A 72,089-nucleotide genomic window follows, 5' to 3' on the forward strand; every position below is an offset into this window, starting at 1 on the left:
AGTGACGCTGCTAAAATTTGTTGCAACACCCGATCGCCGCCAAGTCTGTGTTTTAGCTGGACTCATTTTTTCGCTTATATGGGCCGATGATGGTGGTCGATGTGGAAAAAATAACTGAGTTGTTTGGTGGTGGAGCTAGCGGAGCTACAACAGAGGGCAGCTATCCACCGTGTGTGACAGAAAGGACATGCCGCGAACCACACATAGGAGGTGGGGCAGGCCACCGCCCGATCGACCGGTGGTTGCTAACCTGGAGGTCAATCGTGGATCAGGGAAAGCGAAGGTGGTTGCTAACCTGGAGGTCAATCGTGGATCAGGGAAAGCGAAGGCAGGAGCTGAGGGTGAACTGAATTTCAGGTAAGAAGTTATGAACTGCACTCTATTTGGGTCAGATATAAACAGAGTTTAGGTGTAGTTTATTTTCGTTGTGCTGACCTTTTACAATCGTACTGCATGCTAGCTAGCACGACAGCTGTGTGCGCGATAAGTTACTGATGTTGAACTTTATTATATTCATAAGGGTTGGTTCGTCAGAGTTGCCGCACAAACGGAATCGTCCCACATTCAGAGAAAACATTACGATTTATTCTGTCGTTACTGAAGCCTCCCCTGTCATTCTCTCGCCAGTTGCAACTTCACTCATGAAACTGATCAACGATCGGCTTTTTCGCTCTTGTATATCGCGCTAAAGAACAGCTGCACGTTTAAGCTTGATCAGCTGTTGTTAGAATTCATTTGATTTTAATTTCTAGCAGCTCCTTCAGTGGGAGACTCACGGCACCCACGGTGTGGGATGGAGAGATTTCGCAGGTCTTTCCTCCCCACTGCTGTCAGACTCCACAACAAAGACTTTAACTGATCAAACACACACATGTGCAATAACACTAAGTGCAATAATCTTCCTGGCATCGTTGTATTTTTTACTCAGTTGTATATAGCATTTGTATTCTATTTTTATCTTATTGTATATTTTATTCTATTTTATTCTACTGTATATAGTATTTTATTTTATTCTATTCTGTACAGTTGTGTACTGTATTTATTCTTATTTTATTTTATTCTAATTTTTGCTTCATAACTTTTGCACTGTCCACTTCCTGCTGTGACAAAACAAATTTCCCACATGTGGGACTAATAAAGGTTATCTTATCTTATCTTAGTATCAGCTGATGTTTGCTGGGGCACAGCTGTAGAAGCGGCTGGTCCAAACCAGGAGATGTCCTTACTGAATCATCAGAGCTGAACTGGTGATGGAGAAACAGGTTTACCCTTTAGGTGACATGAATGAGTTGAAGGAAGTTATGAACTGTTTCTGACAGACAAATATACACCAAGCTCCTGTTTTTGTGTAGCTGACAGCTGGTAACTGTGCAGGGGCGGATCTAGCAAAGCTTTTGCCAGGGGCCAGGTAGGGCATTAACAGGGAAAGGGGACACAAAGATATACTTTTCTTTCTTACTCTCATATAAAATATTTAGCTTTTATTAAATAGTTATCTGCATCTTACAACCACAGTTTGTATAATAATACACAAGATTGGCTGTAGACCATTGTTAATCATTCAGAACACTGTGTAAAAATAACAAAAACAAAAGTGAATGCACAGCCGGCTGTGTGGGTAAACCAACCATGTGTGAAAAGTGGTCCATAATGTAATGCTTCAAAGCGTGTTCATGCAAAAATTGTCGGGTCTGCCGTGGTACAATGGGACTTCTGCTCATGAACCTGTGTGCACAGCGCCTGCAAATCGGCGCTGTAATGGTAACTTCATCTTTACACAAAACTGTAAGCTGTCATCTGTGAAGCGTGAGCGGTGTTTGTTTTACCATAGTTCATGGTGGAGAATGGCTGCTCTTCTGAGTTTTGCTCTCTGTAGCTGTATGAATGGCAAACTACAGTGATTAGCAGCGGCATAGGCACACATAAAATTTCTTCTGAAATTTTCGCTTTCTAGTTATTATGTGTGCCTATGACAAGAGGCACACATATTACTATTCGTCGGATTTATTATTATTATTCTTCAGTTTCCGCCTGAAATTTTGCAGCGAAACTCGCCCGCAGTTTTGAGACAAGCTTCATATATATTACCTCATTTTGTGCGGCTGGATCAGGAATGGTGTGCTATGACTTTTGGTGTTTATAACTATTATAGTTTTTAAATATTAATATTTTAGTGAAAATTTTCCGCGCTTCTCTCTGCCAAACAGTTTTGAAAATAGGGTTACATATGTTAGATCATTTTGTGCGGCTGGAGCTGGACTAGTATGGTATACACTTTTGGTGTTTATAACTTTTATAGTTTTGAAATATTTAGATTTTAGTGCAAATTTAGGCCAATTTCCATAGAAACAGACTTTATTTGTGGTGGGTTGGCTCTCTCTAGTGGTATACCGGGAGTAGTACGGCTGAAAATCTGTATGCTTGTTACAAAACTCCATATCCCATAATTCATAGCACCCCTCTTCTGAGTTAAACAATGGCGGACACCACTTAGTTTTATATGTCTTTTATTCGTGTTTCTAGGTCACAAAATACACTTTTAAGATATTTTCAGGCGAGAATGTAGGTGTGTAAACTTCAAATATCTGCTCGTTTTATCAAGACATCCCATATTAGCGACAATTCTCTTAAGTGTTGCTGATAGCCGGTTAACTAGCTAGCGCCGCTTCAGCTTAGCTAGCTAGCGCCTTTCGTGAAAAACCACCCAGGCTTGGCTGATAGTGAGGTGGCTAAAATTTGTTTAATCGCCTGATCGCTCGGCAAGGGTCTGTGTCTTAGCTGGACTTACTTTTCGTTTATATGGGCCGATGATGCTGGTCGATGTGGAAAAAATAACTGAGTTGTTTGGTGGTGGAGCTACAACAGAGGGCAGCTATCCACCGGTGTGTGACAGAAAGGACATGCCGCGAACGAGACATACAAGGCGGTGAGGCTACCGCCGATCGTCCGGTGTTTGCTAACGCGGAGGTCAATCGTGGATCAGGAAAGCGAAGGCAGGAGCGTGAGGTGAACTGAATTTCAGGTAAGAAGTTATGACCTGCACTCTATTTGGGTCAGATATAAACCGAGTTTAGGTGTAGTTTATTTAGCAGCAGTTCTCTTATGTGTTGCTGATAGCGGCTAGCTAGCTAGTGCCGCTAGCATAGTTAGCTAGCACCGCTAGCGACCCTTCGTGAAAAAGCACCCAGGCTTGGCTTATATTGAGGCGGGTGAAACTCGTGTCAGCACCCGGTCGCTCGCCGACAGTATGTGTTTTAGCTGGACTTATTTTTCGTTTATATGGACCGATGATTTATTTATTTATTCATTTTAGTAACGGTATAAACAGTGAAAGGTGGTGGATTGGCCAGATGTAAACTTCAAATATCTGCTCGTGTTACCAAGACATCCCATATTAGCTCTGATGTTTTCGGTGCCTGCAAAGAGCTAGACAGGTAGCTAGCTAACCCGAGCTGGCTGTCTTTTGACTCAGGGTCATAGCTGGACTTATTTTTCGTTTTATGAGCCGATGAGGGTTTTTTTTTAGTAACGGTACAAACAGTGAAAGGCGGTGGATTGTCCAGATGCTGGTCGATGTGGAAAAAATAACTGAGTTGTTTGGTAGTCGCTGACGCGAGCTACAACCGAGGGCAGCTATCCACCGGTGTGTGTCAGAAAGAACATGCGGGGAACGAGGCGGCGAGGCGACCGCCCGATCGACCGGTGGTAGATCGTGGATCAGGAAACCGAAGGCAGGAGAAGCAGGCGGCTGCGGTCGGAGCGTGAGGTGAACTGAATTTCAGGTAAGTTATGACCTGCACTCTATTTGGGTCAGATATAAACCGAGTTTAGGTGTAGTTTATTTAGCAGCAGTTCTCTTATGTGTTGCTGATAGTCGGCTAGCTAGCTAGCGCCGCTAGCATAGTTAGCTAGCGCCGCTAGCAACCCTTGGTGAAAAGCACCCAGGCTTGGCTTATATTGAGGCGGGTGAAACTCGTGTCAGCACCGGTCGCTCTCTATTTGGGTCAGATATAAACCGAGTTTAGGTGTAGTTTATTTAGCAGCAGTTCTCTTATGTGTTGCTGATAGTCGGCTAGCTAGCTAGCGCCGCTAGCATAGTTAGCTCACGCCGCTAGCAACCCTTCGTGAAAAAAGCACCCAGGCTTGGCTTATATTGAGGCGGGTGAAACTCGTGTCAGCACCGGTCGCTCTCTATTTGGGTCAGATATAAACCGAGTTTAGGTGTAATTTATTTTCGTTGACCTTTACAATCGTAATGCCACGGGAGTTTATATACAGCTGTGTGCGCACTAAGTTACTGACGTTGGACTTTATTTTATTCATTAGGGTTAGTTCATAGAGTTGCCGTGCTGTACAAACGGAATCGTCCCACATTCAGAGAAAACATTATGATTTATTCTGTCGTTACGAAGCCTCCCCTGTCATTCTCTCGCGTGTTGAAACGTCAATCATGAAACTGATCAATGATCGGCTGTTCGCTCTTATTTATCGCGCTAAACAACAGCAGCACGTTTAAGCTTGATCAGCTGTTGTTAGAATTCTTTTGATTTTAATTTCTAGTATCAGCTGATGTTTGCTGGAGCATGAAGATGAAATCAGGAGATGTCCTTACTGAATCATCAGAGCTGAACTGGTGATGGAGAAACAGGTTTACACTTTAGGTGACATGAATGAGTTGAAGGGAAGTTATGAGTTGTTTCTGAGAGACAAAGACCAAGCTCCTTTTTGTGTAGCTGACAGCTGGTAACTGTGCAGGGGCGGATCTAGCAAAGCTTTTAGGGGGGAAGCTAGGGCATTAACAGAGAAAGGTGGACACAAAGATATACTTTTCTTTCTTACTCTCATATAAAATATTTAGCTTTTATTAAATAGTTATCTGAATCTCACAACCAAAGTTTGTATAATAATACACAGGATTGGCTGTAGACCATTGTTCATAATTCAGAACACTGTGTAAAAATAACAAAAAACAAAAAGTGAATGCATGTGTGAAAAGTGGTCTATAATGTAATGCTTCAAAGTGTGTTCATGCAAACATTGTCGGGTCTGCCGTGGTACAATGGGACTTCTGCTCATGAACCTGTGTGCACAGCGCCTGCAAATCGGCGCTGTACAAAAGTAACTTCATCTTTACACAAAACTGTAAGCTGTCATCTGTGAAGCGTGAGCGGTGTTTGTTTTACCATAGTTCATGGTGGAGAATGGCTGCTCTTCTGAGTTTTGCTCTCTGTAGCCGTATGAATGGCAAACTACAGTGATTAGCAGCGGCATAGGCACACATAAAATTTCTTCTGAAATTTTCGCTTTCTAGTTATTATTATTATTATTCTCCATCTTCCGCCTAAATTTCGGCACGTATCACGCCCCGCAGTTTTGAGAAAAGCTTCATATATGTTACCTCATTTTGTGCGGCTGGATCTGGAATGGTGTGCTATGACTTTTGGTGTTTATGACTATTATAGTTTTTAAATATTAATATTTTAGTGAAAATTTTCCGCCGCTCCTCTGCCAAACAGTTTTGACAATAGGGTACATATGTTACATCATTTTGTGCGGCTGGAGCTGGGCTAGTATGGTGTGACTTTTGGTGTTTATAACTTTTATAGTTTTTGAAATATTTAGATTTTAGTGCAAATTTAGGCCAATTTCTAGGCTCCTGAGAAAGATTCTGCTTTTGGCACCATAGAAACAGACTTCATTTGTGGTGTGTTGGCTCTCTCTAGTGGTATACCGGGAGTAGTACGGCCTAAAGGGTGCCATGCTTGGTGAAAACTACATATCCCACAATTCATAGCATGCCTCTACCGAGTCAAACAATGGCGGACACCACTTCGCTTTATATGTCTTTTATTCGTGTTTCTAGGTCACAAAATACACTTTTAAGATATTTTCAGGCGAGAATGTAGGTGTGTAAACTTCAAATATCTGCTCGTTTATCAAGACATCCCATATTAGCGACAATTCTCTTAAGTGTTGCTGATAGCTGGCTAGCTAGCTAGCGCCGCTAGCTTAGCTAGCTAAGCGCCTTCGTGAAAAACCACCCAGGCTTGGCTGATAGTGAGGTGGCTAAAATTTGTTTAATCGCCCGATCGCTCGGCAAGGGTCTGTGTCTTAGCTGGACTTATTTTTCGTTTATATGGGCCGATGATGCTGGTCGATGTGGAAAAAATAACTGAGTTGTTTGGTGGTGGAGCTACAACAGAGGGCAGCTATCCACCGGTGTGTGACAGAAAGGACATGCCGCGAACGAGACATACAAGGCGGTGAGGCTACCGCCCGATCGTCCGTGTTTGCTAACGCGGAGGTCAATCGTGGATCAGGGAAAGCGAAGGCAGGAGCGTGAGGTGAACTGAATTTCAGGTAAGAAGTTATGACCTGCACTCTATTTGGGTCAGATATAAACCGAGTTTAGGTGTAGTTTATTTAGCAACAGTTCTCTTACGTGTTGCTGATAGCCGGCTGGCTAGCTAGCTAGCGCCGCTAAGCTTAGCTAGCTAGCGCGCTAGCGACCCTAAATGAAAAACCACCCAGGCTTGGCTGATAGTGAGGTGGCTAAAATTTGTTTAATCGCCGATCGCCGGCAAGGGTCTGTGTCTTAGCTGGACTTATTTTTCGCTTTATATGGGCCGATGATGCTGGTCGATGTGGAAAAATAACTGAGTTGTTTGGTGGTGGAGCTACAACAGAGGGCAGCTATCCACCGGTGTGTGACAGAAAGGACATGCCGCGAACGAGACATACAAGGCGGTGAGGCTACCGCCGATCGACCGGTGTTTGCTAACGCGGAGGTCAATCGTGGATCAGGGAAAGCGAAGGCAGGAGCGTGAGGTGAACTGAATTTCAGGTAAGAAGTTATGACCTGCACTCTATTTGGGTCAGATATAAACCGAGTTTAGGTGTAGTTTATTTTCGTTGTGCTGACTTTTTCAATCACTTACAATAACTCGTACTGCGTGCTAGCTAGCACTACGGAGTTTGTATACAGCTGTGTGCGCGCTAAGTTACCGATGTTGAACTTTATGACAGCCTCCCCTGTCATTCTCTCGCCTGTTGAAACTTCAGTCATGAAACTGATCAATGATCGGCTTTTCTCTCTTGTTTGTTTATCGCGCTAAACAACAGCAGCACGTTTAAGCTTGATCAGCTGTTGTTAGAATTCTTTTGATTTTAATTTCTAGTATCAGCTGATGTTTGCTGGAGCATGAAGATGAAATCAGGAGATGTCCTTACTGAATCATCAGAGCTGAACTGGTGATGGAGAAACAGGTTTACCCTTAGGTGACATGAATGAGTTGAAGGAAGTTATGAACTGTTTCTGACAGACAAATATACACCAAGCTCCTTTTTTTGTGTAGCTGACAGCTGGTAACTGTGCAGGGGCGGATCTAGCAAAGCTTTTGCCAGGGGGCCAGGTAGGGCATTAACAGAGAAAGGTGGACACAAAGATATACTTTTCTTTCTTACTCTCATATAAAATATTTAGCTTTTATTAAATAGTTATCTGAATCTTACAACCAAAGTTTGTATAATAATACACAAGATTGGCTGTAGACCATTGTTCATCATTCAGAACACTGTGTAAAAATAACAAAAAACAAAAAGTGAATGCAAAAGTGCATAAATATTTATTTTACGTGTTTGATGTGTGTGGCGGGGCGTGGTCTGCAGTGCCGCTGCAGGGGAGGTGGACCCACCTGAGCGGCACCTGCAATCACGCCTCTCGGGCGTAGTCTGTGCTCTCTCGGCTGTTTTGAGTGTGTGTCGGGCTGTGAGTTGAAAAGCTACAGCCGGCTGTTTGGGTACACCAACCATGTGTGAAAAGTGGTCCATAACGTAATGCTTCAAAGCGTGTTCATGCAAACATTGTCGGATCTGCCGTGGTACAATGGGACTTCTGCTCATGAACCTGTGTGCACAGCGTCTGCAAATCGGCGCTGTACGGCAACTTCATCTTTACACAAAACTGTAAGCTGTTATCTGTGAAGCGTGAGCGGTGTTTGTTTTACCATAGTTCATGGTGGAGAATGGCTGCTCTTCTGAGTTTTGCTCTCTGTAGCCGTATGAATGGCAACTACAGTGATTAGCAGCGGCATAGGCACACATAAAATTTCTTCTGAAATTTTCGCTTTCTAGTTACTAATTTTTGTCTCTCTTCTTAATTTCTGTTTTCTGTCCACTAGGTGTGAATGTGTGAGTGAATGTGAGTGCAAATGGTTGTCTGTCCCTGTGTGTTAGCCCTGTGACAGACTGGCGACCTATCCAGGGTGTACCCCGCCTCTCGCCCTATGACAGCTGGGATAGGCTCCAGCGCCCCCCGCGACCCTGAAAAGGATAAGCGGAAGTGAATGGATGGATGTCCCGTCTCTCCACTCACCCCCAACTAGTGGTGGCAGACGGCTGCCCCTCCCTGAGCCTCTGCAGGAGGCTTTTCCTTCCCACTGTCACCAAGTGCTTGCTCATAGCGGTTGTTTAATTGTTGAGGTTTTCTCTGTATTATTCTAGGCTGTTTATATAAGTAACATTGAATTGTTTTGAAATGAATCGTCTGAAAATGATAGATTTCTTCATTTTTCTTAATTTGCAAAAAATCTAAAAACATGTTTCTCTTCATTGTTGGCTTGTAAATGTAGATAAATGAGATTTTGAATATATGAATTTAAAATTTCATTTATATCATTAAACATATTTATAATTCACCATTTGGATCAATAACAAACTGTCAGAAAATTATTTTAGTGAAAATATGTTCAAATGGCTTAAAATAATGTAAAGTTTATTTATAGCCCTGCTTATAACACAAATCACAAAGTGCTTTAAAATACAGAATAAGACAGCAAATAAAATGGTGTAAATAGTTAAAACGAAATAAAGGCAAGCCTGAACAGCTGTGTCTTACAAGTGAACTGTATATGATCATAGTTTATTATTTTACATTTACAAGCTTTAGATTAAAACACAGTAGCTTTGTTAGTCACTCTGTAGCCAATTCTTTGTAACATTACAGTAATTCATGTCTAAGACATGGATGTTAACATAACCCCTGGTTTTTCTCATGTACTCTCTTTTGTCCACTTACTGTTGAGGTGGATGATGTGTTGTCAGCACTAGCAGCAGGACCTGTGGGAATAAAGAGACAGCGCTACAGAGAGGTAACTGGAGATGTTATTGATAGAGTAGATATAAAAGTCCTAAAGACAAAGCTGTATGTAGTGGATTCGTAAATTTGAAATTATGTCCAACGTACTGATCTTCTCACAGTCTTCAGTCATCATGCCATTGTCCACACTCAGCTACACTTTGACTAAGACCATATACCTCAAACTCCCTACTATCTCTTCATTATGGTCACTGTTTTTTTCCTTTTTCCTCTTATTTCTTTGTCCTAATGGCTGCCCTCCTGCTGTGCCTCCGCTCTGACACAACTGACACCTGAGCAGGTAAATGTTCCCACACAGCATGAAGATCAGGTGACGCCGTATCTCCTGCTCTGTGGGTTGGGTTACAGAGTGTATTCGAAGCATAGAGACAAGTTTGGGAGGAAGAAGGCTGTTGATCACCTGGACACTGATTCCTGCAAACAGACCTCTCTGAATAAGTGGGAAGCAGCTGGAGAGTAAATAAAGCACATACACCTCTTTGTCAACTGTGGAATTCAATGAAACTTTATTTACATAGTGCCAAATCACAACAACAGCTGCCTTAAAGTGTGTTATATTGTAAACACTCAAAGGGTTTACACGACATGCACTCCCCAAACATACTCTATACTCCCAGGTCCAGGTATCACCGCCCCCAGGGGGGCAATCAGCCCCCAGACCCAGGAAATGTTACCCTTTTCCCAGGGGTGGAGGGAAGCAGGCCGCCCCCGGCCTGGCAGCCGCAGGGAGGCCCAGCGTCCCAGACCCTAATCGGACAGCCAACTCCTCCCAGCCCCCCACCCCGATGGTGTACAGGGGTGTAAAGTCCGCATACCTCACTCCGCCCACTCATATGTTGTGTTGCTGTGTGCTGTTCTAAAGTGCATTTAAAACACAGGAGGGGCATGGTGCTTCCTGCCAGAGAGCAGCAGCAGGCGGCTCCTGAGAATCCTCGATGTCTACATGCATCTCAATTTGAGAGGTGGGCACCGGCGCCAGAGGTGAGGTTGGATGGATAGAAAGCCTCATCTCTGCTCTTCAATACCATAGAAATGTAAGCTTTTTAAAATTATGCTAAACGCTCAGCTGTGTCTGTAATCAAACCTCTGTAACTTTGCTCTGCTTCACTTCAGCAGCATCAGGAAATGTTCAGATGTTGATTCATGGTTTTTTTCAGTTTTTGTTCTACTGCAGAATATTTTTAAGGTTATCTGCTATAAAAAGCCAGGCCAGCAAAATCTCCTTCATGTTTTTCTGTGTTTTCTCCTCAGTTACTTTGACACAAAGGCATCTGCTGTGTTGCTTCTCTGATGAAGTCTCACAGTGTCAGTAATGATAACTGATCAGAATTATAATATTTCTGTCTGAGGCAAAACTGAATCGAATCGGGACCTTGTGAACTGGAATCGAATCAGTTATAGAAACCGATACCCAGCACTAGTTAGATCCTATCTGAGATGAGACAGACCACAGTCATTTCAGCTGTTTGTATAAGCACTTCTTTATTCATTAAACACTGCATCCATGGTGACTGGATGGTACATGGAAGACAATCTTCAGAGGCATGTAAATACACCAGGAAACTCTCCAAAACAAGAACATCATTATTACAAGGTCTGGGATTCTCTTCACTGTTGCAGCCTGACTTCATGATCAACATAAAGACATACGTATACTTCACAGTCAGTGCAGTGTGGGGGGTTAGTAAGACTTGCCCATTATTATTAAACACAGTGTCATGATTTGCAAGACTGTTGTGGAGCTCTGGTTAAGTTTGTTATTGTTAAGGTCACCATGAAATGTAAAACTTTAGGTAGAACTGGCTGATCGTGGTCTTAATTAGTGATCACTATGATGTTCCAGAACGTGATTAAAACAATGATTTGCATTTATGTTGTCCAGTCTGCTGCATGTGGCACATGTGAAGAACACGTTTCATGTCCAGGATTTTATATGAAAGTCATCCAAGTAATTAGATCTGTAACTGGTTTGCATCATATTTATTACTTTGAATGAAACACACTAACAGTATGGTCAGAGCTAAGAGGCTCCTTTAGCTCTCAGTTTAGACAGTAGCATCTCGTTCTTCCGACACTCCTAGTGAAAAAAAAAAGGAAAAAAGTTATTATTGTTACATCATCATTACATTTACAGGGTCATTGGTGAAAATTTTTATAGATTTCCTGAAATACAGATTGTGGCCTTTATAGACCTCAACAGCAGAAAGTAAAAAGCCTTTATTTAAGGCAGACCTGTAGTAGAAACTAGGAAGTAATGATCATTTTTCAGTAGAAAGCCTAATTTCAATCCACTCAATCCTGACCTGTGACTTACTGCAAACTCTTTTCAATTCTGAGCCGACTCTTTATGGTAATCAAAACAACAGCTCAAATCAAATCTGCAAATCTTTTGGATTTAAACATTTTTCATTAGAGTCAGGCCAATCAGTGGGTTGATATTATTGGCTGGTGTTAGCTATGTAATGTTAGCTGTGATCTATAGGTATCGACTGTTATTAAGGGAAATACACAGGAAAAAACAAAGATATATACATATATATATTAAAAAACAACAACAACACACACCTAAACATGGGAGAAACACCTTTTAACAATGTTATTTGTTGGCACTGCACAGTTTGTCCACTAGATGGCACTCTTCAACTCTGTGTTTGGAAAGCTCCAAACGCAGCCACCCAATGCAAACACTGGGAGGCATAAACAAGTCGTGATGGTTGTGTCCACAACCACACAGCTGATATAATCTGGTGACATTATCTATGTTTTACAGTCATATTAAAACTTCAGCCTACTGCTTTTTGAGCACACACATTGTGTCGACATAGAGATTTACATGAAAACTTGATGTTTTTTAAGTTTTGTTCTTTTCTTCTTTTCTCTTGGTATTTCAGTTACAGGGAGTGCAGAATTATTAGGCAAGTTGTATTTTTGAGGAATAATTTTATTATTGAACAACAACCATGTTCTCAATGAACCCAAAAAACTCATTAATATCAAAGCTGAATGTTTTTGGAAGTAGTTCTTAGTTTGTTTTTAGTTTGAGCTATTTTAGGGGATATCTGTGTGTGCAGGTGACTATTACTGTGCATAATTATTAGGCAACTTAACAAAAACAAATATATACCCATTTCAATTATTTATTTTTACCAGTGAAACCAATATAACATCTCCACATTCACAAATATACATTTCTGACATTCAGAAACAAAACAAAAACAAATCAGCGACCAATATAGCCACCTTTCTTTGCAAGGACACTCAAAAGCCTGCCATCCATGGATTCTGTCAGTGTTTTGATCTGTTCACCATCAACATTGCGTGCAGCAGCAACCACAGCCTCCCAGACACTGTTCAGAGAGGTGTACTGTTTTCCCTCCTTGTAAATCTCACATTTGATGATGGACCACAGGTTCTCAATGGGGTTCAGATCAGGTGAACAAGGAGGCCATGTCATTAGTTTTTCTTCTTTTATACCCTTTCTTGCCAGCCACGCTGTGGAGTACTTGGACGCGTGTGATGGAGCATTGTCCTGCATGAAAATCATGTTTTTCTTGAAGGATGCAGACTTCTTCCTGTACCACTGCTTGAAGAAGGTGTCTTCCAGAAACTGGCAGTAGGACTGGGAGTTGAGCTTGACTCCATCCTCAACCCGAAAAGGCCCCACAAGCTCATCTTTGATGATACCAGCCCAAACCAGTACTCCACCTCCACCTTGCTGGCGTCTGAGTGGGACTGGAGCTCTCTGCCCTTTACCAATCCAGCCACGGGCCCATCCATCTGGCCCATCAAGACTCACTCTCATTTCATCAGTCCATAAAACCTTAGAAAAATCAGTCTTGAGATATTTCTTGGCCCAGTCTTGACGTTTCAGCTTGTGTGTCTTGTTCAGTGGTGGTCGTCTTTCAGCCTTTCTTACCTTGGCCATGTCTCTGAGTATTGCACACCTTGTGCTTTTGGGCACTCAGTGATGTTGCAGCTCTGAAATATGGCCAGACTGGTGGCAAGTGGCATCTTGGCAGCTGCACGCTTGACTTTTCTCAGTTCATGGGCAGTTATTTTGTGCCTTGGTTTTTCCACACGCTTCTTGCGACCCTGTTGACTATTTTGAATGAAACGCTTGATTGTTCGATGATCACGCTTCAGAAGCTTTGCAATTTTAAGACTGCTGCATCCTCTGCAAGATATCTCACTATTTTTGACTTTTCTGAGCCTGTCAAGTCCTTCTTTTGACCCATTTTGCCAAAGGAAAGGAAGTTGCCTAATAATTATGCACACCTGATATAGGGTGTTGATGTCATTAGACCACACCCCTTCTCATTACAGAGATGCACATCACCTAATATGCTTAACTGGTAGTAGGCTTTCGAGCCTATACAGCTTGGAGTAAGACAACATGCATGAAGAGGATGATGTGGACAAAATACTCATTTGCCTAATAATTCTGCACTCCCTGTATATTTGCATGTTTGAAATAAAATTCTACAGGTAAGATTTACACTCCCATTCTTTTCATATCTACCTGTGTTTGCTGAAACAAAAGTGTTGCTTTATTGACTGCAAACTATAAAACAAACAATTCGTGTGATTTATTTGGTTAATTTGTTTTAATATATTATGGCACACTGTTTTCTAAATGGTGGTATGCACATTTGTTTCACATTGTCTTGTTATTGATTTATATAATTTGCAGTGAATATTTTTTCTGTTTTCTTGAATTATCTGACTGCTTTTTCAGTCTTTCCTGGTTTAAACTAAAGAGAAGGCTGAGGATGGCGCTGGTTTAAGTGCAGAAACTCACCAACCAGAAAGACAGAAGGCAGGAGAATAAAGCAGCTCTACTCTACTAAACCATCTGAGGTATATCCTGACATGATTCATGCCTGCTGTCTGGCACCACAAATGAACCAGCTGCTAATGGATGAGACACACCAAGAACGAAGACCGAGTCCCATGGATCCCCAGAGGAGACCGGTCCCATCCAACTACCAAATATGTTTTCTCACTACCACATTGAAGCTCCCGTCAGGCATCACAGTGGCTAAGGTGAACAGGCCTATGGCTCGATACATGAGTGGGGCCACAGAAAGGAATTAGCAGGAACACCACCAGAGGGGCGAAACATCAACTACTGGTGGACAGAGCAGTCACTGAACAGTGCAAGACCAGACCTACCCGTGGGCTAAGCCTATGACTCAATGCCCCACACATGGATCCTTGAGTCCCTAGAACTACAAACGATCAACAGCACCCTAAGAGCCTCCATGGGGATGTGGCGAACATCACTACAGGCCAACTTCAACCCAATAGGATGAGTCACTATCAAGTGCAGGATTTACCAAGGAAATGCTCTGTGGAGGGGTGGAGTGCCCATTCTGGGTCAGGGACGGGAACAGGAAGTACAGGGAGTGCAGAATTATTAGGCAAATGAGTATTTTGTCCACATCATCCTCTTCATGCATGTTGTCTTACTCCAAGCTGTATAGGCTCGAAAGCCTACTACCAATTAAGCATATTAGGTGATGTGCATCTCTGTAATGAGAAGGGTGTGGTCTAATGACATCAACACCCTATATCAGGTGTGCATAATTATTAGGCAACTTCCTTTCCTTTGGTAAAATGGGTCAAAAGAAGGACTTGACAGGCTCAGAAAAGTCAAAAATAGTGAGATATCTTGCAGAGGGATGCAGCAGTCTTACAATTGCAAAGCTTCTGAAGCGTGATCATCGAACAATCAAGCGTTTCATTCAAAATAGTCAACAGGGTCGCAAGAAGCGTGTGGAAAAACCAAGGCGCAAAATAACTGCCCATGAACTGAGAAAAGTCAAGCGTGCAGCTGCCAAGATGCCACTTGCCACCAGTCTGGCCATATTTCAGAGCTGCAACATCACTGGAGTGCCCAAAAGCACAAGGTGTGCAATACTCAGAGACATGGCCAAGGTAAGAAAGGCTGAAAGACGACCACCACTGAACAAGACACACAAGCTGAAACGTCAAGACTGGGCCAAGAAATATCTCAAGACTGATTTTTCTAAGGTTTTATGGACTGATGAAATGAGAGTGAGTCTTGATGGGCCAGATGGATGGGCCCGTGGCTGGATTGGTAAGGGCAGAGAGCTCCAGTCCCACTCAGACGCCAGCAAGGTGGAGGTGGAGTACTGGTTTGGGCTGGTATCATCAAGGTGAGCTTGTGGGGCCTTTTCGGGTTGAGGATGGAGTCAAGCTCAACTCCCAGTCCTACTGCCAGTTTCTGGAAGACACCTTCTTCAAGCAGTGGTACAGGAAGAAGTCTGCATCCTTCAAGAAAAACATGATTTTCATGCAGGACAATGCTCCATCACACGCGTCCAAGTACTCCACAGCGTGGCTGGCAAGAAAGGGTATAAAAGAAGAAAACTAATGACATGGCCTCCTTGTTCACCTGATCTGAACCCCATTGAGAACCTGTGGTCCATCATCAAATGTGAGATTTACAAGGAGGAAAACAGTACCTCTCTGAACAGTGTCTGGGAGGCTGTGGTTGCTGCTGCACGCAATGTTGATGGTGAACAGATCAAAACACTGACAGAATCCATGGATGGCAGGCTTTTGAGTGTCCTTGCAAAGAAAGGTGGCTATATTGGTCGCTGATTTGTTTTTGTTTTGTTTTTGAATGTCAGAAATGTATATTTGTGAATGTGGAGATGTTATGTTGGTTTCACTGGTAAAAATAAATAATTGAAATGGGTATATATTTGTTTTTGTTAAGTTGCCTAATAATTATGCACAGTAATAGTCACCTGCACACACAGATATCCCCTAAAATAGCTAAAACTAAAAACAAACTAAAAACTACTTCCAAAACATTCAGCTTTGATATTAATGAGTTTTTGGGTTCATTGAGAACATGGTTGTTGTTCAATAATAAAATTATTCCTCAAAAATACAACTTGCCTAATAATTCTGCACTCCCTGTATCTAGGGGTCTTGTTCACAAGTGAGGGGAGAAGGGAGCGGGAGATCAACAGACAGGTCACTGCAGCCAATAAGCGGTAACCCGTCTGTCATGGTGAAGAGAGAACTGAGCCAAAAAGCCAAACTCTCCATTCATGTCCCCACCCTCACCCTGTGCTTTGGGTAGTGACTGAAAGAACAGGATCATGGATACAAGTGGTGTAAATGAGCTTTCTCTGAAAGTTGGCTGGCCTCTCCCTTAGAGACAGGGTAAGGATTATAGGATTATAATCATATGATTGTTGGGTTTTTCTCTGTACCTATGAAGCGCCTTGAGGCGACTTTTGTTGTGATTTGGCGCAATATAAATAAAATTGAATTGAATTGAATTTTAGACGTTGGAGAGGTTCTCTCTTTCAGCTGGGAAGGGAAAAGAGGATTTTCAGGGACTTATTTTAAATGCTTGTATGCCTTAAATCAGGACAAGCTCAGGAGTGTGATTAAAATAATGAGTGGGTTAATTTGAGAGAAGATGATTGAGTGAATAACTTTCTGATTGTGAGAAACTCAGACATAAGTTTCTCACATCACATCAATATGAGGTCATTTTTCAATAAAACACCAAACCATGAAACATTTGTCAACAAACACTAACTTCACTTTTGTAGGCACATCCATTTATAACTAACACCGTCTAACACAGCAGTCGTTGGTTGTGATACTTGTGATTTTTTCTGAAGGCTACAGTTTGTATCTTCCAACACGATTAGGTGTTACAATGTTTTGTGAAACCGATCTTTATCTGTAAGAATAGCTCAATACAGCTCACTGAATAACTGAATAGCATTCATCTTTCATTATGATGGTACGCTCCAACTTTAAAAGCCCTCTCAGAAATAGCAAGCAGCACTTAAGCATATGCTTTTCTCACCTCTTTAAAGTCCTTGACAGTTTTGAAATACAGCCTCTGCTTGTCAAGGAGCTCTAGGTACTCATCATTCAGCTGATCTCGCCTCATCTTGTTCTCCTGCTTCTTCTTCTCCATCTGAAAAAGCAGAGAAACACATGCCATACCAGTACTGTCTGTCTCGAAACAGGACAAACGTTGCATCAGTAGGCTGTGACATCCGGTGCAGGTCTATACCCTGAGCTCATGATCTCATCATCATCATCATCATCATCAAAAACAGGCTGACATTTTTTAAATTTTATAAATCTGAACAAATGTGTGTTACTGACACTGACGGCGGATGAAGATGGATGGATGGATACTGACCACTAAATCTGTAATTAGGTTCCATCCCTATAACGCATGTTTATAAAGAGAAGAGCAGCAGAATTCCCCTTTTACAGAAAGACTTGTACCTTGATGCGATTCTGTTTGATTCCCTCCACTATCTGCTCCATCTGTTTGAGGAACTGCTCTTTGGCAGCTGAAGACGACATGGCTCTGAACAAGAGTAGAGGACGTTAGCACTATTTCACTGCAATGAGCTAAGAAACGCACTGACAGAAAACTATTCACTGGAACATCATCAGTGTTAGACGTGACAAATGAGCAGGATTATACTTACTGTTGGAAGTTGTCATGAATAGAATTCAAGAGGTTCACCTACAGAAATTAAAATTTTCTTATGAATAGTGTTAAGTACAAGTCTATTGGTGACACTTACCAAGGTGCTTAATCAGTCACATAACTCAAGTGAAACAAATCATAATTCAAAGCCAAATGCTATCAGAAATTTTACTGGCAATCATTTCTCACCCTGCTGACAGGGGTCTGCTGTGGTTACTTACCTCCTTCTCAAGATAGACTTTCTTATCATCCAACGTATTATACAGAGTGAAGAACTGCTTAGTCTCTTTGTGAGTAGCAGAAACTGAAAGGCACAAAAAGAACAAGCATTTATTTATAACTCCTGATTTTTATGGGATTCATTTACGGCCTGCACACAGCAACAGCACTGGTCAAAGCAGATGGAGAGGAGGAAATTACCTTGACTGTAGAGTTCAATGAATCTCTTCTGATACTGTGTGAGCTCAGCTCGGCTTGGCACCTCATCAATCTTCCTCTGCAAGATGGCAATCTCTCGGTTCCTCCGAGCCTGTGAAGAGTGAAGCGATATATACGTATATGAATGAGTGAATACGTCCCTGATGGGGCTATCACTTGGGATAGCTACATCTATCACTAAACAAGACTTTTTGTCCACCACTAAATGCAGTTGGTTAGTGATCACCAGTTTGTCCATCTGTAACTTGAAGTCTCCCCTGCTTCTAAAAACATTTGTCAAAGAATGAGTTGTTCTCAGGAGTTTAATGAATTCCAGCGTAGGACCGTGATAGGATGCCACCTGTGCAAAATGTCCAGTCGTGATGTTTCCTTACTACTAAATATTCCACGCTCAACTATTGTTGGTATTATAACAAAGTGCAAGCCATTGGGAAGGACAGCAACACAGCCAGGAAGTGGTAGGCCATGTAAAAGTCAAGAGCTTCACAGAATGGGTTTTCATAGTCAAGCAGCTGCATCCAAGCCTAACATCACCAAGTGCAATGCAAAGCCTCGGATGTAGCTGCTCGGCCATGGAAACCCATTCCATGAAGTTCTTGTGTCTAGGTTTGGGGGTTGCCAAGTGTAAAGTTTGCTCGAATGGAGAATCGAGGTCCAGTGAAAGGAGTTCCTAATGACTGAGCATACCAAGACTTTTTGGATAATTTCATTCTCCCAACTTTGTGGGAAACATTTGGGAGAATCCCCCTTCCTGCTCTAATATGACTGCACACCAGCGCACAAAGCAAGGTTTATAAAGACGTGAATGAGCGAGTTTGGTGAGTAAGAACTTGACTGGCCTGCAGAGAGTCCTGACCACAACCTGTCAGAACACCTTCGGGATGAATTAGCCAGGCCTTCTCATCATCATCATCAACGTCAGTGTCTGAAATGACTCAGAAATGCACTTCTAAAGAATCATCAAAAATTCCCAGAATAGTCAACCCTTCCCAGAAGAACTGAAGCTTTCACAACTGCAAAGGCTGGGCCCACATCATATTATGGATTTGAATACAGACCAGGGTATGTATCATGTAAGGGTCCACACAGGCTAGGCCCCCCATGCTATCCAAGCCTACCTTTGAGTTTGTGTGAAAAATATATAAGTGAAGCTGTACAGACTCAGCTGTTGCCCAGATTAACAAGGTCTGTGTCAGTTATTGAGGAACCAGTATTGAGAAGTAGGCTAACGGAGCAAGAAGGCACAAGGGATGAGAATAGGGAGCTGTTGGAATATCACTATGCAAGTAATCCTTGTGGAAGGGGTTACATGAAGAGCATGTGGCACCTATGGATTTTCTGACACCCAAAATCAACACTAACAGCAAACTACTACTAGGTCAGGGTTCCAACATCTGGAATAAGCAACTGCCATCACAACTAGAGATGAGGTCCAACACAAATCCTGCTGCAAGTGGGAGCCAGTACGTCAGGTGAAGGGGGAGATATCATCATCCCCACCCTCTGAGATTAGGTACCAAGCACTAAGAACAAGTAGTGCATTGGAGACATTGAGTAGAAGAGAAGCTGACCTGAAAGAGAGGATCATGACGAAGCTGCAAACCTGGACCCTCCATAGCCAAATACCAAGACTACATGAAATACCCTCTGGAGGTCTACCAGAAGATGTGAATGAAGGATTAGGGACAATCCTTACTGCGACAATCACTGAAACAAACCAGACACCATGGCAGCAGTGATCATTGAGATGATTGGCTCCAAGATGAACAGCCACAAGGAGCAGTACCCTCCACGGCACAGACGGAAATTAGTCAACTATTGGAGCTGCACAAAGGTGTGGAAGAGAAGTACAGCAAGCTGTCCATTCCCGTGGTTTCAGCACAACATGGAAGCTCCTGTCAGGTGTTACAGTGGCTAAGATGAATGGGCAATAGATACGTGGGGCCCAGAAACACCAGAGGGGCAAAATAGAGGACCAGTTTTTACTCAACTGCAGAGTATCACAAAGACAGGTTTGACTCAGGTACTTGTATAGGTAGCTACCCAAGTGCTTGCTCAAAAAGGGTCATTTGATTGTTAGGATATACTCATTATTACTGTAGGGTTACAATATATAGTGTCATTTGGCACTATATAATTAAAACTATTGAATTTCACATTGTTTTAATAGCATCTTTCTTTAATATTTTCAAAAACGTACATTATAGAAATGTAAAACAGCCTGTGGGTGATGCTTTCACTTGGTGTTGGCTCTCTCTGAAATGCAGCATCATTTCCTGTTTCGGTTACAATGCACAGTGGTGTTTATGTAGCTTTTCTGTGTAGCCAATTTAATTAGAAACATGTCTTATTTCATCGTGTCATCTTCACATACTTTATCCAAAGCGCACACTCTGCCCAGTCACGGACTAATTATATTCACACCCCAGTACGCCACCAACCTGTCCATGCCTCTAATCATTCCATCAAATCCACTGAGGAACAAACTGTGGTTATTGGTGATTCTGTTTTGAGACGTGAAGCTGAGACACCAGCAGCCACGGGGAATCGTCTTCAAGGGCCCAGAGCAGGTGACATTGAGAGAAACCTAAAACTGTTGGCTAACAGTAAACGTAAATTCCTTAAAATTATCATTTATATCAGAAATAATGACACCCAGAGGTCACTAAAATTCATATTAAATCAGTGTGTAACTTATAAAAAGATGATTTGAGTTTTATAGATAATTGGGAAACTCTCTGGGGAAAACCTGGTCTTGTTAGGAGGATTCCATTCCACTTTGGATATATAAGATCTGGCCAATGTTATTAACCCTCTGGAGTGGACGGACATGCTGGCGCGTTCAAACCACATGAACGAAGATGATGTAGCACCAAGACGCAGCCACGCTGAGTCTCCGTTTCAGTCTGTGTTGAAAGTGTGGACTATTTTTTCATGAATACTGTCGTCATGTTTCGTGCAGGAGGAAACCGTAAAACTGGGATTTTCGACAGACAGCGCTCCCAACCGCTGTCTGCTTGTGGGCAAAAAGAAAAAAAACCAAAACAAAAGTACAACACCCCCTTTCCTATTGGGCGAAAAATGCACCACTGTCAACCAATCAAAATATGATATGGCAACACATGGTATTTGTTTTGGGAGTGACAGCGACGAAAGAGAGCGAGAGCAATAGCGAGTTTTGTAATGTGAGAGATTTTAATCAGCTTTTCTCCTCTGGTTATCCCCCCGAACCCCAAACTGTGTCGGCTCCCAAACCAACAAAACACAAACCAAAAATCAGCAAACATGAATCACAAAGAAAGAACGATATAGAAATGTGCCAAAGACAAAAAGTGAAGTCCCTGTTAGTACATGTTTTAATAACTGGTTAACAAACTGATTTACTCTTTAGCAGGAAGTTCATGTTAGTTTAAATCAGTGGTTCTCAAAGTGTGGGGCGTACCTGGCAGAAAAGTCTAATGGAACTAATGTTTAACATCGGAATCACTTTACGGGGGAACAAAGAAATTCGTGGCAGTCACTTTAATAATATGCACAACGGCTGCATCCGCTGCAAAGCTGCAGCCGTGTGTCTTAGTCGACAGCGGCAATAAAGAAGTGTGCTGAAAATTGCAAACACGTGGTCGGGTCTGTCACGCATCGTTTACAGTGGTGCCGAAACCCAGGACTGGGGCACGAGAGACCCGAGCACGTGTTTGCACTTTTCAGGACATCTTTACCATCGTTACTGTGGTTTAAGAAGTAGTTACCATGAGCAGGCGGATCTTCTGTAGTTTCTCTCTCCCTGTGTTGTACTGTCTGTCGATCAGTTGGTCCCTCTCCTAAGGAAAGAGAAAGTGCTGTAAATCAAGATTATCTGAATGGAAAGTTCACTTTTACCTACTCACAATCTATGAAAAGCAACAATGATTTTATACTGTAAGAGACAGCAGCCAGAGTATGGCATGTACCTTCTCTTCCTCTGTATCCTGTCCTGATGCAGACTTTAGCTCCTGAATGCTCCTCTGCAGACGAGCCATCTCTTCCTGCACACAGAGCACAGGCATTAAGAGGAAAAAATACTGCTAGTGACCATCAGCAGGACACACACAGACAGCGAGTGCATTGATGTGCTCACTCTGCAGTGTGTGCGGAACTCCTGCTCCTGCTGCTTCAGGTTCTCATTCATCGTCACCAGAGCCCTCAGCTTATCCAGCAGCCTGTTCAACAAAGAAACTGATCAGAATGTCACCGACTGATGAAAGGAGACACATTTTGTCACTGCCAGTGTGTTTTAGTACAATTATCATTAAAACTCTTCCACAGTAGATTCAAACTCTAGCATTAAATATAAGCTGGTTGAGGCAGAAACAATATGGACTTAATTCTGATTAGAGAATCAGAGTCTGGAGATGGAATATTTTATTCTTCATACAAACGGAGCAGCAGGGAGTACATAAAGACCTGGACATGGTGTGTGTGTGTGTGTGTGTGTGTGTGTGTGTGTGTGTGTGCGCGCGCGTGCGCGCTAACAGAGAAGACAGCAGCATGTGCTAGTCAAGCACCATCGAACTTCCCAGAAAACTTAGTCTTACTTAATGGAGGACATGGTAGGAACTGGTAAATGTAAATCAGTTAATAACACATTCAAACAGACTCATCAGGCAACACGAGAACAACCCTGAGACTGAGAAGCACATGGATGCTTCCCACCACATGGAATGCAAAAGTACAATTAGCTGCCACAAGAGCTCCCCTCCACACAAATGAGCAGGTCTATTAACAGGAAATAAACCTATTATTACTCACAGCTGCTTCATAAATGCACAGAAGGCAAAGCCCAGTGTCTGGTAAGGAATCACTGGCTACATTTGCTGCTGCACTGCTGCAGCTGAACAGGCAGCCAGTCATTTGATTTTAAAGAACCACAAGATGTGACTGCTGTCGTTTCCATGGGACTTTCAACACTGAGGAGACGTCTTCATATATCATAGCATATGTGCAGCTATACTGATACACGATATTAAACATCATTTTTGATAGAGGTGATTCATCTTTTACTTGTTTGTTCACATTTGGCTGAACTGATGGCTTATTCGTTGAAGGTTCTTTGATCGTTAGAACCTCGATGATAGTTTCAATGCAAATGAAGCGTGGCACTAAAATGAGAAAAGCAAAAATCCTTCATCTGAACTTAAAGTTTGGGCAGTTTGGCCTTAAAATGACTGCAGTGATTTATCGGAGAGCAAAGTGTGGAAGGAGAGTCCAAAAAATAAAATACAGGTGGTTCTCAGCAGGCAATTTACTGCATTTTGAAATGGTGCAATCCATACAATATTAGTAAAACTGCTGTTAAGCCATCTACATAATACATGTTTTACAAATAGTGTTATTAAAGTGTTTATTTATTCATTCAAACCAACTCTGCAGATTAAAGGGTCAAGCCCATTTTGGTACAGCAATCACACACTATGTTTGTAATACAAAATGTGGCAAATCCACTTAGCCAAGAAAATGCATCGGACATCAGTTACAGAAACGACTGTACAACAAAAACTGACCAACATCAGAGCAGCATATATACTGGCTTCCTGCAGAACTTTTCTTTCCCAGCCAAACATGAGGACCTGCCATCGCTAATGAAAGGGATTCTGGGAAATGCAGTCTTCTAAAGATAATATGTATTGAACGCTCTTTCTTGGTAGAAAAATTTAATCCATAATTAGCAGCTAACAATACATTTGTTGCTGGCAATAAATCACTTACAAACTAACCCAAAAATGTTGTTATCAAATCAAATAGACTGCAATAAAGTTACAACATAAAATGGTATACCATGGCAACAAGTATCATCAGTAGGTGGCCATCTATTTGTGACAGCACATTTTACCTTTAATTTTTATTCTAATGTGGACCAGACAGTGTCCACATTACAAAGGTGCTGTGTAACTACCAGTACATTCAGTTTGATTCTAACAAGAATATATACTAGGTGGAGAACTGGTTGATGTATTGTTTAAAAAAAGTGTATATTCAAGATTTAGATTAGAATCCATTTCACTGCACATCTGTGTGAATATTTTAACTTTGCAGTTCTTGAGAATAAAACGTTAGCAGATAACAGAAGGACCGTTTCTGTTGACTCACCTCCTGTCAGCCTGCTCCTCCACTTCTTCCAAAGACACCAACTCTTTCCCCAAAGTCTCTGAGACCTTTGTAGCCTGCAAATTAAAAGCTACTGATCAAAGCATCTGAATGGCTGATAGCTCACTAAACCCTATTACACTGGACATTTCACTGAACTTTTTAGCTGAGTTCTTTGCCAAACAGTTTCTATTTCAGTGTGAACAACTGCACATGTACATTCATGTGAAAAAGATGGAACATCCTGATGATGAGAGGATGAGAGGATTGATGGCATCCTAGGGAGTCTCCTCCCAGATCTGGTCCAGGGCATCACTAAGCTCCTGGTCAGTCTGAGGCACAACCAGACGGACCAAAGATGTCAGGCAAACGTGGGGCCCAGGCAGTGGGGCCCAGGCAGTGGGGCCCAGGCAGTGGGGCCCAGGCAGTGGGGCCCAGGCAGTGGGGCCCAGGCAGTGGGGCCCAGGCAGTGGTACCAGTAGCCAGGTGCTGCTAATCGAATGCAGACCAATGGTCTTAAAAAAGTGAAAATGCTGCCCCTCAGTCTGGGAAGTGTTAGAGAGTTATTATTTAAAAATAATAATATTAATAATAATAATAATAATAATAATAATAATAATAATAATGATCTTCCCAGAAGTGGACCCAGCCCCAGCAAAGTCACCCCGAGGACAGACAATCTCCCAAAATACTGGCAGCAGCAGCTGGTACCCAGTACACCCATACACCAGTGGTATCAATTTCAAAATCCTACGTTGCCTTGTTCTCAAGTTATCACATTTGCAAGATTTTCAGAAAACTTGACCTCTGACATTTCTGATTTCCTGTCCTGTGGTGACAACAAAATAGGTCACTTCTTAAATCCAAAGGTGATTGTGTGTCCCAGCTCATTTTCTGAAACACTGTGTGTGTGTGTGTGTGTGTGTGTGTGTGTGTGTGTGTGTGTGTTAAACAATCAGAGTGTACTATATCAGGTGTTGCTGTTCAGTTGAAGATGTGTTTAAATCATTTTACCATCTGGTAAGGCCCAGGTGTTTTTCTATCATTATGAGGCTGTTCTTTCATTTGAACCATGGTTGGATGTAAACCAATGGATCAGGTCCATACTGGCAGTGAAGTAAACCTTGAGCCGAGCTCACCTCCATTAGTTTCCTCTTGTCCTCATCACAGCCTGTCTTCACCTCTGCATGCTTGGCTTGCAGCTGTGGCCACAAAAACAGTCAAAGTAAGCTCTGACACTATTACGACTGCCACAACTAAATCACTTCATGCTTTTGCTACATAGGATCAAAAGTTTGTTTCAATGTTACCAAGACTGGCTTCAGATGTGAGGTCAGTATTAATAATGTAAAAAAATTAAAATAAAGTGTTGGAGACAGTTGAGGACAGCACATTCATTAAACCACAGTGACCTACACACCTCCTCCAGCTCTTTAGTCTTCTGCTGGATCTGTTTGTTGAGTGAGGCGACCACCCTGTGGTGCTGCTGCAGGGGGCCGTAATGCTCATGCTCCTCTGAGGACAGCTCTAACTGCTGCAGGGACACAAGGAACACACAGCAGTCAGCAAAGCAATGCTTTTAGAAAAATGAAGATGTCTACCATTAGCTGACATTTTGGTTTGGATTCATGGTAACTGGTGATTTTTCCACTGCATTTGATTAAGAAGAAAGTCTGAATGAACACTTTAAAAAGCTGCCAACACACAGCAGGATCCTATACACAGCTGGTGTTTAGGAGGGAATAAGATTACCTTCTCTTTGACTAACACAGTAACTGCAATCTAAACTTTGACCAGATGCAGAGCTGCTTACCTTCTCAGCGTACTCCGAAGCAAACTGTTTGATCTCTTCAGACTGCAGCCCGACGAGCTGACCCACTGCACTTGCTGTCAGCTTCCCCTGAAAAACACAAGCTCAGTCACTGCCACAGTGCAGCGGTGGGGAAAGGCAACAAAACCCAACTTTGACTAACTCCATGCAATCAACGAGATTATTCAGTGACAGCTGAATATCAGACCAGTCACTATTTGGCTCCTTTATATATATTTATATGTTGAGGTTGTCCGGATGCAGAAATGTTCTGCTTCTCTGTGCCGTAAGTGTTTTATTTACATACCTCCTCAGTTGCCATGGCAGCCATGTTGGTCATCAACGTTTTAATTCGCATCTAGGAAAAACATGAATGTCATTTATTTGTTGAACATGATATGGTCTTATTTTATTATTCCAGACTTTTTAACAGACTGGTGAAACAGATCACAATAACCTGAGCGCATCCACACGCTGGCTTTGATTCACACTAAAGAACTTTGAGTTTTTCCTTTTCATTAGTGAGCTATAGTGTTTTTGTTGTACTTCTAAAATGGCAAAGCCCACAGCGAAGGGCACGAGGACAGGAGTTGCCTAGCACTTGCTTGGGTCTTTTTCTTTCAGTATAAAGTGCCTTGAGGTGACTTACTGTTGTGATTTCGTGCCACATAAATAAAACTAAATTGAATTAAATGCTTAAACTGAAAGGCTTAGCGTATCATTTTGCCCTCTACTGTACACGTGTGCCTAATTTGTCTTTCTGTATAAAACACTCAGTAAATAAAGTTCTCACTTCCTCTACTGCCTGCAGGTCATCTTCCTCTGACACGTCACCCATGCCATGAGATGCTGGCTGAGAGCCACCGGCCAGTGAAGCCTTCCCCTCATCGACCTGAAAAGGGGCAAAAAGAAGAAAAGATTAAGAATGGAGCAAAATCCTTGCTGACCAGAGAGCAGCCAAACCTCACTGCAGCTCTACCCACAGTGTAACCAGCTACAGCCCAGGCCTTCAAGCGCCTACCTTGTCTTGTTTGCTCTGCTTGCTGAATCCATATCGCCTGGAAAAAACAAAACAAACAACGAGTATGAGATGCGACTTCAGACTGGAATAAAGTATACTTGTTACCCCAAACCCCCAAAATTCATTTACATCATGCGATAAAAAAGTTTCAGCACAAGAAAGCGCATGAATCCATCAGGTGGACAAACTAGATGGTTCCCCGATCTGCAGTGTCTGTTCAAACAACTGAAAAACATAAAATAAGGAGTGCACTGAAGCAGCACCACAGTCCATCATGCCAAAATAAGTGTGCACTGTTTGCATTCTCTGACAAACATGTTGAACCACAACACAGGGTGCTGTAAGCAGATGCGCCCCCCCCCCCAGCTTCACACAGTTATACAGTACTTACAGCAAGAGCTCTGACATTCTAGTACAGAGGCTAGTACAGGGATGGATGAACGAAAAAACAACAACAACAATATATCAGATGAGACACTGAACATTGTGTAAGTTTAAATCTCAGGTTTTCAATTCTTGACTCATTTCCTATAAACTAAGAGCTGATACACTGACAGGAATTAAACACAGAAGGTCAATTTGTGGTCCCCAGAGAAGGAACAGCCCAATGACTGATCCAGCACACAGAACTGTACTCCTATGCATTTACTGGCCACATTATTAGTTACACCTTGGTGAAGAGCTACCTTAAATCTACAGACTGAACGGTGTAAGAATGATATGTTTACGTTACGCAACTTCTGCAGATTTGTGATCCAACTTTCAACTTCATCACAATCAATCCTTCTAAAATAAGACATTTTAGTTCTCTCCCTTTCTTCTGTTGGTTTCTAACACAACATTTGAACAGCAGGTTGACGGGCTTCTGTGCTTACAGCTGTGAGCAGCTTAGCCAAAATGACCACACAGGTAGATCCATGTTCTTTGACATGACTGAGACAGAAAACTACAAATAAAAAGTGTGAAAGTGAACAGAGAAGTCTTTAGCCTACGCTGAGCTCATCTCAAACTTTCACCATGTTATGTCATTTTAAAAGTGGAACATTATGTGTCTGGGTTGCCAAGCAACATCATTAACTTATTCGGCCACCTGAAAACTCATCAATGACTGCAGCATAACAGACGTCTGTAGACGTGTTGGTGCATCAGTCAAGCTCAAAAAGATGCACCGACATCACCAATGCAAGAATCAAAAAGACACAGTGAGCCGCAAAAGCTTCAGGAAAACATACTGGACACAAGCTGTTTCCACAGTGGTAAAACCTGCACTGCATACAGGAAAACGTTTTATTCACATCTATGATGCAGATACAATGAATGCTGTGAAAGACTTTATTTCCTCAAGAAACACCTAATCTGTCAGCAAAAATGCTTTAATTAGCAGGAATGTAGCTCAGTGTGGAGGTGACAGCAGTGCCTGTTGATATAATTTAGATTTACATTCTCTTTCTCCTGAGAGATGCTCTGAATTTACACGAATAAGGAGGAACAACTGTAGTCATCATTTCAGGAATGTAGCCCCATACGGGCGTGAAAGCTGTGTTATGTTTATCCAGTCAGTACTGCCACTTTAAATGCATTAGATTCCTAATTGGGTGACGTTTACTTTAATAGAACAGTTTGACAGATATGTCCAATAAAGTGAGCAGCCAGTGTACATTTTAGTCCTATTATTACTATCCTGCTTGTTTTGGTGTATAAACATCAGAAAATATGAACAAAGCCCAGCAGAGAGAAAAGCAATGAAACGAGGGCACCAACAGCCTTGTTGTAAAAATAAGAATAAAGGTTGATCTACAAATGGCTCTAAAGAGAAATGACAGTGTGATTTTACATAACTCAGTGCTTTCTATTTACACGGAGATACAAATAAATGAGACAGACGTCTTACAGCCACTTTGGCAAAACATGGATTAACAGGGAAAGTGATGCACATCCCAGATGTGAAAGCTCACCTTCCATATTCCAACAGAGTGGAGTGGACCCTGGACTCCTCATCCAGCAGCTCCTCTGCATTCCTATGCCTCCTGTACTTCCTCTGTGGTTTGTACACTTCCTAGAAAAGAACGAGGTTCATTCAAAAAAGCCTGACAGTTATCTAAACAACCGACCTACGACTGGACTTTGCTGATTAAGCAGGTACATTTCATTTTAGAGCATCGTTTGTATCAGTGGAGTCACTCACCAACACGTCCAGCACTGCCCTCACTGCCTTGTCTTTCCTCTGGAGGAACTCGTTATCCTGTCACAGTACAGTGAACAGCACCTCTTACACACAGGACGTTTAATGACATGTGGCCGACTAACACTTTGACTAAACACATTTCTATGACTGTGAGGGTTGTGATACAGCGGTCATTAAAACTTGAATATTGTGTTAGACTTCTGACACCGAGTCCCATTCCTACAATGAGACAACAAGTCCCAAGTTACTTTCTTGCCCTCTTGTGATGTTTATTATACTAAAATGTCTTTGAATTAGAGTGGGTCTGATCATCACTAAAAGCTCACATATCCTCCCTCTTATCTTGATTACTCATCATTTTATTGCCTTATTTTTCTGTCTGGCTTTGTATTTCATATATGTCACGACTTCTTTCTGTTTTCATAAACTCAGTCCAGTTAAAATAATCACACTTGAACATGCGTCAAGATGTAATTAACTAGAGGAACTCCAGGTGGGCTTCTCTGTGTTACGCCTACCTACCAATTATTAGTTTTAGTTTGTTGAATATGAGAATAAGCCCAAGAAATGGGAAGCAGGTGGAAGAAAGAGTAGAAAGTTTGCCTTGGAGAGTAGAAACGAGACAGAATATGTGTGTGAAGGAGAAGGAGACAGGCAGATGTTTAAATACCGGTTAGAGTTTAAATACCTGGGCTCAACCACCCAAAGAAATGGAAGGTACACAGGAGAGATGAAGAGACTGCAAGCAGGGTGGAGAAGAGAGGGAGAAGGATAGCGGCAAGAGCGAATGGCAAGGTTGACGAGACGGTAGTAAGACCTGTTGCGGTGTGTGTGGTATGGAGATAACGGCACTGACAAAAAGGAGGCCGAGCCGAGGTCATAAACAACTACATTCTATGTTTAAGTGATTTTATGACCTTTGTATACAAAGATGTGTCCAGTAAAGCTACGCCCTGGTCTTCATGCTGAATGTCTGTTACCTCTGGAAGGCTGTGGGACTTCTGGAACTGAGAAATGGAGTAGGCTCTCACATAATCTCCCATCTCTTCCCGCGTCTCTATGGCTCGCTTCACCAGCCACTGGCATGAAACAACACACAGCTCATCAAACACAAGGATGAACCAGCAGATACAGACTGACCATGTCCATGCTCCAGCTGGACCTGCTAGCTGTACTGGATCTGATGCCAGCAGCAGTCAAACCTCATTAGCTAATACTAATGTTATTCACACGCATCCAGACGGCTATGAATACGTTCTTTAAAGACAAATCACAAACATCATATCAGCGTTCTGAATTCTGTAACGTATGAAACCCTGAAACTGGGAGCAAAACAGGCAAACAAGTGGGATGACAGGAAAAAGTCAGCACTGCACGTGGGTAACTATGTGAGGGTCAGGGTACTTTAAACATTTAACCTTTTCATTAGCTCTTTCCTCAGATGCATTAAGCACATTAATGCATGTGAGATTAGTTTGGCTGAATTCTCCGTATACCTGTATGACCGGGAAAATGTGGATAAAATCCAACCCCTGGATCTGATGGGGTTCCAGGCGATGAGGACACTTCATCTTTGGTAAAACAGAAACAATTTTCTCTGTCAAGGATCTGCAACGAAACAGCACTTGCCACTGTTAGAAAGAAACCAGTGTGAAACTGCAAAACCCAGACAAAGAAAAACATTTAAAAGGATGGAAAAATGTAACCAAATATCTGATGACATCATCTATCTGAGCTGCTCTTAAGTTAGCAAAATTATTCATTTTTAACTGGATTCAAATGTGGCACTTTAAACTGATTTATCTGGACCAGCCTAGAGAAACTCGGAAAGAAATCAGCCAACACTCACATTTTTTGCCCAATAGTTGAGTTTTCTTGGAAAAGAAGATCCACGTCTATGTCAAAATTACAGGTGGTGATGCACCAGGTCATACCCCCAACCACCTGTAGAGGAGAACTGTGAGCTGAGGTTTTCTCAGTTAAATGCACAATAACATTAAATACTTCTGTTCACAGTAGGGGTGGTCTAGCTAATCAAAACAGAGAGAAAACCCCCAAAAAACAAACCAAACACCTGCTTCCAACTTGGACTCTTCCTGTATCAGTGCTGATGTGGTGGTGATTCAGGAGAATACTGCAGTGCCTACCTACACCTAAATGCTGAACATAAATAGAAGTGGCTTTGTCACCACGCTGGGTCACCACAGTAGGTAGCTCAGCAGATGTCCTTGCTGCAGTTCATATATGTGCCAATCATCAGTTGCCAGGCTGCAGGGGCAGTGGCCTAAGCAGACAACCCCAGACCTCCCTCTGCCCAGTCACCTCCTCCAGTTTATTGGGGGAACCACTGAGGCATTTCAGGCCAGCCAAGAAATATCATCTCTCCAGCATGATAGAACATGTCCAGAACATGTCACCCAGGAGGCATCCTTGTCAGATGCCCGAACCAACCGGCTCCTTTCAGTGTAGAGGGGCAGCATAGCAGCTCAACTATGAGCCCCTCTCCTCACCGTAGCTCTAAGGGAGATACCCTTAGAAAGATAACTAGTCTCCCAGTTCCCCACAGCGTGATGCTGCCATCAGCAACATTTCACTGTAAAAGAACGGGTTCTCCTACAGCGCTTTTCTACTCTGAGCACTCTTAGTGCTTTATATAACTTGTCTCATTCACAGCAGCACACACAAATTCTTTTTACACATACAAATCCTGATTTACAAGTACAAAATATTTATGACCACAATTTGAGCCCATAATCGAACCCCCAACCTTCGAATTCGTAGGTGACCTGGGACGGTATAGGCCAGGTGATAAGCAGTGCCTGGTTTCCATCTGTCATGATGCTTGGCATTCAGGCCAAAGAGTTCAATCTTTGATTCATCAGACCAGATAATTGTGTTTCTCATGTTCTGACAGGTGTGTTTTGGCAAACACCAGGTGGGCTGTCATGTGCCTGGCCACTCTGCAGGTGTGATTGGTGGAATGCTGCTCAAATGGATGGCTTGGTTTGTGCTCTGACATCTACTGTCAACTATGGGACCTTATATAGACAAGTGTGTGAATTTCTCTTGGTAGAGAAGTTTGTTTACCCTTTGGTCCCACATCACCTCCTCACTGCCTTTACAGTCAGCTTGTACTTGGATCTGTGTTTAGCTCAACTGGTGGAACAATTTTTGTTTCCACCTTTAGCAGGAACAAGTTGTATTAATCTGCTAAGACCAATTGGGATGCAAGAAGAGCAGAGAGGAGGAAAAGAGCAATCAGAAGTCCCGCGTATACCTTATCAAAAGGTGACAATCCTTTAATCCGGGCTCGGAAGTATCCAGCTGCTAGCAGGAGCTCCAGGATCTCTGTCAGCTTCACCCTCTGCTCTTCATCCTCCCGGGTTTCCACCTGCAGGCCAGAAACACTTGATAGCTCACATATGGCTGAGGTCCTACTGCATTAGAATCCGTCTGCTATCAGACCTTCACTTTTACTCTTCCATTTTTAGTAACTGCTGCTGAAATTACTACTAGCACGATTTTAAACGCTATTAACTCAATCCCAAAAGGTTGATTCTGTTCATCTGGACGTGGCGTTTTCACTGGGACAAACGTTTCGTCACTCATCCAGGTGACTTCCTCAGGCTCAGCTGACTGCAGGTTTCCCCAATCTTAACAGTACGTTTGCACAATGACTGAAACCAGCCCACTGAAAGAAGAGCTGTGAGGTCAGTTTCTTGCTCATTAATCAACAGAATCAACTTTTGGGGATTTACTTGCGTGGATGAGTTAGCATGCATCAAAACGTTATTAATTCAACATGAACAAACTAGCTTCACCGTTAGCTTCAGTGTTAGCTTGTATCGATATGCGTCCGCAGTGTGACAGTTCAAATCCATCATCACAGCAGTGCTGACACCTGATTCAGCTACTTTGTACCTGGATGAGGTTGCCGTCTTGGTCGTACTGAGCGCCTATTTTCGACCCGGTTCTTACTCTGTGGAAAACAGACGTAGCCACCGCCATGTTTAACTGCACTGTTGATGACAGTCACGTGACCGTAGCATATGACAGGAAATATTAAACGCAGCGTTTCCAAACGTGTCCAGCGGAATGCATGTTATATAATAATGACCGAGCTGACTGAACTGAAACAGCAAACGGACATTCTCCACTAAAGTTTATTAAAGTGATTCAAACGGACACGCGATCTAAACGCTATAAAAGTGTCTCTGGATGAACAGATAACCAGCTTTGCAACAACAAGAAGATTCTTCAGGAGCTTATTGTTTGATAACGTGACAATATGTCCAAACTATTATATTTTCACAACCACAAGGTGCAATGAGAAATTATAACTGTATTAGAATATTGTAAGGAGGAGCCATGGCTGATAAAAGAATAAAAACACAATCAAACGTGGTTTAAACATTTAGGAACTACACTCTGAAGCTGTTTAGTGTTTATTATGTAACGTTCATAGAATAATTATGAATTCTTAAACAAGTCTCTTTATTTAAGATGATATTATTTATAAAAGGATAATGTACAGTGTAAAGTGGGACCCCCCACAAACCCCAACATATTTTGCGACAGTGAACAACACTGTCGCACGTTTCGCGACAACGGGTTGTTTTACGGCACACGTGGGGTACACAGTCGTCCGAGTGCATTGAGCTCCGGCAGTTGTTGCTTCAGCATGGCTAAAGTTTCGAAAAAGAAAGCGAGTAAAAAGAAAACACGCTCCGGAGGTGCGGAGCAGAGCAACGAGGGGCATCCAGACGTGGTTTACGACGATGAAAAGGAGGAGGATGCGACTGATGAAGATATTACTGTTGAGGACGAAGACGAGCACGATGAACGAAAACGCCAAAAGCTGCTGGAGGCTATCGGCACTCTCAGTGGTAAGAGGAAGAAAACTCTGGGGGAGAGGTCCGAAGCGGCCGTGCATATGTCCGAATTTACGGTCAACGCAGAGGGCGAGGGCGACAAAGTCGATCTGTCGGACTTGATAGGGTCCATTGAGAAAACCCCTGGACTCTCAGGCAAGAGCAAGAAGCGGCTGAAAAATTTGGAGCAAAACAGAAAGACCATCGAGTGCCCGCTAAGCAAGCAGGAGAGCGAGAGGATACGGAGAGATCTGGCTTTTCAGAAGGTTTCCAAAGAGGTGAGCCATTGGAAGAGTGTCATCAGACAGAATGAGAGGGCTGAGCAGCTGGTCTTCCCTCTCAATCAGGAGCCTTCAGGCCCCAAGCCCATTGAGAGGGTGGTGATGGGCTGGAAGGCTCAGACTCCGCTTGAGCAAGAAGTCTTCACTCTCCTGTCTGCCAACAAGCAGCCTATTAATGACCCCATTCTTACTCCCACTGAGGAGGCTTCCATGAAAGCGATGAGCCTGGAGGAAGCTAAGGTACGTCGTGCAGAGCTGCAGAAGGCCCGGGCTCTTCAGTCCTACTACGAGGCCAAGGCGAGGAGGCAAAAGAAGATCAAGAGCAAGAAATACCACAAAGTGCTGAACAAGGCCAAATCCAAGGATTTCCAGAAGCAGTTTGATGAGATGGTGAAGAGAGACCCGGCTGCTGCGCTGGAGGAGCTGAATAAGATGGAGATGGCGAGGATGCAGGAGAGGATGTCACTGAAGCACCAGAACAGCAGTAAGTGGGCCAGGTCCAAGGCCATCATGGCAAAATATGATGAAGGTGCCCGCAAAGCTATTCAGCAGCAGCTGGAAGTGAACAAAGACCTGACCCAGAAGTTGGTGACCTCACTGAACAAGGAAGAGGAGGAGACGATGGAGGAAGATGGTAACGCAGACGTGGTGCCTGACTTTGTGAATGATGCAGAGCAAGGACTGGATTTTTCCAATCCTTGGATGACTGGAAAGCTCTCTCAAGACTGCGTGGAGAAGGAGACAAGTAATGCTGTGACTATTAGAGCTGAGGAAAATGTAGCCGAGGAAGAGGAGGTGGAGGAGACAGAAGAAGAGGTGCTACTCAGAGAATTTGATAGCAGGAGAAAACGGCGTCAAGCTCAGGAAGCCGACGCAGCTGTAATACTTACGGAGGAGGAGGAGGAGGAAAACAAGGATGCTTCCGACAAAGAGGAAGAAGAGCTTTCAGAGTTCACAAGCCTTTTCAAAGGAATAGCAGAGGGCTGTGGAGAGGCCGACACAGCAGCTGAGCTGGAAAAGGAGCTCAAAATCAGGTGTCTAGAGGATGAAGAGCTTCTCACTCAGGACAAGGAGGCAGAGGAGGAGGAGGAAGCCACAGATAAAGGACCTGTTGTTCCGCAGCATCCTCCAGCCACAGAAAACGGACAAAAGACGGGAAAAAGCAGGAAGAGGAGGAAAGGGATTGAGCTGAAACAAGTTCTCACCAAGGGCGCACAGGTCCTCCAGGTTCCCTTTGCTCCCACCATCGAGGATGCAGAGGACTCGGAGGGAAAGCTGGACCAGAGGGGGCTCATTAAAGAGGCCTTCGCTGGAGATGACATCATCTCTGACTTTCTGAAGGAAAAGAGGAAGCAAGAGGACGCAGGGAAGCCTAAGGTGGTAGACCTGACACTACCTGGGTGGGGTGAGTGGGGAGGGGGAGGACTGCAGCCATCATGCAGAAAACGTAAGAAGTTCAGGAGAAAGATGACCCCACCCCCACCCAGGAAAGACCAGCATCTACCAGGTGTCATTATCTCTGAGAAGAGGAGCAGCTCCATCAGGCTCCACCAGGTCAACGCGCTGCCCTTTCCCTTTGAGAGCCCCTCAGTCTTTGAGAACACCATCCGCTCTGCGCTTGGCCGCACCTGGAACACAGAGCGCACTGTCAAAAAGGTCACCAAGCCCAAGGTCGTCACCAAGCTGGGCGCCATCATCGAGCCCATGACTCGGGAGGAGCTAGTGAAGGACAAGAACCGAGCGTCTGCAGGAAGCAGCAGTAGTGTGAAGAGCTGAACTGATGTAAAGAAGCTGTTCTGTGGACATTATTAAAACATAGCTTTCCCTGCTGCAGTGGAACTGATCTGTAATGTCAGAATATTTGAAGCGACTTAATATGGTTAATAATTTTGTTTCAGGAGCAGATGATCTGATCAAATGGTGATGAGAGCTTTTAAATGTTATGTTTGTCATTTGAGAATACCTGAAATAATTCTTACTGGAGGAGTTGAATTTGTTTGCAGTCTTGCTGTTTCACCCTGTAGTTGGAGCTGAAGCTGTGAGATGCACTGTAGAAAACAAATATCTCAGAATGTCGAGATGTCTGCTTTGTAACTTTTTGGAGAAAATTTAATTTTTAATTACACTCTTATACTGACCGGTGCTTTTTGTTATTTTTTCTGCCAATTTGTATTGAATCCATCTTTTATCAGCACTGTGACATGATGTCTAATCTAATCTTTACTGGAAAAGGTGATACCGGTGGTCCAACACACAGGCTGGGCTCTCTAAATAAGGTTTTTCACATGAAATGAAGCGTTTCCTGCACATTGTTGCTGCCAACATGTTTTTCCTGTTCAAATTGCCCCAGTTTCTCTTACACGAGGCTGTGAAACATTTCAAATGTGTTGAAATGTGGTTTGTGTTTTTTCTCTAATGGAGACAAATCTTTGTATATTGCAGCATATTCCCAGGTTGTTGTGTATTAGACACTCCAGTATACAGTGACTATGACTTTATTGATCCCAAAGGGAAATTAATCTAATAATAATAGTAATAAAAGTAATAATAATAATCATATACATTTAAGTGCTCAAGAAAAATGTAAATAAATAAATACTGGAGGATATACAATTTATGATACTTTATATTTCCACTTACTTCACTCTAAGCGGGTGGTCTGTATTGGGCTCCACTACATTTGTGTGACAACTTTAGCTTTTGTTCTGATTATTATAAGTCCCATGAAAACATGGATTCAGTTTGTTGAATTTTAATATAATAGAAGTTGGGCTGAAAACAGGGCTGTACATCACATTAAGATTTAATGTGTTGTCAGAGTATCACTATAAACCCCATGAGTACATCACATTGCTCTTTAAGCTTCTGCTCACAAGTAAGATAAGCTCAGTCTTAAACATCTAGAGCAGTAACATACAAAAGACTTTAATATATTACGAATTCATTTAAACATACATGGGAGTGTTGCTGTGGTTCAATGCACAAAGCTGCAAGTATTCAAGTAAAAGTATCAAAAGCTGCATGGTAAATCCTACATAAGTATTAGCAGTTAAACAGTTGAGGGGTCTGTGATACACATCATTAGATTACTAATATTGAGGCAACAATGTGTAATCCATGTTGCAGCTGCTGGACTTTTATATAAACCCTGATGAGTTTACAGGGTCGTTTCTAGTTTAAAGATCCATTTTCCCTCTTAAATGTAGTCTAGTGGAAGTAGGAAGTAGCATAAAACAAAAGTATTAGAAATGTTGAAATTATATCTACGGTGCTTCTTTAAAGTATTTACTAACAGAATATTATCCTGACACCCCGTATGGTTACAGTATTCAACCTACATGTAACGAGCTTTCATTTCTCCTGGAAATTCAAGTGTTGTTAAATCAGAGTGCAAACAGCCCGCAGGTGCTTTTGTTTTTTATATGACAGGTACAAATGGACGAATTCAAAGAGTTGATCCTGAACCCTGCAGTAGGAGAGCAGGCAGCACTGCTGCTGTGGGGCAGTTGGCTGTCCTGGTCTGTGTGGGAATGCTGCCATCTATTGTACACAAGGGTTCACTGTTCCTACACAATGTTTGTAATCACATATTGTGCGCTTTAGCATAATGTTTCAGTTTAACAGCAGGGGGAGGTTTCAGTATGTTAGGGCATCATCAACAAATGAGGGACTGTCTTTTAGAAGACCTCGTGTCCTGCTGGTGGCAACAGTAAACAGATTCTGTCTTTATCACCCTGCTAGCAATTCATTTTTGTTCATGTAACACACAGTGGGAATGTTCACACACACCCTTTCAGTACCAGTCAAAACTTCACACACTCGGGGTATTTCTTGTTTTTTATTATAATCTACATGTTATATTAGTAAATAGTCGCAACAATAAAACATCAACTGAATTTATGCTTTCTTCACTGAAGCAGAAAATGATGCTTGTGTATATTTGAGCTCACTTGTAAATAATTCTTTTCATTAAATCTTGAGCCCAATGAGAGGAAAACTAAACCACAGACACACCTGAAGACTGATCAGCCTCATCAGCAGTTTCACACTTCTTAAAAAAAAAATATATATATATATATATTATTATTATTATTATACTTCAATAATATAATCATGCACACTCTCAGATATGTCCTCAATTTTGACTGACTGGACCTTTTACATGAAGGAGAAATCAGCTCATCCCTGACCAACTGGTTCTTTCAGCTGCTCCCTTCTTTCAGCTGTCCTGTTTTAAAGTAAGTATATTAATTTTTAAACAGCCCTGCGACAGACCGGCGACCTGTCCAGCGTGTACGCTGCCTCTCGCCCTAACACAGCTGGGATAGCCCCCCGCGACCCTGAAAAGGATGGACAGACAGTCACGTTCTTCATGAAATGTAAGAATAACTAAATGTGTGGACTAGAAGTAATGAAGTGGAAGCAGAGTGCAGCATAAAGTTAAAATACAAGATGACTCAAGTCACAGTGTGAACCACACAGTTTGGTCTCAGTTACAGGTTTGGAGTTTCTTTGCTGCCTCAACAACTCAAGAAATTTAAAGTCCAAATTTTAACCTAGTTAATTTTAAATCAATGGTTTCGCAATTACACAAAATGATGTCGACCTTTGCGCCTGTCATTTTAAGGATAATCTCAACACACACCAAAAGCTTAGCTGTAGCATCCTATCATATGATGGATTTGGACTGCAACCATCTGAATGATTTACTTCCACAGGCATCTGACTGCACTTGCCGTAGCCTGGTCCCATTTCATTCAGTCAGTGAGCTTGCTTATTTCTCCTGTCTGAAAGAAGAGCGTCCAACAGCAGCATTTTTACAAGTTAGAAGCTCATTTCTTCTCCCTCTCTTTCCCTGCTAATATTCATTTGTGAGGCCATGCAGTGGTATATCTAAAAGAAAAGCCATTACAGTTTGGTTACACCTTCACACATGGGTGAGAGTGCATGCGTTGGCACCCGACATCTCTGTATTTTTATGATAGACATTCGATTAAAGCGGAGCACTCTGTAATGGACTGTGCATCAGTTCAGGTAATGTTGTCAGCTTGTGTGTCTGTGAGGCGATGAAGAACTCGATTAGAAACCTTATAGTTACTAAATCAGTCATTCTCCAGCTCACTCTTTATTGAGCCACTTCTTTGGGGCAATTACTACAGCTTCATACAGCTTCCAGCACTGAACAGAGACCCGGTCCTTGGACTTACTCCTGCCTATTGAACCTCAACAGGATCAGACAGTTTTTCTCGCTCGAACCAATGAAAGCTCCCGTGGCTGTAAATCAGAGATGTGGGCTTTTGAATGGAAACGGCTCCCATGATGGAATGCTATTTTCTCCGTAGCACCAATTTGTGAGATCTGCTTAAATATTTGTTCAGGGATGAAGAAGTGTGTATGCCTACCAGACTGAGCACCGAGGATGCCGGCTTATTTTCTTTTGCAGGGTGGTGGGATGGCTGTGAAATGTTACAGAAAAAAAGGGCTTTCTTAGATAAGACTAATTACTGCTGAGTGCCTCAGACTGTGTTAACAGTGGCTTTGTCCTGCTTTTAGCAGCTGCAGTTTGAGTTTACCTCATGATACAGCAGCATGAAACAATCTGATAGAGCACTCTTTCCCATTTCCCCTGTAATCTAAAGCCCAACTCCATTCCCACCCTGACAGGTGTAAGATTAACTTAGTTAGGTGCACAGGCACTCATGCGCACCAAATTAAATTAATGGAACAAATTTCCCTCCTAATTAAGATGAAAATACGTGTCAGTTATAACCTTGCTGAGCACTAATTATGTACAAATGATTTATCATCTGTTTCGTCCTGAATAGAAATAGGCTCACCTCTTCAATAGCCCCGGCTGGCTGTTAAGAGATGGGCCCTGATTAACTGTGACAGGTTGTGCTGCGGAGAAGCTGCACATCTCCGGGCCAGCCAATCAGAGACAGCCTCAACTCAGACTCTCCTCCCTTCCATTAAGCTACATTGAGTGTGCAGCTGAGCATTGCTGTGCCTCAGCTCTCCTTCTTGTTTCACTCCCTGGAATGAAAATAGAGTATATTCCAAGAGGGCCGTTGGTTGTGGTGGTGGCACGGAGGGGTTGCGGGTTAGCTGATGGAGGTGGATGGCATAGGCACTGGTAAAACCTGAACCAGCAGGTGAATCCCTCCTTAGGCTGGATTAGCTCGTTCCCCCCTAACAAGAAGGAGATGAAGCGTTTTTAACAGACCCTGTGAAATAAATTGAATAATGAAGAATACAGCGAAGCTCATACATCAATGTTTAACGCCATGTGGCGGATAATTGCTTGAAGAACAAAAATAGTCTTGAATCACTATTTACCAGCAGGTGGTGCAATAGGTTAAACCTGCCTTTAAATTCCTGTGGGCTAAAATATAAAAAACAAACAGCGCGATGTAAAATGATAGTCTAAGCTGGATATTTTAGCTTATTTCCTCATGTCCTGCAAGTACAGATATGTTTCAGCGGACAGCAGCACTGATTAGCATTAGAACCAGGCTCCCTTGTGATCCTAAGGACACACTGGCCAATCTGTAATCATTGTTCTGCAGGCTTGCTCACGGGGGATATGGTACACTTTGTCATTATCATTCAGTATGCCACACACATGCTGGCATTGCTTTCATGGTGCCGCCAGCAACAGGACATTAGCATTTCCTCCTCATAGTTCCAAGAATGTGCACAGACAATGATGCACCACAAATCAGGGCTCTGGTTCCATTGGATGGACATTAAAGATTTTTCTGCCTGCTGCTGCAGGAACAGAAAAGCTCCCTTGTTCTGTGTCTCATTTCCTCCGGATGTGATTCTCAGCCATATAAATGTCATCATGTACAGGTGTCAGCTCCATCCATTAGGGATCATTTAACTTTGTGATTTTGGATTTCTTACGCTGTTGTTTGCTCAGTAGATGTTTCATTGTTGGTAAATGTCAGAATTCTCAGGCTAATTTCTTCTTCCCAGAGCTGAGTATTTCTCCACCAGACAGAGCTAAGGTAATGCACATACACAAGCATGCCAAGCACACGCAGAACAACAAGCAAGTTTATTGGCCACATATCATACAGAGTACAACATGCAGTGAAATGCGTCGTGTCCGAGCTGCGGACAGGCTGCAGACGTTGCCGCGCCATTCCAGGGCTTGGTGTTTTGTTTTTGGTTTTTGGCATTGGGGGCTAGCCAGGACCCTTACTGGATGCTGGGAGGGAATCGAGCTTGCAACTTCCGCTCCAAAGGTGTGTGGTCTTACCACAACACTATCCAGCTGCCGCTCCAAACTCTGAGCGGCATGCACATTGCATATGTGTTGTCTAGCCATAACTCTTTTTTTGTTTTGTTTTTCAAATTTTAAAATATTTTCCCTGATGTAAAAAAACCTCACAGTTTTGTACGTGTTTAATCTCTCGGGCTCTAAATAAACTCACACTGACCATACAAGAATTTTTGTTGTTCATTCTTTATTGTTGTCCCCAAACTTGAGACGAATATACTATGAAAACTAGAGCAGAGGCCATTTTCTTGTTTCCCATTTGAATCCTTCACACGTGCAGTTGGTGAACACGCTCGCCAAAGCCTCTCCCTTTTCATCACGGCTGTCCTGGGATTGGCAGATGGCACAGACAGGGAGGGGGTTAGAGGTTAATTCTAGACAACAGAGAGGTCACAAGGCCTATTATTTTTGAGATGGGACTTGCAATGGTCCAGTGGGGATGACTGTTATGATCAAGGCCCAGCCCCACCTCTCCATCACCATCCACAATCAACACCACACAACCGATCACTCACATTTAAAGTGAATGAGCCGACAGAGGACTAATCATGAAAAGGTCCTCAGCGCTCGGCACAGGCAGGATGATGAATTGTATCCTGCCTGTTCGGCTGTGTAACGGGGCCTCCAAGTAGCTCTTGACAGCTAATTTAAAGCTCCCTATAGCCTCCTCTTACTTCCCTTTATCAATCTAATTATTAGAGTTAAGTGAGTGTCCCTTAGGACTCTCCGATAGTCCAGCACAGAACCTGCTGAGTCATCTTAGTGGATAAAAAACACACATAAAAATCAGTGTAGCAGCATGGGCTAAAGGACAGTGAGCTGCAGCCATGTGAGGCGCACACTCTGTAGGCCTGAGGGTTTTCTGAAGACATCAGACAGAAGTCAATTTTAATTGTATTTGTATCATTGTGAATAATAATGCAATATAATATTATCAAAAGATAAGCAATGAATTGGATTCTAGTACTTCTAATGGTGACTGCAAGCCTGATGTGTGCCATGACCCGATGGTAAGCACACACACAATGTAAGTACTTTTAACTCAGTTTCACTCAATATTGTACAAAGTATCAGGTAAATAAATAAATGTACATAAAAACGGTCTAAAAAGAGTAGATTTATTATTATTATTATTATTATTATCATCATGATTATTATTATCTGAGACTTTTTAGAGCTGTACCGTTGCTTCAGCAAACTAAGAACGTATTCAGGGCTAGACTAAGAAATTGTTGCTTTTGATCTTTGGGAATGTTTTAAAGAAATAACAGAGAAATATTAACTAGAACTCACAGTTATGTCTTTAATGCAGTTTTTATAGTATGTCAGATTGCGTGTATTTAAGTATAATAATGAGACTTTCAGTAGTAAAGCATTAATGTTTAGGAGTCACAGCTGTTTTTATACACAAGAATAATATATTGTTTGTTCACTGGAGTGTGTGATCAGTTTCATTTAGCAGTTACAAATGTATTTTTAAATGAAACCCACCAGTTATTTATCTATTCATTTATTTATTTATAGTTTATATTTCTAAAATGTATATTTCACAGTTACATATTACTGTAATAAACCATCACATTTGGTTATTTCACAACTTAAGGCAGCAGTAAATATAGTAGTATGACTGTTTACCTTTTAATATTCAATAACATAGTTGGTGGAAGTTGAAGAGGATCATTTCTATTTAGTTTGGTCTTCCATGAAACTGCCGGGCAAGCAGCAACTCGTCACATTTTTTAACAGCAAGCATCACTCATGATTCTTACCAGCTGAGGCAGCCATGCTTGTTTTGTGTTTTCCAGTAAATTCCTGTGATGTTGTGCCTGTTTCGGTGCGATTTTTCAGTTCGATCAGTTTTATTGTGTGGATGAATCTAAGAAGATTAGCCTGGCTTATGTGAATGCAGAATGCATGTGTTTAGAACAAGTATAGATTAAATCAGTGCTTATTATATTCTTGTAAAGACACATTTGGATTTTCGTTGCTAAAACTGATTTGATTTTGTTACAATCAGATTTTCGCAGATTAATATTTGCACTATACTTAAAGAAATTAATACTTTTTTCAACTTTTTAAATATCCTTACTGATTTAATGCTCTTTGTTTCTTGTAAGGTTAATTGCACATGATGAGATCAAGGTGTGCAGAAACTGGAATTAATGCCACATAAGAGGCTGAGACTCTGAGACTGGAGCAGGTCTTTTATGCTCACAGAGCACCTGTGGCAATGGAGAAAACTGCTTAAGACATTTTTTCTATAAAAAGACTGCAAACTTGACTAGTGTCTTACAGGGCTGGGTAGATGCATTATGGGTCTCAAGACGTTGTACCCCACTCTCACCTTCTGAACCTCCCTCCAAGACATTCTGCCTCAGATGATTGTCTTTGAGGTAATTCCCTGAGTTTTAAAAATCATTTTTGTGTGTGTAGTTGTGTAACTTAAATGTCTGGTTTTCATTTAAACTATCCTTTGAATATTCTGCGAGCTGTTTCCACATAAAAACAAATTTGCAAATAAAGTTTATTAATAATATTACACATATAGTTACAGAACTATTTCCAGCATTAAAAGGATTTGTCAAATAGCTGGACTCTGAAACTCCAAGGAGCTCAGTGAAGACCTAAGAAAGAGGATTAAATTTATACCACTTGGCAATGACTCCTGTAGCCATTTCTAAACAAGATAAGATCAGTTCAAGTAATTGTATGTAAGTACAAGTTTTCTGGATGTGTCACCACTTTGCTGCGGGCTGGAAGGAGATCCAAAGTGACCCTCAGATGGAAAGAAATCGGTTCAAACTGTTAACTCTAACCGTTAAAGCACCTTGAAGCAACTGTGAATTGGCACTATATAAATAAATCGAACTGAACTGAACTTCACGTCAATCAAACCTCCCCAAATATCTAGAAATCATAGAGGACACGACTTTGCTGGGCTCAGTGAAGGTTGTTAGGATTCAGAGATTCTTTTATTGCTGCCATGTAACCTGCCTTATGATAAATGCATTAAGAACATGTTTTACAGCATTATTTTATCAGTAATATTTCTTACAGGGTTCATATTGCATTGAATATGTTTGTCATCACATTCATTCTATTCACAGGTAGAGTTCATTCTATACACATTGCATATCTGTGCTTGTTTAGAGTTGATGTTCCATCCAAGAGGGTTTTAAGCTTCACTGGTGAGAGTGTCCAGGTGATACATGTTGAGGGAAGATGAGAACATAGCAGGTTAATTGCATGCATGCTTACAATACACATATTAATCTAGTAGCAGGCCTGAGCGAAGGCCCAAGTGTCTTCTGCTTTTCTTTGAGACCTGCTGCAATTCTGTCTACTTAGTGATTGATGACGAGGGTCAATTATTAGCTCTTAGAGACCCTGAAGCTTGAAGTTTATTACCTTAAAAGGCAGGTGTTATAGAAAAGAGAAGTTACATGTCTGTTTATAGTTATTAGAGATGTACAAGATGTACCCTTGTCTGTAAATAATGTATTTTTGACCTGTATTGACGTGTATGTGTGGGCGTTAATTTTCTATGCTATAAAACCTGCATTCAATGTATTTTTGTCAGACTAAGCCATATGCTGATGGTTCCTCTCCGGTGTTAATAAACTCATCGTTTGATTGCACTTGTCTGGGGCCTCCGTCGTTTGTTGTTCTGGTCTCCAATTGATTGATCTCGCACGATAAGGTACAGCACTCTTTTCAACCACGTGAGCACTAAAAATTACTGCTTAGTGTAGTACAGCCCAGTTTGACATATATGACTCGTTTAATTCTAATTTTAGTTTTCTTCCAGGATTTTAGTAAATATATTAACAAATTACTAGCTTGCTCCCCTCCAATTTCCTTCAGTTCCACATTTTTTCAGTGTTTAGCTTTCTACAGGTGTTTTTATGATCCATAGCATGTAAACTCCAGTTAACAGATAAAGTTAACTAAGTGCTATAGTTGACAAGAGAGCATGGCAAGCCTCTTTCTGCTAAAACCATTGTGTACCTTGGTATAATCCCCCAAACACCATCATGAGTTGCAGGTCTCAGTATGCTGATTAGAAAATAGCATAAATGAGGATTAAGAGTAATCCACACCGCACGGTGACTTTCTCACTTTTTTATTACTGTAAGCCAATCAGACCACAAAAACAAATCAAATATGTGGTAAAGATAAATAAATAAATGAATACAGAATTAAGTGTGAGGATTCTTCTGAGTGGATAAAAACTAGAGTACAACGCTGAGCTGGGTATTGGGGCTGTTTTATTAAGCTACAAAAGATACATTTAATTGCTCATAAATTAAACATGACCATTGTCCCTTTCCTAGTTATTTAGGCATAAACATTTCGCATGTGAAGCGGCAGTTAATGAAAAAATTATATAAAAACAATTAACAGTTCCTATTACTGGAATTCTTTTATAATTATTCCATTGGAGGGCTCTGGGTTAACCTACCGCACACATCCAATCACATGACACGTCATTTTTGTGACGCGGTTACATCATGCCTCAGCCGGAAGTAGTCACAATAGGAAGAGAAAACTCTAGCTTTTCGCTTGTTTCAGTTTAGTGTTACACGACGAGCAAAAGCCATTGAAATGAGTAAATGTGTAAGAACAAGGTGTTTGTCGGCATAAGGTAAGAGCTTGGACTTCAGCCAGTGTGCTATCACGTACACGACGCGTTTGTTTTAGCTAACTATTCAGTGCTTACGTACACACAACGAACTTCACGTTAAGCTAACCTACGTTACCTCGACAGCTACGTGTTTTCTGCTGTGACTATTTTATTGGGGTGTTTAGTTGTTTCTTTGACATGTTTTGGTCGCCACCAGGTAGTAAAAGACAGGTAAATGGGGGCTGCGTTAATCGGTCTAACAAGGGCTGCTGAAAATAAAGCTTTAAAGATACAGATACGTAGTATGGATGAATGAGAGGCACACTTGATCTGCTCTCTCCCTGATTCAGCCTTGCATAAAAGACGCTAAAAGTTAGTGTAGCCAGCTCAGTACAGTTAATTATCCAGAGCAAGCTCACCATTCATCTGCTCAAACTGTCTGTAGATAGAAAAATGGTGCAGCATCACAGCATTGCTAGTATTACTAGCAACCGTAATAAAGTGCTTGAGTGGTTGGTAATGCTGGTAAAATTGGCCCAGCCTTTCAGGACAGCTTGAAAGCCATCCTTGTTCTGTGGTCGCCAGCTCTCACCAGTAAAATCCGGTCAGCTAGTTTTTGCTGTTCCTGCTGATACTGAAGCAAAGACTTAAAGTCATCACTGTTCTAATAATCACCTCGGATCTTTGCCTCAGAGGAGAAGTGAACATGCTCGACACAGTGTAACAGCCAGTAACCAAATATCCACATGCATACATGGATGGTGGTTGTATAATAGTGTATTAGTTTTAGATACATGAATTAAAGTTGCACAGCTTGTGTATACATGCAGTCAACCACTCATTCTATCTATATACAGGTCATGGTTTTACAATTATCTCTATGCATGGTTACTGATGGTACAAGACCACATGAATGAGCACAGATTACAGGAATTCATGATCATGGAGTATAGTTGGGTGGTTTGTGTTGTAATTACAAACAAACATGGAGTATGTAGACTTTTCTTAACATTCACACTGACTTTTATTTCATAAATGATACCGAAAGTTTTAACGTTAGAAGCTGTGTATATAAGATCTTACACCATAAATCCTTAAGGTTAAAAAAAGGTTCTTAAACTTGCTGTACAAAACCATTACATCACCCATTGCATGGAGCACACACCTAACCTACCTTTTTTTATGATGTTCTGATTGAAACAGAAATCAGCCTAATTTTTTTTATTTTTTTGCCTGTTCTTGTTTTTCAGCTTGGTTTGGGATGTCAGTGGAGGACATTGACCACAGTAACGGTTAAAGATGTCAGGCACCATCTACAGTTTCCTGAATTAGTGTTACGAATGTCTCTAACCTTAACGGCAATGAGCGGAAGAGCAGTGACCGGTGACCAGCAGCAGTGGTCGAGGTCTGGAGAGATGCAGCATTCTCGTGGACCATACATCTCAGTTATCACCAACAGGTTAGCTCTGTGATTGTTGTCACCATAAGAAGAACAACAAACTCCCATAGTGACTTTTTTACTGTCTTTGCTGTATGTTACATAATAAGGTAAATCTTTCATTAGTCTTTTATTCACTGAACATTGTAGCACAGAAACTGCAATCTGAGGCTGAGTTGTCCTGCTAAAACTCAACATTGTGTGCCTATATAAGTCCATGTCCGGTGTGACCTGGGTGTGACCTGGGTGTGACCTGGGTGTGACCTAGGTAACAAGGTAGCCAAGTTGTCCACTAATGGTCTGTCCCCAGCTCCTTCAGTTTACATTTAAAAGTATTCGTGAGCAAGGTGAACCCCAGTTGGCCACTGGTACAATTCTGGTCCAACAGAGTGTGAGTGTGTGCATGTGAATGAAGTGCTTAGTAGAAAAAAAGTGCTTTGAGTGGTGAAGAAAACACAATAGCACTTAAAAGGCTAGTGTCCTGACGCCTTTTGTTTTGCTCTGCAGGACGACCAACCTGTTGATCCGAGGGGCCATGTTGTTCTCTGTGGGTGTCTTCCTGGCCCTGGTGCTTAACTTACTTCAAGTACAGAGGAACATCACCCTGTTTCCCCCTGATGTCATAACCAGTATCTTCTCTTCGGCCTGGTGGGTGCCGCTCTGCTGTGGGACGGCTGCAGGTGTGTGAAACGTTTCCCTTTTCAAAATGAGGTTAAAAAACTGTATTTTAAGTGGTAGGTGAGATAAAAAGGGAAAGAAACAGTTCAGATGGAAACCACAGAATCTAGCTAGACAAGAGGTTGCGAACCTCCTGCCCTGGTGCTGCCTGTGGCTCTTTGCCCATCTCCAGTGGCTTCCTAAATGATTTTAACGTCTTTGTTTATCATTGCTGTAAGTAATTCTTAACATTCTCCCATTGTAAAAATGTGCAGCCTATGGACTGGATTTAAAAAAAAACCAAAAGTTCCAACTCTGTGATGTACGGTGTAACTAGGTTACCTAGGTAAGCTTGTGCTCTAGGATAGCCTGTTCGACGAAAGATTGAACCGAATTCTAGAAGATCTAAGCAGACAGATCAGCTTAGGTACTTGGGCACGAGTACCAGTCCTGGCCTTAAATTTAAATTGATGTCTGCTGTCCTTGATATAACCCAACATTGCCCATTACCACTGTGCCTGCAACAGTCCAACATAGTGCATCCCTGTACATTTCACAACAATACTTAAAGATAACCTGTTTAGCCTGCACTGCGTCTACCATGACACCACTGCGTAGGCCTTACCTCTCCTGTCCCCTCTTTCTTACATCTTTCTCCATGTCAGAGTGCACTTATCATACACTTTTTTTTCTCCTTGGCAAATACACACTCTGTACAGCTCACAGACACACTGTGGTCCAAAATGGCACTTGTCTATGCTCTGTCAATGCTCTGTTTATGCTTGCTCATCTTCTACAATGCTAGCAATAGCTGTCTGCTAGATCCTGAAGTTCTGCGATGGTACTGAGCTAAAATCTCCATGTTGTTAGCTGAAAACGACACCAAGCAGCACACTAAGAATGAACTCTCTGTATAGCAAGTATTAAACTGCTTTTCAGGTTAGATTACTCACTAAGTGAAGGGTACTGGAAAGAATATTGCTCCAGTCTCCCTTATCCCCTAATTATGCCTCCAGTGAAATGAATCTTAAATGCTCCATAGCTATAAGCAAATTACTGAGCATGCAGAAAAGGTACTAACCTCCGGGGACAACAGCATCAGCCTTTACCTTTGAACCCGTCTGAAGCTTGTTGGACGCTGTCCATCTGTGTCAGGCATGCACATATCTTTCCCAGTCCTACTTAAAATGAGCAAGTTACACAGTAATAAGCAGAATATTTTGTGAGCACTCACCAGTATTCAGTTTATTATACAATTAACATACTCAGTTTATGCATTTTCTGAATGTTAAAATGATCCACATAAATATAAAGGTAGAATTCAGCAAAAACTGAAAATATGTTAACTCAGGAGGGTAGTCACCTGAGATTCTCAAATTTATGCTGTATGTGCGTATAAATATAGCTGCCAGTATTTTTTATTTTTACTATTTATAATTAAGTTTATGTATTTTTTTTTTTATTTCATTGATTTGTACAAACACAAAGAGGACTGAGTTGCATGCCAAGCTTTGTAGCCATTCTGTTTCAGAGATACATGCTGATCAATACTCACAGGTGCTAAAATGTTAGATATTTACACCCACTAGTAATGTTGACAGCCCAACTGATGCTTATTTAGCTGTGTCACTTTTGTTATAGGGCCCTAATGTTTTGCATCTGCACAGAGATTTTAAAGTGTCTCTTTGATAGTAAAGGTTGTCAAACTAATCAAACTAATATGACATCGAACTTTATTTATTGATCTAAAGACAGAAGGTCCCTGAGCAGACTGGTTCTGGCCCATCAAATGCTAAAACCTTTCACACACACACCAACTGTTTGCATGATGAAATGCAGTGTACTTGAGTTTGAATTGGGGTTGTCAAAAAATAAATACAAATCCATATTCAGATGTTAATCAGTACTAAAAATGTATATTGATCTTAATTTACCTCCATATTGATACAAACTTGTTCCTGTAGCCGACTTCACCCTGCAGACAGACAGCTGCTCCCGCTGACATGTGTCAGTGTTCATGACTCTGAACAAGAGTTTAGGGAACATTTCAAGAGGACAGCAATGCTCCTGGTTCAACAACACTGCTGAGTCAAACAAATAATCATTTTCACAATAAATTTGTGATTTTATATAAAAGCATACTTGATAGTGCTGCGTGGCATTTTTAGAAAAAATATGCACACTGTACAATTCAATTTTATTTATATAGAAACGAATCACAACAACGGTTGCCTCAGGGCACGTTTACCATGCCGATAACTGTGCACGCACACACATCAACATTACATTGAAGGTTACAACATACCTGCCAGGCTTTTGGTTTATTGAAATGCTGTCTTCTGGGTGTGATGCTGCCGATGGAAATGTAGAGCAATGCCTGCTGCTCCCGAGTGGCTCAGCACAGAGCACAACAGCCCAAGGCAGTCTTAATCCCCAGACACACGGCGTCGCCCACAGGAGCCTGTCATTTCCACCTGTTGTTGAAATACACAGTGCTTTGTATCCCAGGGGAGGGCTTCTGCATTCTGTGGAAAGTGCAGAAATAGATCGTTTCGCAGCTGGGTTAGAGCTTATGTGTGCTGCAATGAAAATAATCTTTTTGTTTTGTATTTAAAAATTCTAAATTTAGTTTCCTTTCTTGCTTAGAAATATAATTATTTTTGCATGCTGTTGTGCTTATCAAACCGTTATCGTTGGCATTTTTACCAGATTAAATGACAGGGGTAGGGGGGGCTTTTCTGGTGACACTGTTGGGGATTTATTCAATCCCCCAACATGGAAATAGTCATAAAAATAAAGAAAAAGAGAAGGTGTGTCCAAACGTTTGACTGGTAGTGTACGTACAAACACTGTGACCACACAAAAAACTATTGTAGAAACGCGTATATCCAAACATGAATAAATGGTATTTAAGGACAAAGTTTAGCTTCACAAATCAGATACATTTTCACTTTCAAAAAGCTTTCTATCCACAAATGTAAGCTGTGTTCATGTCCCGGTGTAAAACTGGGACATCTGGGCGTTGTTGGTGTTTGTTTTTAATAAACTGGGCATTTCTTCTTCTAAATAAATAGAGCAGCTCGTCAGCCCTCTACTAGAAAACCTAGATTTAACAATTAAAACCATCACACATTAGCACATGAAGGTTAACATGTCATTTAAATATAATGCTGCCTACATGCTGAAATGTTCAGCATCACATTTCACATTTATCACACACACACCTGAATTTCATCTATATTCAGAATATACAGAGATTGCGATTGTGTGGATGGGAGCATGCATTTGTGAGTGAATTTGAAAGTTGCACACAAATCAATTATGCTTGTGGATCATATTGTTGTCATTTGCAACACTTTTAAAGCAAATTCCTCTCCATGAGTCTGATTGTTTTGGTTATTTTTGACTCTTTATTGTTTGTTAACGTTACGTTGTTTTCAGGCCCCTCGCTGAACCTCGTTCTGTCACAAGTTTCTTCCTGTTGAAAGGGACGTTTTTCTTCCCACTGTTGCCAAAGGCTTGCCCTTAATGGGTGGTCTGATTGTTGGGATTTTCTCAAATATTATAGGGTCTTACAATAATATTAAATCACCTCGAGGCGACTGTTGTTTTGAATTGGTGCTATACAAATGCCTAATTTCCCTAATCTTTCCTCACAGTATCCTTTTTTTCTTTTTTCCCCCCTCGCAGCAATGATTGGGCTGTTGTACCCCTGCATCGACAGCCGTCTGGGTGAACCACACAAGTTCAAGCGGGAATGGTCTAGCGTGATGCGCTGCGTGGCTGTGTTTGTGGGTATCAACCATGCCAGTGCTGTATCCTTAGAACGTTGGTATTTTTTATTTTCTCTCTTTTTAATAATTCCCTCTGTACACCTGCAGAGTGGATTTTAAATCACACATTGAAGATGTAAGTAAAGCACAGAGTGTGACTTTTAATTCAAGGAAGTTGGTGTTTAATGACTTACTGGGTAGCTGATGGAGCTGTACATTGTGTAAGCGTGTGTGTAAGTGCATCTCAGAGCATTCAGCCTGGTCCTTGACCTCTGCCTGCATCAGAAAGTGGATTTTGCCAACAATGTTCAGCTGTCTCTGACTCTGGCAGCTCTTTCCATTGGCCTGTGGTGGACATTCGATCGCTCCCGCAGTGGCTTCGGTCTGGGAATCTGCATTGCCTTTTTGGGTACGCTGGTCACCCAGCTCCTGGTTTACAACGGAGTTTTCCAGTAAGTTACTCAAACACTAGTTTGCATATTAAGACAATGTGAAAACATAAAATGGTGGAAAGTGCAGGGTGGAGGCTGATTTGAGAGAAAATCATCACAATGACAAATGAATTTGGTAACTCAGACTTTATCATTAAATAAACTGCTGAATGCAATAATGTGACCTCCAAGTGAACTCTGTAAGTAGTTGCACTGGTGTGCCTATCATTCAGGTGTACCAGCACAGACTTACGGTGTACTCTGTGTCTGCTGGGCTTCTGTATTGTGTTTATTGAATAGAGTAATGTAGCACACTGTAATCCCTGTTTATAATTTAGTATTTAATAATAATAATAAGTTGTATCACCATGTAGTAAGTTACCCTCCTCTAGCTCCAACAGTTGAATATTGACTGGTCCACAGTGACCCTCCCAGCAAACACAGACACACTGTAATATTAGGCATACATGTACAGTTGCCTTTCAGTTATGTGTGACCAGAGTTGGAATAATAGCTTCAGTAGGCTTTGCCCAGTTATTCTATTCAGAGCAGAGAACCTTAAAAATATTCTGCAATATTCTGCAATTTTGCATAATTTTAAGAAGTTTACATTTCTTCAGTATTGAACAGCAGAAATTAGGCTTTCTTGTCCGAGGTCATTTAAGTGAAAAAGAAAAGGAAAAGAAAAAGACAGCGGCCGACAGCGCTGTAAACAACGGTAGACTGGTGGGTAATAAGAGAATGAAAAATGCAGAAAACAGATTTGAGACGGGAAACTGTTCTTGAAGTACAGAGAGAGAGAGAGAGAGAGAGAGAGAGAGGGAGAGAGCTGTGCATGAAGTGTGATTTTTATCGTGGTGGAAGCAAAACAGCAAAAGTCAGAGGGAATTCATGACGACATTGATCAAATGTGAAGCGTAGTTTGCTGCTTCTTTTGCTGCTGGCTCGGCGAATTTTGGTTGGAGAGACAAAACCTGCAGCTCAGAATCAGCACAAAAAGACGGAAACACAGCGCGGACCCGACGCATCAGAATCGCTGAGCTCTGACAGCGTGTCCGTGTTCGGGCCGTGGGGTGAGAAAGCCGAGAAAGACAAAGCTGATTCTGATGCGTCGGGTCCGCTCTGTGTTTACGTCTTTGTGTGGAATCCGTGTGCCTGCTCTCATTTACTGTTTGGTGGTTGTTGAAATAGTTTTGTGAGCTTTAATCTGAGAATCTGGCGTTTCTGGCAAAATACATTTATATTTAAAAGTCCATTCAGGATTTAATGAATCAATATCGCTTTATTCAAGCTACTCACCTCTCTCTATCCACCTGCTTTTGAAATTGACCACGGCCGATCAGAGAGGTCCCGCCCCTGACTATCTCTGATTGGTTTAGTCCACGATAGGGACATAATGTGTGTCTGTTGTTGACCACACAGAGAGTTGCAGAGATGTTTTGTTACCTGAAGATTTTTTTTTAGTTGCACCATTGAAAAATTTGGTTGCACTCTAGAGCCCTGTATTAAGAAATATGAAAATTTCTAGCAAAGACTTGACACAGGATGTGAGAAATGTGTCTTGCCCTTTAATTTATCCATCTATTATTTCCTCCACTGGATGAGTGACTGTCAATAATTGTTTGTTAAGGAATGGAAAAGGCTGAAAATTATACATCAGATTAGAAGTGGACTAAATATCAGGGTCAGCTGCTTTCATGGAGTGATGAATTGAAATTCTGAAATTGTTATTCACATTGACGTCAGCATGTGTTGAGGAAATCAGGAGAGAGGTACATCGTTGTCTACTGGCACCTGGAAATCACACTGCAGGCTCTGACATGGTTTGGGGAGCATTTCCCCCTGTGATGTTAAGGGTCTTGCCAAAATTAATGGAAGTATGAACACAGAAAAGTACCACTGGATTTTGTTATCCATCATGCAATACCATCTGAAATGCTTGTGATTGACAGCAGCTTAATTTGTCAACACGGCAATGATGTTAAACACACTGTCAGTTCAGTTCACGGGAACTCCAGCAGTAATGAGCCCGAGCCTAAATGTTGTTGAGGGATTGAATGGATCCTCTTGATGAGGGATGGGAATCGATACAAATGTAGCGATTCAGATTCCATCATAGATAACGCTTATTGATTCCATTCCTTATCAGTTCTCATTCGCTCTGCTATTAATTCCAAATTTAATTGGATATTGTGTGGTTAAATATTTGTGCATGTTGGAGGTATTTCCACTCTTTGTTGTGGTCAGTGTTGGCATCACTACTCAGAGAAATAATGTGTTACACATATTACACAGAACACTTTACTTAAATTTAATGCAGTACCTTACTTACTTACTCCCAGGAGAAAGTAATTTGTTACTACTTGTACACATTACGTTTCTCTGTAAAATGACCTGAAACTTATTGTCTCATAGATATCATTTAATAATATAAACCCACAGACTGCAGTCCCACACACCAACACAAATCCCTATCATAATGAGGACACGTGATGTTTCTCTTAGTATTTAGGCATGAACATAAAGCCAACAGCATGAAGCAAAGAGGAAAACAAGCCTAGAAAACTTTGGAACGATTGATTCTACTTGAACAGGTAGAAATGGAGGCCGCAGCCTGACTGGCTCTGGTCTGACTGGTTCTTGGCTAGCTTAGCGTTAGCATGCTCTTTGTGCAGGTAGTTGCAAAGAGCCGAAGTTGTGTTTGCAGCATAAGTTGTTTCTCTCCTGGGCACAGTTTGCACTTTAAAATCGGTTCTCAATTCACATCTCTAATCTCAGCAGAGAACAGAATTAAAGGCAGCCACCATCTGCAAACATCACTGTACCTTCCCCCATTTTCCTCTCAGCATATAAAGAAATGACAGGTAGCTCGAGAGTATTGCACAGTAGTGTATAACACTTTTTAAATGACCAGAGATCTTGTCCAGAGACTGGACAATATTATTATTAATAATAAAAACAATGACAACACAACCTTGTTTAATTCAAACAGTCAGTTAATTCTGCTGTGTATAGTTTAAAGTGAGTTTCTGATGTTTGCCTTTTCTCTGCCCAGGTATACGTCACCTGACTTCCTGTACATTCGCTCGTGGTTACCCTGCATCTTCTTTGCAGGAGTAATAACTATGGGAAACATTGGACGGCAACTAGCTTTGGTAAGAAACTGGAATTATTTCAATGAATCAGTTTACATTGACATTAGTTATATTAAGGCTAAGCAGTCATTCCTTCTCAATTCATCAACATTTTTAGAACATTTTCTCACACCCTCTCGTTTAATTGTTTTTCTTTATTTTTACTACTTTGTACATTGTGGATACAACCTGAAGACATCAAATATGTGAAGCAAAATATATAGAATCATGTAGCAAAGAAAACAATGCTAAATAACTCTAAATATGTTTTATATTTTAAAGTCCTGAGAGTAGCCACCCTTTGCTTTGTTGATAGCGCTGCAAACCCTCGGCCTTCTCTCAGTGAGCTTCATGATGTCGTCACCTGACATGGTTTCACCTCACAGGTGAGCCTGTCAGGGTTCATTTGTGGAATTTCTTTCCTTCTTAATGACGTTTGGACCATCAGGTGTGTTGTGCAGCAGTCAGGTTGGTGCACAGCTGACAGCCCTGTTTGACAACTGTTAGAATTCATATTATGGCAAGAACCAATCAGCTCAGTAAAGAGAAACAACAGCCCATCATTACTTTAAGAACTGAAGGTCAGTCAGTCTGGAACATTGGTAAAACTCTGAATGTGTCTCCAAGTGCAGTTGCAAAAACCATCAAGCACTACGATGAAACTGTCTCACATGAGGACGGCCCAGGAAAGGAAGACCAGGAGTCACATCAGGGCTTCATGGTCGAATAGCTGCTAAGAAACCACGACTAAGGAAAAGCAACAAGCAGAAGAGATTTGTTTGGGCCAAGAAACACAAGGAGTGGACATTAGACCAGTGGACATCTGTGCTTTGGTCTGATGAGTCCAAATTAAAGATCTTTGGTACAGCACAATGACCCCAAACACACCTCCAGGCTGTGTCAGGGCTATTTGACCAAGAAGGTGAGTGATGGAATTCTGCACAGTCACCTGACCTAAACCTATTAGAGATGGTTTGGGATGTGATGGAGCGCAGAGTGAAGGCAAAAGGACCAACAAGTGCTCAGCATCTCTGGGAACTCCTTCAAGACTGTTGGAAACCATTTCAGGTGACGACCTCACGAAGCTCATGGAGAGAATGAGCGAAAGCAGGAACCAAAGCAAAGGGTGGATGTTACGAAGAATCTAAAGTATGAAACATGTTTTGAGATATTTCTCACTTTTTGTTTACGACGTAGCTTCATATGTGTTCATTACCTTCAGTGAGAATCTACAATGTAAATAGTCATGAAAATAATTTAAAAAACAATTAAATGAGAAGGTGTGTCCAAACTTTTGACTGGTAGTGTACATACAAACATGAACCAAGCTTCATAATTTTTTTTTCAATATAGGTTTAACAATTAAAATCACTGGTTTGTCCACTTTCAGGCTATTCTTTGCATTTTGAAATCTGAGCCAACGCTTGAGCCAGGCTCTCTCAAAAGCGATTAAAAATAAAAGCCTGAAATTTTAATTTTTCTTTCTTAACCCTAAAAAAAAATCTGAATCTGGGAGAGCTGCATGAAAAAGTGTCTGAGCAGCAGTTTAAGTATGAAAAACGTCCCCTGTGGTAACAAGCTGAACTTTGCAATACTGGAAACACCTCAGTCCATCTCAGGGCATCACATTTTTAGAATATTTTCTATTAAACTGTTTAACCATTAAAAAAAGACGTTTGGACGTCCATAATGATTACTGTCTTACTCTTTATATATAAAATGTGTCGAGATGTATTTAAAAAGTTTAAAAATTCAACAAGTTCCAGTACAGTTTTTATTAAATCAGATTAAACTGGAGACTGGTGGGTGCCATTTATAAACTCCACAATTACCTAACTGAACTCTACTCATTTTTTTTTTTTTTTTTGTAGTACAATTTGTCATATTTGCTCAATCCAGCAGGAAAGTTGAACGAACATAGAACTTCTTCATATTCCCTGAAGAGAATATGAAGAAGTTTGTAACCTTTCTGTTCATATTTTGACGAGTCAATACTCAGACACTTAATTACATTAATGTGTCCCAAATTATAGATCCTGATTAATTTTGATGGCAAGTTTTTATCTTTAATAGTTTTTGAGGTATTCAAACATGACAAAAGACAAAGTGGCCTGAAAGTGGATGGACAGACCATTGTAAAAATCTGATTTACATGACGCTGCCAAAAGTATTCGTTCACTCATCCAAGTTCATCCAGTTTAAGTGTTCCCTTCGCTTTCATGACCACAGGTTTATAAAATGAAACACCTAGGCATGCAGACTCTGACAGCAGTGCTTTCCATGTTGGAACTTTATCACAGATGCTGTTTTTGCCTCGTCTCTTTCTTATTGTTGAATCATGAACACTGAACTTAACTGAGGCCTGCAGTTCTTTAGATGTTGTTCTGGGTTCTTTTGAGATCTCCTGGATGAGTTCTCAGGCTCTTCAGTTTTCTTTTCACATAAGTCCAGAATAGCTTCATCCCTCAATATATAAAAGTATAAAGTGCATGTTGTATTTACTCAGGTTTGTCTCATATTAAAATTTGTTTCATGATCTGAAACATGTTGCAGTGCTAAATATACTAAAAAATAAAAAAGGTTGCAAATGCTTTTTCACAGCACTGTATATCGATATCGACTGATTAAAGAAGCTGAGTTACAATGATGCATCATGTCCATGCTGGTATATAAAAGTAGATGGCCTTTAAAGTGGTGTTTTGTGTCTAACAGCTCTCCTGCTCCCCTTGTTTCCAGTATGAATACAAATTCATTCAGGACAAGAGCCATCAGGACTGAGGGATGTCTCGGCTGCATCAGACCTCTGCTCACAATGACTCTTTGCACCAACCTGAAGCCAGGTGCAGGTTATCAGCCCGGACTGCAGCTGGCTGATGAGCCAGTCGGGCCGTTTAAATCGAGCCCTGAGATCTCGATCGGCTGCTGCGCTGTATTTTTGACTGGCTCTGTCCGGCCTTTGAGAGATCACCCAGCTGCTACCACATTATATCCATGAACTGATGTGAATAATGAGAGTGGAGTTTGTGTCTTTGCTTTCCTTTACTGCGGTTTATCTGTAATAGACATGGATTAGCAGATAAGCAGCCAACATTCCTCAGATCAGCTCAGATGTTTGCTCCCTTGGCTCGACTGTGCCAAACAGAATCACATGGGATCTGTTTATTTACTGCCCTCGTCTCATGATTCTTCCTCATCTGTCATACATCGGTGGGGAACACACAGCCTAGTGAACGTATCCAGGATGCATCTATGTACTGGACTGTTTTTTGTATGTAATTACCCATAATCCACTTTTAGATATTCTTGATAAAGAGATGTTGACAGGTGCTAAGGAAACAGGATGTCCAGTGTTCCCCTGTAGTGGGTACATGTAAGAGCCCATTGTTTTGTGCATTATGATGTACAGTATCATCAGGTCAAAAAACACTGATAACGTTCTTTGGGTTTAGGGTTAGACGTGAACAATACATTTAGAAATAGATTCCATCTATAAATGAAGATTATGGTGTTAATTAGTTTAAAACTAGTTACTGTTTTTATTTCAGGGAGGAAGACTTGGCCAAAAGTCTTCCTGCTGCCTTTTAGTTGCTTTTCTTTGCTTTCTCCAAACAGGAAGAATGCCAAAACTTCCCAGCTCACGTTGAGTGGTGTTGCCCACCTAATGTATGACAGCAGATAATGGAGGTGATGGAACTTCACACTGAATCAAATAAATTCTCTCTGGTCAAACTGGGTTTGCTGTAAGGAGATTTTCTGCTTCTACCAACATTTGTTTTGTATCTTCATTGTGAAGAGAGTGACTTTTGTCACAAAGCTGTTTTTGTTCAACTCATTTCAATTAAAGGATGAAATGAACAGAACCTGTTTAAGTCACCACACATACAAACTGGAATCAGAAACTGGTTCCAGTTTGGCTAGGTGTAACCACACAATCACCTGGCATGCAATAAGAGTTCCTTTCACTGCAAGTCTTTTCTTCCCCAGCCACACTCAGTTTTCTACACGTGCATCACACCACAAACATTTTTTTTTTAGTGAAGCTCTGTTGGGAATCCAACATCCAGCTTCACACACCGTTAAATCTGACAGCTTTTGCAAGCTTGGCTCCACAGTGTAAATGAGCCTTTAGTGTTTCATTTCCACTTTAACACGTTTTTACATGTTTACAACAAGATAAACTGGTTATTAATAATAAACAAAGTCCCCTCCCTCCTCTTATTTCTTATTAATCAACTCATCACATTCCAGTCTGTGAAATTCTGTTGATGCTGGTCGATCTACAACACTGTATGTATGGTTGAGTCTTAAGGCTGATGATGATTTGTTCTGTATATTGTGGTTTACTGACCCACAGTGAAAACCTCGTGTTTAGCTGTTTTAAAAGTCTAGGCTGTGTTTGTTCAGTGGACATGCAGAGAAGCCTCCAAACACCTGACACATGCAGGACAACAGCCTGTGTATCATTTAAGGAACACTTTCCTGACAGTGAGAAATGCGTTTAAGTGCAATAAGGCCAAATGTATCCAGTGTTTTCGAAGATCCATGTATTTGTTTGGTTGTTGATGTTTAATGACATCTTGTATTTACGAACATTTGAGTACTTTGAATTCCCGGGGAGTTTAACTGGATTCAAAGTCGTAATAAGTGAAGGAAAAACTGAACATTTTAAGTTGGTTTTGGCCCATCTGACTGCTTTTTGGCTCCATGTATACTTTCATAGTTCAATAAGTATTTATGAGGCATTGTTTTTCTTCCATTTCCCCTTTTCAGTCTTTCCATCAGTCTAATATTCAATAATGGTGATAATTAATGGTCATGGGGAGTTTCCACATGAAAAATAAAGTAAATTTTCAAAACACTATGAAACTTCCTTTTTACTGATAGAGCAAGTAATATTGGTAAATGCAATCATAAGCATTAAAAATAGTCTGACTGTAATAAAATGTTGCTAAATTTCAGCCCTTTTCATGTACATGTTAGAGTGGAAATGTGAGGGGAGAAAAGAAGTGTCTGCAAGTGACAAAGTAAATCACATGATCCATATAGCAAAAGGCAGAAGACGATGTCTGAAAAGCCAAACAAAAAAACAAATGTGAGAAACAGCAAACAATACAACATAACATCCACACAAACTAAGGCTTTAGATGAGGAAACACCACAGCTGAGGCAAAATAACAGGAGAAGCTAATCAAGTAAAACAAGACAGGGAGTAAACTTTAATACCTGATTAAAGTAAATAGAAATCAAACAACTGGACTGAGACATTACAGAGATCCCCACGTATAGCTAAATAAGAAATGTTTTACATTATGTGCTGAAAAACATCATTATCACAAGTGTTTTGTCATGTTTGAAAAAAGTGAGTCAAAACAAGTTAAGAAGGCCAACAGCACTTTTATCGTTTTTGCTGTAAAATAACATTTGTACTTCCTTCTGTGCTGCTGCAAAGGGGCACTGGGCTGTGTTGTATGCAGTGTAAACTGTGACCTTTGTGAGGTAAAATATGCAAACCTTGACAGGCTCTTTTCACCGAGCACACAGGCTTATTCTGTCTTGTAAAAACTCCAAACATGTTCATATCATATGAAGTCCTGCTCATGCTACACTTCAGTATCATTTCTTTTCATTTAAAAAAATTAAGGACGGTAAGAAAACCTCTCTGTTGCAAACCCTTGTCACATTGTATGCAACAAATCTGACTAACTTGATGTTGATTTGAACAGTTCTTATCGACGTTAAAGGGCAACTTTTTACAAGTGAATTATAAGTTTCAGTCCAACTCACTGTAAATGAAAGCACATTTTCAGTGGTTTGACTCTATTTTAGTATCACAACCAAACTCCTAATCGTCCCACTGTTTGGAATATTTAATAAGATGAGCTCACAGGTTTGAGTGGCTTTAAAAATCTGAAACTTCTTCACAGCTCTGCAGCTCATTAAGTGGAGATACTGCATATCTGGCACAAAAGCTGCATACAAACTGTAGTGCCAAAATTGCTAATATAAATTGCTAAAGTGTTCGATACTAATGTGGATTAATGTGTCCTGTCTCATTCCAGCTTCCATAGACAAAAGTAATTAAGATGAATCATCAGGATTTCGAGAGCCTTTGTTTGCATTATTGCTACATTTCAGGATAAGGACACTGCTTCTCTTTGATTTTCATGAGCGTATGAAGCAATTTGCTGTGTGAATGTTATTGTTTAAGGCTAACTAGCTAGTAAAACAATATGCGTGATGTGTCACAGCAGTAACTGCTGCTCTGAAGAGCTAAACTCCCCACCACTAATGAATTCATTAATCTCTATATTTATCCCTGACAAGCAATTATCTCTTCTCACAGAATGAGGGTCAGGAGGCAAGTTTGAGAGTGCTCATATATTTATGAAGGAAACATTAAACAGGAGCCAGCAGTGGCTGTGCTCACACACCTGGTGTGTCTTTTATTTTGTTGTTCACAGCAAGACTTTAATAAGCCTCTTTTCACACTGCATACAAACCCCATCACTCACTGTTGCGGTCATTACTCAAGAACAGTAATGTATTTCACATACTTGTAAAGTAATGCAGTATGATACTTAATTACTCACTGGGGAAATTCATTAATCGCATTATTTGTTACGTAAATGACCTGAAATGCATTGTTACACAATTACCAGTTAACAGTCGGGATCAATAGGCTACAGTCCAACACACCAACACAAATCTAATGAGGACATGCAAAGGTGACAACCAGGCCAGAGAGATTCAGGGTGATTCTGTTTTAGGAACATCATGATGGAGGCTACGATCCTGCTTTGGTTAGCTGCTGACCATCAGGCTGCTGGAGTCGTGCATCATTCACATTTATCATCACTCGGATTTCTTGGTTAGCTTCGTGTCACACTGTGTGTGCAGTTTCTTTAAAAAAGTGCTGTTAGCAGCAGACGTGGCAAAAGTACAGACTTGATTTATTTAAGTAGAAGTACAGATGCCTGGGTTAAAAAAGTACTTCAGTAAAAGTACTGAAGCAATGTTTTTACTTGAGTAAAAGTGAAAATAGACTAATAACACAGTTTTTACCAAATTGCAATGACATGTCTTAATGCTGCTACAAATAACGTTCATTACGCTGCTCTTGAAATGATCTATGCACTGACTGAGGTATGTGTGTGTGAGTGTTCACACTGTTGGAATATTCTTATTATTATTTACATTTTGTATTTTATGAATGATGCACCGATCGGAGACCACTTTCAATTCCGTTGTACCAGTGACAATGACAATAAAGACATTCTATTCTATTCTATTTTAAAAAGTACTCAAAGTAAGAAAGTAAAAAGTAGCAGCTTGAAGGACAATTCTACTAACCATTTTTGTACAAAGGTAACTGAACGTTTTGCTTTATATTATGTTATTATGTAGTAAAAGAAAATTAAAACGAGTTATTACTATACTATTTTCTGTTGCCCACATTGTAGAGGGTGGCCTCCACACCTGGACAGTAAATGAGCACCGTCAGTCAACTGACCCACTGCTCTTTGTTTCTGTAAACAATTGAATTCAACAATATGTCAGCAGTTTCATTCCCTACACTGACACTATACAGTTTATACTGTCTTTACACTTGACAGTATACAGCTGAGTTCAGTGAATTAATCTAAGCATCATCAGCTTAAATACAAATTCATTTCTGTCAGACTTGATGAAGCACAGCTGAAGGTAGCTACCGCTCCTCTACCTCTTCCTCCTCTTGAATCTCTCTTATCAAAAGAACTTCTGCCCTCTTCGACTTCTCCGCTCACTCCTTCAGGAAATTTCCATATCAAACTCTACTGGCGCGGGAGTGACCTGGAGTTGCCACCTCATAGGTGGTAGCTCCAAGTTTCTGCTGAATCTGAAAAGGTCCTTGCCATTTAGCTAGAAGCTTACTATAGTTATTTGGAAGGATTACAAGTACCTTGGGCTAGCTCAGTCATCTTCTCTATTCGCTCTCTCATCTGCATAACATAAGAGACGACATTAGTAGCCCCTGCGCCTCTCTGGTCACCCTCCCACATCACTTTTAGCAAAGAGATAAAGCCCCTTACTTCATGACCATATAACAGTTCAAAAGGTGAGAAGCCAGTAGAAGCTTGGGGTGATTCTTTCTCTATATGCAAAGAGGAGGTAAGGCAGCCACTGATCCCAGTCTGTACTGGTGTCATTCACAAATTTGTGCAACATCTGCTTCAGGGTCTGGTTGAAGTGCCCAGTCAGGCCATCTGTTTGAGGATGGTATGGAGTGGTCCTTGACTTTAATAAAGTTGGCATAAAATTAGTTCTTGCTCCTACTTTTTGGCTTTCTGTAAAAGAGGTGCCAATACTAGATCATCACGTTGCAGTTCAGTGATATTACCTGGGACTTTAAAGTCCAAAGATATTTCAGGCTCAAAGACGGGAGGTAGTTTGAATGAAAATGAAATTTCTCTCACCTTTTCTGGACGTGGGAATTGTGCAACTTCCCAGGTGCTGTCCCTAATTCTGCCTCAAAATGGCAGAGAAGTAAGGGTCTGAGGGGGATCTGCTGGCTTCATAGCTTGAGCCCTAGTTACTTGGACTGTGTGCCTGCAGTCCAAAAGATCAAATAGCACAGGTAGAGCTCAGTATAACAGGGAATGGCAGATTATCAGCGACCCCAATATTCAGGAGATGAACCCGTCCTTGCACCTTGGTGTATAGGTCTCCTGTTGGATAAGGCTCCTCATCTCCATGAACACAGCAAACGGGGATCGTCTCACTCATGTTAATACTGTTTAAGGGAAAACTGTCTGTGTACAAGAATCTGAATCAATCAGTGCCTCAATCATGTGTCCTGAAAACTCTGCTGAGTTTTCAGGACACATGGGCTTGGTATGTTATCTTTGTGGAACAAAGGTCATACAAAGGTTTTGGCTGTGACCGTCAAACACTCATTGGGTGGGTGGCCATACGAAGCCCTACTCACACGTGCAGCTGGTCTTTGTTTTGCGAGTCGTGAAACTCCAAGCTTATCCCCTTTCTCTGTGCAGCCACAAACACATCAGCCAGGTTTGCAGCCTCTGCAGCAGAAGTTGGATTATTCTCTTTTATCCACACCTGCAACTCAGGACATGCATTCATAAATATTGCCCAAAGATTATGATTTCACTAGTTTCCTGAAGTGTTCCATCTTTATGGTAAACCCACTTCACATAAAGCTCCTTCAGCCATGCGTACTCTTTAGGGCTTTCAGCAGGGTTTACATCACAAGATCAAAATCTCTGCCTACATGTCTCAGGATTTAGATCATATTTATAAAGTAAATGGTAAATGGACTGATTCTTATATAGCGCTTTTCTACTCTCCCGGAGTACTCAAAGCGCTCTATACAGCATGCCTCATTCACCCAATCACACCCATTCTCACAAGCACTTTATCTACACTTAGTGCTTTCTAACAACATTCATACACATTCATACTCTGATGGATGCATCGGAGAGCAAGTTGGGGTTAGTATCTTGCCCAAGGATACTTGACATGCAGACTGGAGGCAGGGATCGAACCACCGACCTTCCGATCAGTAGGTGACCTGCTCTACCTCCTGAGCTACAGCCACCTTAACCTTGTCATTATCCAAAGGATCGTTAACATCCATATGTACATATGCACCACCGTAAGCAACTGTGAAAACAGTGAAAAACCCAATCATGCTTCTGCCATCGACAGGTAAATGTGATACGCTCAGAGGTAATTAAGAAATGTTCAATATCATCCTCATCTGTCAGTTTTTGTAATTTAGGCTCCAGGAAATGGGACTGACCAGATGAGCCAGCAACTGACATACTGGGACCAGCTTGCGGAGGGTCATCATCTAGACTCTGGATCAGGAGGTTCAGCTGCCGGACGTTCAGGCACTGGAGAAGTGCGGACTTGTGTTTCTACCTGTAACAGCTGAAACTGGTGTTGAAGCACTTTAAAACGTTGCTCCTGCCTTGCATCCTCCTGTTTAGCCTCTGACCGCCTGCTGGCCCATGTGTGAACGAAGAGGAGAAATCAGATCCGATATTGTTGGCTCCTTACCTTGGCCGTCAACGCTATCTACCCCTCCAGAAGCGCCATTTTCCTCTTGTTCCCCATCAGCTTGTCCCTCCGAGCCCATCTGCTGGCTTTGTACATCTCCTCGGACTGCTCTCACAGTCCTTGCTCCTCTCTGCATGGCTTGTTAAGGAGCAGTGTTGGTCAAGTTACTTGAAAAAAGTAATCAGTTACTAATTACTGATTACTTCCCCCAAAAAGTAATCCCGTTACTTTACTGATTACTTATTTTCAAACGTAATTAATTACTTAGTTACTTAGTTACTTAGTTACTTTTTAAAAACACGATTTACAACCTGAATAGGTGATAAAGCGATAGATCTTTCAGCCCAATTCTACTTTTTCTGCATAATTCATCATACAAAATGTAATCAAATGGAAAAGTCTCTTTTAAAACTTGTTTTATTAGTTTTAATCTTTAACTTTATGCATCAAGCAAAAATTAAATTATATGCAACATTCTCTGACTGGAAGAAATTTGTTTAACATTTAAACCTATTTTCTGCACATTCCAGCACATAAAATAAAAATTTTTTTTGTTTACATTCAGTCTTTCAAATAGATGCAAGTAAAACACAGCAGAAAATAAATAAAATCAAAGACTAGCGGTCCTGTTGCTCTATTTTCACCTGTAAAGCAGGACTGGGGTAGGCGGAGGTTTACCCTGGTGCAGGTGTGCCGCAGCGGTCAGTGGAAGAATCATGAGTTTCTCTGTGAATTTCACATTACGTCAGTAGTACACTCGGCGCTTGCTTGGAAGTTTAGGGTTTTTCGCTGTAAAAGAAGATTTCTTCCCACGCATAACGGACACTAATGTTTTTGTCACTTTTATGGAATCAAACTCAAAATAAGGTCAGTACTTCCACGCTTTAAACGCTGCATGCTACACTCTGTCCCTTTCGATATATTATGATCTGCAGACAGCTGTTGTCACAAACGTCGCACTCGCTTACGTCACTGTCATGAGACGTTCTCGCAAAAAAATCACGGTTTTAGTAACGCAGTAACGCAGCTTCCTACGTAAAAAGTAACGGTAATCTAATTACCGGTTTTGCAATAGTAATCCCTTACATTACTCGTTACTTGAAAAAGTAATCGGATTACAGTAACGCGTTACAAGTAACGCGTTACTGCCCATCTCTGTTAAGGAGTGAGGAAAAAATGACCCCACAAAACCCTGTGCATGTTGAACTGGCTGTATCCCACTTCTGACACCAAATATCAGGGACCAAGCAGCTAAGAACATACAGGCACAGGTATACACTTCAGAAAAGACAAAACTATTACAAAAATTCAAAATGACAGAAAAAAACCTATTTTTAAGTGGTCAACTTAACAAAATTATACTCAAAAAACCAGCTTAACAAAACATAACTCAGCAAACTGACCTCCCAAACAAGACACAGCTCCTGTTATATAGTAAGTGAATAAACCATTGTATACTTTATAGGTGGAAACCCCATTCCCCCGGGTGTGGTCACAACAGATGGTTCATTTTAAACCAGCTCCACCCTCAGTCTTCTCTTTTTTATAGGTGGGGTTTAAAATTTTCAGTTCATAAGACCAAGACTGTCATGGATCGCTGTGTGGCTGGTAGGACTCAGACACAAGGGATGAACTCAAAACCACAGCTTTAATGGCTGGCACAGAAAACCAGTATTCAACGCAAACTAAACTAAACTGGGAAATAACAACTAACACACAGGGAGATCCACACAGCATGAGGGACGACGCGACACTGACTCAGAGAAACACAGGGTTTAAATACACTGGGAAGTAACGAGGGGACTGAGACACAGAAGGAGGACACAGCTGGGAGAAATCAGGACTGACGAGACACGGAAAGCAGGACGCATTCACATAAGACACGGACTTTCAAAGTAAAACAGGAAGTATGACACAGAGATGCGAACTTGACACGGTGGAGACAGCAACTAAGAAACACAGAGACATAAACCATAAGACAGAGGACTCTAAGAACCGAAAGACACAGAGGGAAACTCAACATGCAGACAGACTACACAGAACAGAGGGGACACAGAGAAACACGAAGGGCAAGGGATCGAAACTAGAAACGATACAACTCACACAAGTACAATAATACAAAAATCACAAAGAACTAAACATACTGGGTCAGGGGACCCAGGACCCTGACAAAGACAGTGTTTTTTTTACAAGGAAAAGAGTTAGTGAGGAAGTCAAGCTTAAGTTAAGAGTTAGAAAGAGTAAGTTAATTTCAGTTTCTTGGATTGTGGTTTGATGAAAGGGTCACATGGGCTGTACACATTCAGAGAATAGTGGATAAATGCAAAAAAGGTGTTATTATTAAATCTGAATGTTGATGAGACCCGTCCATTCTGTGCTTCGACAGAAACTGTGCGTCACTGTTCCCTGGACGGTGGCAGATTGCAGTCTGTCTTTGAGCTTCTACAGAGGCTGCTCCTTTTATTTAAGGAGGTATTTTCTCAACAGACTTTCATCCTGGGTTTCAGATACAGTCAGAACAGAAGAGTTAAATGTGTGAATGTGTTAAATGTTGAATTTCATTGTGGACGCTAATTTGGCTGTTTATGTCAGCAGGAAGCAAAAGATAGAACATAACCTAGATTATTAAAACAACACTGACCAGAATGATTAGCATAGATTACATATACGACTGTATCATGGATGATCTGGAGACGTTAATATAATATCTTGTGTCCTGTTAAAGAAGGAGAACTTTCCTTAGGTCATCCTCTTAGATGAGGGCAAAGTATGTTTTGGGGGATTATTGTCTTTGTTGTCTTGTAGAAATGTTTTATTTGTTTGAATAAAAGGGTTTAAAAAAAAATCAAAATCTTTATTACTTTTCTCAGTTTTTCTCTTCCTCTCCATTTGTTAACTTTCAACCCATCTTCTCTTTCTTTCTTCTTTTCCATCCCTTGGTCTTGTCCATTCTGATTGTAATAACTCAGAATAAAAAATGTAATAAAATATGAGTATTACGTGGACGAGTATAGGAAAAGCCGCAATGGTCCACTTGGGAAAATAAATCTGTTGGGCATTTTGTTTGTGCTTCAGACAACAGTCCTGACTGCTACACCGCTGGACAGGATGTGTAAAAAGGTGGGATTCTGCAGGTGGGGAACCCTAAAATCAGCTGTAGTGGCTCAGCATGGGGAAGTGAATCACAGCTGACAATCATTTCTATTGTGAGTTGTCGATTTTCCTAATGTGCAGATTGTGATGGGCTGATCTGGGCTCCTGCTGCTTATACAAGTGAATTTAAGGAGATATAAGCAGATGTAGTCCTGGCTGATATTCATCTTCTACAGTATAAAGTTGGTATTTAGATGGAATTCAGTGAATGAATCTAAGCAGCTTAACTTCAAATTCATCTCTGCTATACATAATGTAACGTAACTCTGAGCATTTCCGTGCAACCAGTGAATAACACAGTTAGTCTACCTTAGTTTGTTTTACAGGATGTTTCACAACATGAAAAACCATGTACCATGTACAGACCTAATATCTAATGTAAAATATGAGGAGATTATATCTAAGCTTTAAAGTCTCAGTTTATCAAACAGCGCTGTGCAGGCCTTACCTTTAATATAACATCTCTGAGTGAAGCTATTGTTTTTTCTCTCCCTGTGAAAAACCATGGCTGTCCGTTCATGAAGGCATCTCTTCATTTAGATTTTAACAATGACATGTCTACATCCTCATCAGTGTTCTATTGTGAAAAGCACAGTTTTAATGCACTTTAGTTAGTAGGTGTATTTTGGGTTTGCAGTCAGATGATGGCCTGTCTCACTGACATGCCTTTGGGACTCATGTTTAAAATTGCAACAAAAATTCAACATTTTGAATCAGCTTCAGATATTATGTCTGATTCACTCACAAATGAGCAGGCCTCACATGCTCATGGAACTGTTTGTCAGTAAAGAGTAAACTGTGAAAATGGAGGACTATTTATTAAGGTGGAAATCATTCCTAAACAATAAACGCAAATGTTTTGTAAACCCACTTGAAATAAAACTGAAAATCTGCACTTCAATTACCTGTTGGCTGATTTAAAATTGTGTCTTTGTTAATCAAATTATGGACCTAACTGTAGGTGCATGCCAACCAGGTGTACAACAATAGACTGATTATAAGATCCATTGCTTAATGTTAAATAAAGCCCATCCCACTAAAACCTACCACCACCTTTCTGCAGGACAGACAAAATCCAATGAAATAGTTCTTAGTGGAGAACCATGGTGTTATATTTCCAGCTCATCTCTGAGGTCTAAACCCCTTAAACGGTGTCACAACAGTAATCAGTACCCCAGGAGACATCCATCACTGCTTTAAAGGTGACCACAAATTATCTGAGAAGCACTGGATATTGATTACTCATGTACTGCAGGTGTCAGGTTTAATGTTGCAGTGATTTGATAGTGTCGCCTGTGACAGTCACTGCCCTAACTCTCCTCTGATAGATTTTAATGGTGAAATATTGATTTCTTTCTGGCCAAGGTCTGCCAGCAAAGGGCAGATCATTTGTTGGGGTAATGCAGGACACTCTGTGGTCTCTGGTCCCAATCAATCATTTTGACAGGATAGGAGCACCAAAGAAAAAAAGCTTATCAAAGATGGAGAATGAAAAAAGATCGGACCTGCTAAAGGCTGCAGTGCATGTAACCATAATGGAAGCAAAGTGAGACGCACAGAAAAGCGCACATATCTCTTCTACCGGCCCCAGTTAATATGAATACTAATGATGTGTTTATGGAGTGGGAATGCTCAGCAAATCACAGCTGACAGGATAACAGTCAGAGTGCCTTGAACACAGAATGAGGATCTTGAAGAGAGGGTCTATATTTTATTTAAGTGGCTCTCTACTGAGGCTAGGGAGAGAGACTCGGGTAATGTGTTGTGTTACAACTCAGTAGTTGTTCCCCCCAGCCGGAGCGATAACAGACTTGCTAATGGGAAGCCATCAATCACAATCAGGCTACTATTCCACCAGTGTCTCTGTTCTACTCGGCTATGTGAGATGGAGCTGGAATAGAAGTAATAATGGGGTTTTGTGGTATAACAGCAGCAGCAGCAGCAGCAGCAGCAGCAGCAGCAGCAGCAGCACACGTCCCACAGTCATATTTCCAGCCAAAGCAATAGATACTCTGCTGTGTCAGCATGTCTTTAATAAGAGACCACAAAATGGCAATGAGAAGTCACTAAGAACTGATTTGAAGACAGTCTCAGGTGGGATGAGTGTGCTGGTTTTTATACTGTATTCCCTCTGCTTGTGCTGCTCCTTCACACACACACACACACACACACACACACACACACACACACACAGACATAATTAGTTTTAGTAACAATGGGAGATATCATCGCCCCCACTCAAGACTGGCTGATCTACACACAGGCAGACGATGTGACAGAGATACTTGGTTGCAAGATGAAGAGCCACAAGGAGTCATGAGGCCAAGATCAAGGTAGCATGTAGGGAAGTTAACTAACTACAGAGCTGCAGAAATATGTGATGAGGAAAGGGATGCCTAAGAAGTAAAGCAAGCTGTCCATACCTGAGGTCTTAGAAGCTGCCAAGCAAAGACTCACAGCTTTGGCCAGTTGCTTAAAAAGGTAGAGAAGAGACAGAAATCAGGAGAACAATATGAGAACAGCCTCACCGAGGAAGAGCATACAGGAGCAGGATGCAAGACAACAACAATGATCAGTGGGTAGTAGATCTAAGCAACCTCTCTGAACAGGATCCTGTAACCATCACAGTGTTAGACATCCAGAAAGGATCACAAGCATGAGGAGTTGGACAGCACCAGGTCCTGACATGATTCACGAGTCCCTGTTTAAGGAGCTGACTGTACTCCGTGAGCGTCTGGCAGCACAAATGAACCTGAATCATGTATCTTGCTTCATATATTTGATGTCTTCAGTTTGTATCTACAATACAGAAAGTAGTAAAAAAAACAAACAAACATTAAATGAGAAGATTGAGAAGACGTGTAGGGCACAGGTGGCACTAGCTAAGGCTACCACTAGCTAAAAGATGCCAAAAGAAAACACTTATCTGACATTATTTTGTCAAACTGCCACAACCTGCGTGTTTTATTTAAAACTATTAACTCTGTTCTTAGTGCACCATATACTGACTGTATCGAGCCCTCATCAGGAGCCTGTGAAAACTTTTTACACTTTTTTATTGAGAAGGTCTCCTCCACAAGGGCTCAAATCTGTCCTTGTGCTCATGACCCCTCAGTCTCTGCTTCCTGCTCTGCTGTCTTTGA

The 72,089-nt window shown here is 41.4% G+C and overlaps 3 protein-coding genes across 3 annotated transcripts; 2 read left to right on the forward strand and 1 right to left on the reverse strand.

Moving 5' to 3' along the window:
- Positions 1-10,620: 10,620 nt before the first annotated feature.
- On the reverse strand, positions 10,621-33,301 carry ccdc93 (coiled-coil domain containing 93). Its single transcript, XM_031730329.2, has 23 exons — positions 33,162-33,301; positions 32,518-32,631; positions 31,090-31,184; positions 30,737-30,848; positions 30,221-30,319; positions 29,241-29,297; positions 29,011-29,111; positions 27,056-27,092; positions 26,828-26,926; positions 26,342-26,392; positions 26,038-26,124; positions 25,645-25,758; positions 25,364-25,426; positions 24,228-24,301; positions 22,219-22,300; positions 22,052-22,126; positions 21,851-21,922; positions 18,084-18,192; positions 17,885-17,967; positions 17,662-17,699; positions 17,453-17,537; positions 17,019-17,132; positions 10,621-11,234 (listed from the first exon to the last, which is right to left on the reverse strand). Exons 1-23 carry the CDS (start codon positions 33,246-33,248, stop codon positions 11,178-11,180), a joined length of 1,905 nt encoding a protein of 634 aa, XP_031586189.2. The 5' UTR covers positions 33,249-33,301; the 3' UTR covers positions 10,621-11,177.
- A 519-nt stretch (positions 33,302-33,820) lies between these two features.
- si:dkey-251i10.3 (uncharacterized protein LOC553498 homolog) lies at positions 33,821-36,529 on the forward strand. The gene has a single exon (XM_039600428.1). It carries the CDS (start codon positions 33,922-33,924, stop codon positions 36,166-36,168), a length of 2,247 nt encoding a protein of 748 aa, XP_039456362.1. The 5' UTR covers positions 33,821-33,921; the 3' UTR covers positions 36,169-36,529.
- A 9,653-nt stretch (positions 36,530-46,182) lies between these two features.
- Positions 46,183-59,467, forward strand: insig2 (insulin induced gene 2). Its single transcript, XM_031730326.2, has 7 exons — positions 46,183-46,322; positions 47,552-47,760; positions 48,247-48,419; positions 52,087-52,211; positions 52,455-52,621; positions 55,656-55,755; positions 58,471-59,467. Exons 2-7 carry the CDS (start codon positions 47,642-47,644, stop codon positions 58,510-58,512), a joined length of 726 nt encoding a protein of 241 aa, XP_031586186.2. The 5' UTR covers positions 46,183-46,322; positions 47,552-47,641; the 3' UTR covers positions 58,513-59,467.
- The last annotated feature ends 12,622 nt before the right edge of the window (positions 59,468-72,089 follow it).

The sequence above is a fragment of the Oreochromis aureus genome, linkage group 16 (assembly GCF_013358895.1).
Source record: "Oreochromis aureus strain Israel breed Guangdong linkage group 16, ZZ_aureus, whole genome shotgun sequence".
Lineage (NCBI taxonomy): Eukaryota > Metazoa > Chordata > Actinopteri > Cichliformes > Cichlidae > Oreochromis > Oreochromis aureus.

Coding starts and splice junctions, on each gene's coding strand:
- ccdc93 (XM_031730329.2), bottom strand. CDS start 33,248: ATGGCGGTGGCTACGTCTGTTTTCCACAGAGTAAGAACCGGGTCGAAA. Junction 17,538..17,661: donor ATTCATGACAACTTCCAACA/GTAAGTATAATC, acceptor ACTCTTGTTCAG/AGCCATGTCGTCTTCAGCTG. Junction 17,133..17,452: donor TCAAACAGAATCGCATCAAG/GTACAAGTCTTT, acceptor CTGCTTTTTCAG/ATGGAGAAGAAGAAGCAGGA.
- si:dkey-251i10.3 (XM_039600428.1), top strand. CDS start 33,922: ATGGCTAAAGTTTCGAAAAAGAAAGCGAGTAAAAAGAAAACACGCTCC.
- insig2 (XM_031730326.2), top strand. CDS start 47,642: ATGTCTCTAACCTTAACGGCAATGAGCGGAAGAGCAGTGACCGGTGAC. Junction 52,212..52,454: donor GTATCAACCATGCCAGTGCT/GTATCCTTAGAA, acceptor TGCCTGCATCAG/AAAGTGGATTTTGCCAACAA. Junction 55,756..58,470: donor TTGGACGGCAACTAGCTTTG/GTAAGAAACTGG, acceptor CCTTGTTTCCAG/TATGAATACAAATTCATTCA.